The 72089-nt window shown below is 46.4% G+C and overlaps 1 protein-coding gene across 3 annotated transcripts; it reads right to left on the reverse strand.

The window, feature by feature from the left end:
- Positions 1 to 24902: 24902 nt before the first annotated feature.
- PLEKHF2 (pleckstrin homology and FYVE domain containing 2) lies at positions 24903 to 57845 on the reverse strand. 3 transcript variants are annotated; one of them, XM_074986910.1, is made up of 3 exons: positions 57598 to 57845; positions 36018 to 36135; positions 24903 to 30409 (listed from the first exon to the last, which is right to left on the reverse strand). In XM_074986910.1, the coding sequence occupies exon 3, from the start codon at positions 30393 to 30395 to the stop codon at positions 29646 to 29648; it is 750 nt and encodes a 249-aa protein (XP_074843011.1). In that variant the 5' UTR covers positions 30396 to 30409; positions 36018 to 36135; positions 57598 to 57845; the 3' UTR covers positions 24903 to 29645. The 3 variants fall into 3 exon arrangements, with proteins under 3 accessions (XP_074843011.1, XP_074843010.1, XP_074843012.1); XM_074986909.1 differs by lacking the exon at positions 36018 to 36135; XM_074986911.1 differs by lacking the exons at positions 36018 to 36135; positions 57598 to 57845 and adding an exon at positions 30742 to 30859.
- Positions 57846 to 72089: the final 14244 nt, after the last annotated feature.

Below are 72089 nucleotides of genomic sequence, written 5' to 3' on the forward strand. Positions count from 1 at the left end.
ATAAGAGAATTCACTGTTTTGTGGTTTCAAAAACAACAGGTCTATTTTTATTTGCAAGAAAAGTGGGGGGGGGTGCTCTTGGGTGCTCTGTGGTGTGGGCGTGGGGGCAGGGAGTGTTGTGGAGGATGGGGGGGTGCAGTGGGGGGCCTGCCAGTGTTCACCCCGCGGCCTGGTCGAAATGGGCCCACAGGGCCTCCCGGACCCGGATCCCCTCGGGGTCCACCTGGCGACTGGGGGCAGCGGGTGGCTGCACGTCAGCCCTGCCAGCCTCCACAGCCCAGCCCTGAAAGAATGCCTCCCCCTTGTTCTCGACCAGGTTTTGGAGGGCGCTGCACGTGCCCACAATCTGGGGGATGTTGGTGGGGCCTGCATCCAGGCGGGTGAGGAGACACCTCCAGCGCCCTTTGAGGCAGCCAAAAGTGCGCTCAACCACCTGGTGCGCATGGTTCAGGCATGTGTTGAAGCACTCCTGGCTGGCTGAGAGATGGCCCGTGTAAGGGTGCATGAGCCAGGGCCGAAGGGGGTACGCCGCGTCTGCGACGACGCAGAGGGGCATGGTGGTGTCCCCCACAGGGATCTCCCGCTGGGGGATGTAGGTCCCCGCCTCCAGCCGGTGGCACAGGCCCAAATTCCTGAACACCTGGGCGTCATGGGTGCTGCCAGGCCAGCCAACATAAATGTCCAGGAAATGGCCCCAGCTGTCCACCAAGGCCTGGAGGACCACCGAATGGTAGCCCCTCCTGTTCAGGAAGCGTCCTCTGCTGTGCTCTGGAGCTCGGATGGGGATATGGGTCCCATCCAGAGCCCCAAAGCAATTTGGGAACCCCAGGGTGGCAAACCCCGCGATGGCGGCATCCGGGTCCCCAAGCCACACGAGCCTGTGGAGGAGCAGGGCGTTGATGGCGCAGACAACCTGCAGGGGAAGGACATGGGAGAGCACCAATGAGGGGTGTGCAGGTTGTGTCTGGCCCTCCCCCCGCCCCAGGGCTGCCTCCCCCTCCCCGTGGGTCCTCTTACCTCCATGAGGACAGCCCGACAGTGGCCTTGCCCATGCCAAACTGCTGCCCCACGGATCGGTAGCTGTCTGGAGTGGCCAGCTTCCAGACAGCGATGCCGACCCGTTTCTCGACGCTGAGGGCATGCCGCATGGCGGTGTCCTGGTGCCTCAGTGCGGGGGTGAGCCACTGGCAGAGCTCCAGGAATGTCTGCTGGCTCATGCGAAAGTTCTGGAGCCAGTGGTCGTTGTCCCACTCACCGAGCACCAGCTGCTCCCACCAGTCGGTGCTCGTGGGGTAGCTCCACAGCTGGTGGTGTGTGCGGCGGGGGCGGGGGGCGGGGGCTGCAGGGTCTGGGGCTGCTTCCTCCTCCCCTGGGGGCAGCTCCTCTTCTGTGACTAGAAGGTGGTCAGCTGCCTCCTGCATGGCATTGAGCAGGGCGAGCACTGCCCCTGCAGGGGCGGCTGGGTGGACCTCTGGCTGCTGCTGCTGCTGGGGGTCCATACTGCTTCGCCGAGGTGTGTGTGCCTGTGGCTTTGCAGACCGCATGCTGTGCAGGCTGCGTGTGTCTGGGAGGGGCCCTTTAAGGGAGCGGCTAGCTGTTGCCCCGGAAGTGCTAGTCCGCCCTGGGACCCTGTCTGCAGCTGTTCCTGGCACCCTTATTTCGATGTGGGCCACTTTGGTGTGTAGACGTTCCCCTGCAGTGCCTACTTTGATGTGGTGCTGCCCAACGTCGACGTTGAACGTCGACGGCACCAGCCCTGGAGGACGTGTAGACGCTATTCATTGAAATAGCTTATTTCAATGTCGCTACGTCGAAATAAGCTATTTTGATGTAGCATTCACGTGTAAACGTAGCTTTAATGAACTGAACAGTCTTGGGAGAGTGTTCCTACCCATATTCCACCGTTTTCTCCATCTCCCCTTGTCGCCTATAAAATGGTGCCAATTGGTTTCAAAGCTTCATTTTTTCTCGTAACAGCTTTAAAATACAGCTCACAAGTCAGGCTGGGCTCAGAGACATTCAGTTCTCCAATCATCTATAGCGCTAAAACAGGCTTCAGCAGAAGCTGAGAGTTTTCAGAGTGCTTGTGGGGAGTTCAGGAATCTGAGTGTGGCATGCATTCAAATATGCTTCACTACCATCAACAACCAAAACCAACTCTGTCAAGGCCTCCAAACAGGCCGCAAAGGAGGTGCTCATGTAACCAACCCTCTGCCCAGGCTGCCTTCAGGAGGTTTGCCTTCCTACCCAACAGTACTTACTGAGGTCTTTAACTGCTTGTCTCTGTCCTCATCCCTGCCTTTTCCCTGGGGGTGGGGTGGAACCTTCTCTTTCTTCTCCCCTCCCACACGCCTTTAACCCAGTGGTTCCCAACCTTTTCAATAACACAGCACACCAATGAGAAACAGTTCCCTGGCACACCCATGGTTGTCCTCTGAATCCATTGCTCAGAAACATCACATTTACTTACATTTACTATGGTTACAGTCTTACTAGAGAGGTTTGCAGTACAGCAGCACATACAACAAGCTAAACAAGGATAAATGCGTTCATGTTTCAAATCCCCCACAGAATGCGCCACCTTAGGTTTTGTCTACACTATGAGATAAATTCAAATGTAAGGCAGGTAGACCGATATTACCATGTGATTGTCTTCAATATAAATACCGGTAGCTTGATATTTCTATGTGATTGTCTTCAATATAAATACCAGTAGCTCGATTTTGGGGGCACTAATATCGGTGTCACAATATTGGCAGAACAGGCTGGGTATAGTGTCAAGTTTGAATTTAAAAGTTTGAGTAAAGGCCAGTGTGGAAACGCCATGTCTTAAAATTGATTTTATGAACCTCCAGCTGGGTCCTGGATGTAACCCACAATCCCCCACAGAGCCCCACTCTGGCCTCTGCTCTGCAGGTGCACAGGAATTGCATGTGGGACCAGGGAGCCTGTGGCTGCGGGGTCATGCTTGCATGAGAGGCTGATGAGAAATGTCTTTCTTTGCTCTTAGCGCTGTGAGCGCATCTGCTCCTTACGAATAGCCCCAGCACACAGTTTGTGGTTCTGTCTTGGTATTTTTTTTCCTGCATTGCCTGGTGCCAGCCACTGCCCCGCCACATCACTTGTCAGCAAGTCTGTTATGGGGGTCATGCTTGTATGAGAGGCCAAGAAACTTCTCAGCAGTTTACATTTGTGCAGACCCCTCCCCATTCTCCCACAGGCGCCACGCAGTCAGGGTCTTTCCCATGCCCAACCACATCAGGTGGCTAGCCCCCCACCCCATAAAAGGACATGCCTGGAGTTCAGTGCTGACCATGCTGCCAGGCAGCACCATGTCCTGGCTTGCGCGTGGTGAAGTTTCCAAGGGCAGGAAAGATTTTCCGGGACTTGCTGCCACCGGGGGTGGGAAAGAGAAGTCTCTCCCTGGTGGCTATGAATTGCAGGGGCTTTCAGCTGCCCAGGGGAACTACCTCTACTAGCCCCCCACCACCACAAGAATCTATGAGGCTAGCTGGCAGGGGGTGGGGGAGTCTCACCCAGCGGCTACAAATTGCGGGGCCGGGCTTCCACCCGAGAGGAACAGTTCCAATGGCCCTCGAGCCATGGGCCCTGCACCCCGCAACCAAAAAAGATTTTCAGGGACCATGTAACTGGCCCTTCAGCCTCCCAAATACCAAACTGTCCCACAATGGCAATGAGATTTGGCAAGCCCTGTCCCTCATCGCCCCTGTTGGCAACGTCCATGTAGCGAAGCGGGAAGCCAAAAATTTTCTTTCTCTTAAGCCTTTTCTATGCTCTAACTTTGGACCCCTTCACACAGGGAAGAGGGGGTGGAGGGCCAGTTGAGAATACAGACTGCGCACAGAAGCTGTATAGGGGACTGGGAACCCCAAAACCCTCCAATTTTAAAAAGCAATTTGTTCGTAGAAGAAAGATTTCTGTGAATTTGTCTATCTTTGTTGATGCACTAATCTTCCTTCCTTCCACCTGGAAAAATCAATGTTTGCTTAACACAGGAGGGGAACGAGGGCAATGAAATGGGGGAAGATGATGTCAAACACCAACAAGCACTTGCGGGGCATTTTTTTTCCAATGCTGCACCAGCAAAAATACCCAGAATGCTACAGGGCTGAGGGAACTGTAGGACGGGATCCCACAATGCACTGCTGCAACAGTTGATGTTTGCCGATTGTGTGGGGCACCAAAAAGTCGACTTTGTGAGGCGCACGTGGGGAGGTGAGGAGAGTCAAACTCGAATGTATAAATTCCAGCGTTACAAAATCAACATTAATAAATGCAAATTCATCTTGCAGCGTAGACATAGCCTTAGACACTGAGCTCAGATACGTTTTCAAAATCTGCTCCGTGCCGTGCTAGGGATGTTGAGTAAATGAGGAACCACTGAAAATTCCAGGGGCTTGAGGGTGGGTGAAGCAACTGCAGAAATTGGCTCCCCACAACCAGCCCATTGGAACCAGGATGAGACATTTAAACTGCATCCCAGCTGCAACAAGCTTCTACCCTCCCTCCCCCATTGCCACAGCAGGGAAGGGGGACAGGCTCCCAATCAGTTCGTTCAGGCTAGGAAGCTGCATTCAGCTGCCTCCCAGAGCGAACGGGGTCCTGCGGGGTCAGCATTTCCCTCACAGTGGCTCTGCAAAGAGCCCCCATGGGGTGGGGGAGTGGGGAACTGATGAACCGCTCACCAGCTGGGACTCAGGCAGCTGTGCTGCTTGAGCCCCAGCTGGTGTGGGGTCATCCATTCCACACATGCACCCCGCACCCGCCTGCAATGGCTCTGCAAAGAGCCACAGTGAGGGGAAATTGATGCAATTTTACGGCACACCTGGACAGCTCCCACAGCACAGCGTGCCACGGCCCACTGGCTGAAAACTACTGCTCTAAATCAGCAGGTCTCAACCCACAGCCTGGGGAACAATCCGCACACAGATGCAACCCAGGTGATGTCCTTAGGGCCACATTGGCAATGTATATTGCACAGGCACCACCTTCATCTCTATCTGGGGAGGTACCGGCCCTGCCCCACCACTTTCTCACTACATCCCCACCCTGCCTCTTCTCCACTTCCTCCCCCAGCAGACTGGATCCCTGCCCCCCCCAAACACTGCAAAACAGCCAATTGTGGCGGGCAAGAGGTTTATTGAGCAGTAGGGCCCCAGGCAGGCAAGAGGCACTGGGAAGAGTGGGGAATCTGGCTGTGTGTGGGGGCTGAGCACTAGCAAAATTTCCCCCATGGGTTCGCCAGCTCCCCTCCCTAATTCTTGGGTCAGCCCAGGGGTGCTGGAAATAGAAGGGGCCAAGGACAATTACCCCTTCTCCCCTCCACACACACAGACTTTTGAGAACCTGAAGCCAGCAGGACAAAACAAGGGGGCCCCTTTCGGCCCCTGACTGGAACAAGTTGGAGCTCTTTCTCTCTGGCGTTAGAGAGGTGGCCAGGCCAAAGCTGAGGGAATGACACTGTGACGTGGCACACGGATTTGCACCAAACACAGAAACCTGAGAGATGCTGAACTGAACCAGCTGTATTTGAATCAGAGGAAAGAATATGTACCCAGGCTGTTCTACAGCACCATCATATCTGCCCAAACTAGCCTGGCAGGAAGGGCTCTTCTAGGGGCCATGACACTGTTCTCCTCTCAGTCTTATAGGTGCCTTTGCTTTTCTTGCAGCCCTGGGACGCTGTAAGGAGCAGCTGTGGGCAGGCTGAAGCTGCCTCAGGACTGAACTGATGGACCCCCCGGAAGTAAGGATAAGATGGTGGCTGGTATGGCAGCCATAGCACCCTTCAGTATCCTGCTATTCTCTGTGCACCGCAAGCTCCAGTTGCTTGAGAGACAAGGAAGACAAAAGTCGTCTCTTCTGTAATGCTGCCCTGCTCTGGAAGTTGAAGCTGGAGCACGCCCAGGGTGGGTGCTGTTTGTGGGGCTATCTAGGGAGGAGTCTACATTCCCATTAGAAAAGGGGCTGAGGGGAAACCTGAGACTAAACCCTCCAGGGGAAACAACCCTGCACCATGCTGATTTTTGACACCTGGGCTCATGTTGGCTCCCCACCCCCCACATACTTTTGAAGTATTTCTGGTGCCCCGGGTCTCACCGCTACATACTCCTTGAGCTCTGCCACACACGTCGCACATCACTTAAAACTGCATTCTGCAAAAGCCATTGTGAAGACAAGGTGCCAAACGTTCCAGGCAGTCATTCTTCCTGAAGCACTAGCTCCAGGCCATCGATTGGCTACAAACCAGCATTTCCACCTTGTCTGCATTCTCCACGATTAAGACGAGACTTTTAACAGAACCTTACTGGCTCACATCTTTCGCGCTGGTGCTCTCCTGCTCCAGATGACTACTGATGAAATGCCGCCTCTGTTACAGCAGCTTAACAGAATTAAAACATCGTAATCGCTCATGCGCATTGTACGCTAGACATGCCTGGAGGCTAGCGCAAACTGGCTTTAGCAAAGGCAACACAGCAGGAAGGAGGAAGCTCGGAGACCAACATCATTTTGCCTTTATGAAATAATGGGCTTGCACAGGCGTCGCTGAAGGCAGAATTCCATGCCACTCCACCACCACCCGCCTCCCTCCTCCCTGCTGCACAGTCTCGCCAGAACCACTCATCTACAGTCCAACAGGAAAGGAGAAGGGACAAAAGAGGCTGCGTAGTCACTCTCCCAAATAAGAGGAAGGATGCTGGCCTTGTGGTTCAGGCAGTGAACTGGACCAGGAACTCAGCAACTCCCGGCACGCGTTCCAAGAGTGGCACATGAGCCAATTTTCATCAGGACATGAGGTGGGAGTTCAACCCCGCCCCTTCTCCCCCATGAGGCCAGGATCTCGCTCAAGGCCACGCCACCTGTGGATTAACAAAAGACCAGCTAATGCTACCAACCACCACCAAATTGGTAAAGCTCTGCATCTTTACTTACGTATTAATGAAGCTGCTGTAAGTAGGACTATTAGTGACTTTAAAAAGTATCACCAGCACTCAGATGGTACATTGAGGTCAAAGGTCAAGTTTCAGCACTCCACCTCAGAAAGATCACCAACCCCTGGACTAGACTAAGGGGACAAACTATCATTTCCACTTTGGTGACAAACTCCTCTCTCCCTACCATTCCCATAGTCCTGCTCTAAGTCTCCTTCCTCACACTTGGCTTCCTGGGTGACCTGGAACAAGTTACTTTCTTGCTCCATACCTCAGCTCCCCATCTATAAAACGGGAGCGAGCGTGCTCCTCCCTTTCGCCCACATATTGTAAGTTCTTCAGGGACTAGCACTGTCTCTTGCTGTGTGTTCGTACAGTGCTTAAAATAATGGGGCCCTGCTCTCAGACTGGGCCTATGTGCTCTCCTGTAATGTAAATCTATTGCTATTTCTACCTCACCAGGTGATTAGCAACCTACAGGAGAATTCATCTTTGGTTCTGGCAGGGCACAAGGCAGTATTTCCCCAGAGGGCAGGAAAATTCAGCTGACTGCACCTACATGGCTTAGACAAATTCCTAGATTATCAACTCTGTGACAACCCAGCAAATCACCCTGAGGAGGTTACTAAGCGTGTTAGGCACAGGATCCTTGTGCAGGGATTAAACACTTTTGACGTAAAGGACAAGCATTTAAGCTTGTATAGAAAAGTCCTCTTCAAATTAAATTGAGCAGAGTTCACTGCTTGGAGCAGCTGTAGTATTTTGGTCAGGGACAAAGTAACAATGGTAAATGTGCTGGATTATGTAACAGTAAGACACAAACGGGCATTAGACAACCTTTGAGCATTTCACCCATGGAGGCTACGGTGAGTCATAGGTTATTGCATCAATTTGGCAGTGACACACTGAAGGAGGGGTCAGCATTGTTGTTGGAAAGTTCTAGATCCAAGATGTATATGAAACTCCATGAAAAAACACCTTTCTGCTGAGAGCATGGACACGAGCTTTCGCCCAGGAAGGAACTGGGGCTTTGGTTATTGTTGGGAGGCAGAGTCTTTATAACTGAGGACATTCTTGATACAAATGAGGCAGTGTGGTCATTAACTATTATTTATCTTTTTTTCCTTAGTTCTGGACAGAGGAGGGTGAATTTAAATATTTACTACTTAGAAAAAAAAATTTGATTATATAATTGCAAGTAATGTTACTTTTCCAAACAGTATCAGAGAGGTAGCCGTGTTAGTCTGTAGCTTCGAGAACAAGAAGTCCTGTGGCACCTTATAGACTAACATATTTTGGAGCATAAGCTTTCGTGGGCAAAGACCTGCTTCATCAGATGCATGAGTGTGGTGGGGGTGATTCAGAGGGGTATTTAAAGAGTGGGGTCCCAGTAAGAGGGAGGGCCAGAGCTGACAAGGTCTATTCGGCAAGATGGAAATGGCCCAGTATCAACAGTACTTATCAAAAGAAGAAAAAACAAGTCAGATAAGACAGGGATGCAATTCCATTTCTAAAGCTCTTCTCAATCTAATTTTTACAAACCACCCCCGTGAAGTAGACAGGGATTACTCTTCACCCGTCACCCCAAAAATCTGTATTTGGCACAGCTGAGATAGAAAGGCAGAGCAGTGGATGGCATGCGTGCTGTGCAGCTCCCAGCAGGAGCTGCATTTGATGGCTCAAAGAGCTGAACATAGCTTGAGAGCCTCAGGTTGGCCACTCCTGTCCTAGCCCCTCAAACTGTCAGCAAGGAGGCTTCTGCCAGTTCTCCTTGGCTCTGAGCCTTACAACCCAGAAAGGTACTAACTCGTACTGGTCAGCAACCTGATCATTGCATCCTCAATAGTTAACTCACCACTTCTCCATAACAAAGTGGACATATACTAGTGTGGAAACCATCTTGTATAAGAAGCCATTTTACATCCCTTACTTCTGCACGCACACAAGAGCCTGGACTTTCCTTGACCTGTTTGGGAACGGCAGGGAGGGTGAGCTCTATGGGATGCATTATTGGACTGTTTGGAGTTAAGGCTCCAGCTCCCTGGTACCTGTTTCTCTTTGCTGATAACGGTTTCTCCTTGAGAAGTGATTTACAATTCTCTAACAAATTGCCTCTGACACTGGGCTTTGTTTGCGTAAGGGTATAAAACACTAGTGTTAGCTGCATCAAGCAGCCTTGCTGGACCTGGTTTTACTAGTGTCCAGTTTGGCTCATCTGTTGCCTTATTGAATTCAATAAAGCTGAATACTAGCCACCTAAACACAGAGAAGTCTTGAGCTTCAACACTAGCCTCTGTAATCTGAGCTGAGCTTCCCCAAGCATTTCAACCAACGACACAGTTTTAGGTACAACAGAAAATAGATTACATCTGTCTGTGGTTAATACATTTCAAATCTAAGTAGCAGACACATTGTTATTTAAATAAAAATAGAAATGCAATCTCAATCCTAACATTAACAACCTAAGAAAGATTTGAACCAAGCACTGATGGTACAAGCAGGTTACAGTTCCTCAATCAATACCCAGGCTAGGGTGACCTTCCAGCCTTGGACCAAACTACCCCATTTCAGAAGTCTGTCTTCCATGCGTCCTTCCAGGTGTTCAGATGGAAGCTGGGGGAAAGAGAAGCCACAGGGGTATGTGGGGGAGGACGGTTGATGCCACTGCCTCCCTTTTTACACCTTTTTCTGGCTGCTAGAGAGATCCTTGCTGTGATGTGGGAGTCAGACCATCCCCATTGACAGTCTCCATTACCTACATGACCTCTCCATGGAGCCTCTGGGATGGATTCTTTTTCATGCACCATCAGTGTCTGTCTGGTCCTTCTTTGCAGCAATGAAAAAGCCAGCTGTGGGGCATCTCCCAACCTCACAACATATGTCAGCAGCACATAACACACTTCATAATTTTGTCTGCAATGAGAGTTCATACAATCCAGCAGGGTATTAATGTTCAGCAGATTCAGACTCTTAAAGAGATACCTCACAAGCCCTGCATTGTACAAAACATATCATTCAGTGACAGTGGTGAACAGGGGGGTCCACTTGGCAGTACAGAGTGTCACACTGCCCTTCTTGGGAGTCCACTCTTTTAGCTCCGCTCTCAAACAGCGTCCAAAAGCAGAAAAGAGTCTTTGGCCGTGTCTACGCGTAGCAAAAACTTCAAAATGGCCATGCTAATGGCCAAATCGAATACTAATGAGGCATGAAATGAATATTCAGCACCTCATTAGCATGCCGGCAGCCACAGCACTTCAAAAGTGCCGTGGTTCGCTCCTGCACAGCTCCTCTACACGGGCGTCCTTTTCAAAAGGACCCCACCAACATCGAAAGCCCCTGAGGATTCCCCTTAGGAATAACGGGGTTGCAATATTGGTGGGGTCCTTTCGAAAAGGACTCCCCTGTCGATAAACTGCGTGGGAGCAAACCACAGCACTTTTGAAGTGCCTTGGCTGTCGGCATGCTAATGAGGTGCTGAATATTCATTTTGGCACCTCTTTAGTACTGTTCAATTTGGCCATCAGCATGGCCATTTCGAAGTTTTTACTAAGTGTAGACATAGCCTTTAATTCTTATGTGAACTAATAAATCAAAGTACTCCCTGGCAATGAATTGAGTTGATAGAATCGAAGCCAATCATTTCCTGTCATTGGGGGTGGAGGGGAGAGAAGAGCAAAGGGTACAGTTAACCCTGGGCCCAGCCTTTCAAAGGGGTCTGTAGATCCAGCTGCCACCACTGCCACTTTCACAACAGCAGCTGGGCACCCTTTGAACTGCTGCGGCAGCGCAGCTCCAGCAGCACATGGCTTGGGGTTAGGGGAGAGAATGTGGTACCAGTGGTGCCGAAGGCACAGTGCCATACGCCCTTCCTCTTCTGCTGTTGGCCCCACCCCGCCAGGTGCACAGCCAGGCCCCTGCCTCCCACCTTGTTCTGGGGCCTGCAGTGGTTCTCGGCGGCGCTGCCTGTTACAATATCACACCACACAACCTTGCAACAGTACTTTAGAGCCTCAACCTGCCCAAATGATAGATTATTTCAGGTTTGTTAGATAAAGGGTCAAGACTTGACCAATAGATCATCCAGCACAATAGTGGCCAGTCCATAAGTAGGGTTCCTAGGTGCTACAGTAATACAAAGGAGGAGGAGGGCTTTAAACTAGGTTCGACGGGGGCAGGGGAGCAAAGGCTGCAGGCAAGTGGAGAGCATGGACACCTGGGAGATGAACTTGAAATGGGAGGGAGTATGGTCTACACTGGGAGAGTGAAAAAAAGGGCCACGGCAAAACTGGGAGGCAAGACCAAATCAATGTCTGAGATGCCTATATACAAATGCAAGAAGTATGGGAAATAAGCAAGAAGAATTGGAAGTACTAATAAACGAATACAACTATGATATCGTTGGCATCACAGAAACTTGGTGGGATAATACGCATGATTGGAATGTTGGTATTGAAGGGTACAGCCTGCTTAGGAAGGACAGACAGGGAAAGAAGGGAGGAGGTGTTGCCTTGTATATTAAAAATGTACACACTTGGACAGAGGTGGAGATGGACATAGGAGATGGACAGGTTGAAAGTCTCTGGGTTAGACTCAGAGGAGTAAAAAACAAGGATGAGGTCCTACTAGGAGTCTACTACAGGCCCCCTAGCCAGGTGGAAGAGGTGGAAGAGGCCTTCTTTAAACAGCTAACAAAATCATCCGGGGCCCAGAATTTGGTGGTGATGGGGACTTCAACTATCCAGGTATATGCTGGGAAACTAATACAGCAGGCGACAGACTGTCCAATAAATTCTTGGATTGCATTGCAGACAACTTTTTATTCCAAAAGGTTGAAAAAGCTACCGGGGGGAAGCTGTTCTAGATTTAATTTTAACAAATAGGGAGGAAATTATTGAGAATTTGAAAGTGGAAGGATGCTTGGGTGAAAGTGATCATGAAATCATAGAGTTCACAATTCTAAGGAAGGGTAGAAGGGAAAACAGTACAATAGAGATAATGGAGTTCAGGAAGGCAGATTTTGGTAAACTCAGACAGCTGGTAGGTAAGGTCCCATGGGAAGCTAAATTGAGGGGAAAAATGGCTGAGGAGAGTTGGCAGTTTTTCAAAGGGACATTATTAAGGGCCCAAAAGCAAGCTATCCCGCTGTGTAGGAAAGACAGAAAACATGGCAAAAGACTGCCTTGGCTTAACCAGATCTTGCATGATCTCAAAATAAAAAAAGGAATCATGTAAGAAATGGAAACCGGGACAAATTACAAAGGACGAATATAGGCAAACAACACGAGCATGCAGGAGCAAGATAAGAAAGGCTAAGGCACAAAATGAGCTCAAACTAGCTACAAGCATAAAGGGAAACAAGAAGGCTTTTTACAAATACATTGGTAACAAGAGGAAGACCAAGGAGATGGTAGGGCCATTGGTCAGTGAGGAGGGAGAAACAGTAACAGGGAATTTGGAAATGGCAGAGATGTTTAATGATTTCTTTGTTTCGGTCTTCACTAAGAAATCTGAAGGAATGCCGGACATAGACAATGCTAGTGAAAAAGGGGTAGGTTTAGAAGTTGAAATAAGAAAAGAACAAATTAAAATTTACTTAGAAAAATTAGATGTCTGCAAATCACCAGGGCCCGATGAAATGCATCCTAGAATCCTCAAGGAGCTGATAGAAGAGGTATCTGAGCCTTTAGCAATCAATTTTGGAAAATCGTGGGAGATGGGAGAGATTCCAGAAGACTGGAAAAGGGCAAATATAGTACCCATTTATAAAAAGGGGAAGAACAACAACCTGGGAAACTACAGGCCAGTCAGCTTCACTTCTGTGCCAGGAAAGATAATGGAGCAGGTCATTAAAGAAATAACCTGCAAGCATTTGGAAGGTGGTAAGGTGATAGGGAACAGCCAGCATGGTTTTATTAAAAACAGATCATGTCAAACCAATCTAATAGCTTTCTTTGATAGAATAACGAGCCTTGTGGATAAGGGAGAAGCGGTGGATGTGGTATACCTAGACTTCAGTAAAGCATTTGACACGGTCTCACATAATATACTTATCAATATACTACACAAATACAACTTAGATGGGGCTACTATAAGGTGGGTGAACAAAGAGAAGTTACTCACCGTAGTAACGGTGGTTCTTCGAGATGTGTCCCCGTGGATGCTCCACAATAGGTGACGGCTTGGCCGGCGCCGCAGATCGGATCTTCCAAGCAGTTTCTGCCGGACCGCGCATGCGCCGGCGCGCGCCGCTCCCTGGCGCGCTCCTGGCCATGTGCGCGATCTGGTCCCCGCCAGTTCCTCGACCAACTGCCTCGGGTGCCCCTGCAAAACACTAACAGAGATCCGAAGCGGGGAGGATGGGCGGGAAGTGGAGCACCCACGGGGACACATCTCGAAGAACCACCGTTACTACGGTGAGTAACTTCTCTTTCTTCTTCGAGTGTCCCCGTGGGTGCTCCACAATAGGTGACTACCCAGCAGTAACCCAAGATAGGTGGTGGGTAATCGGATTAAGTGCAGCTGGTCCCCGAGAGGACCGCTGCGGAGAGACGGGTATCCTCTTGGAATACCCTGTGAAGGGCGTAATGTTTGGCGAAGGTGTCGTAGGATGACCAGGTCGCCGCTCTGCAAATGTCTTTCAATGCAACGCCCTTGAAAAAGGCTGTTGATGCTGCCACCGCCCTGGTGGAATGAGCCCTGGGAGTGGCCGACAAAGGAGTCTTTTTGAGCTCGTAGCACATTTTTATGCAGGATACAATGTGCTTTGAAATTCTCTGCGATGAGAGACCTTCTCCTTTTGATTTGGGAGTGAGGGAGACTAGGAGTCTATCCGTTTTCCGGAAGGACTTGGTCCTGTCTACGTAGAAGGCTAGCGCCCTCCTCACGTCCAGGAGGTGTAGGCGCGCCTCTTCGCTGGAGGTATGAGGCTTTGGATAAAACGAGGGTAGAACAATAGGTTCATTGATGTGAAACTCGGAAGAAACTTTGGGAACAAAGGCTGGATGCAGCCGTATGGTTACCGCCTCCTTAGAAAAGACAGTGCAGGGTGGCGTTGCCATGACTGCCGCAAGCTCGCTCACCCGACGAGCCGACGTAATTGCAAGAAGAAAGGTCGTCTTTATTGTAAGGAGGCGAAGGGGAACCGTGGCCAAGGGCTCGAACGGTGGTCCCATGAGTGTGGTAAGCACCAGGTCCAAGCTCCACGAGGGTGGAATCGGTTTCCGAGGGGGGTAGAGGTTTACCAACCCTTTGAGGAACCTGGTAACCATAGGGTGGGCGAACACCGTGTGCCCCCCATCCTCATGTCTGAACGCCGAGATGGCGGCAAGGTGGACCTTTAACGAGGATAGCGAGAGTCCTGCTCTCTTGAGGTCCAGTAAATACTCTAGAATTGTAGGTATAGGCACCGAAAGGGGGGCCAGCTGCTTGGTAGAACACCAAGCCATGAAGCGAGTCCATTTTTGTTTGTAGGTTTTCCTAGTGGAAGTCCTCCTGCTACTTTCTAGGACTTGCTGTACTTCCACTGTGCATGTGCTCTCTAGGGAGCTGAGCCATGGATTAGCCACGCTTGCAGTCGCAGGCTTTGGGGGTGCGGATGCACTATGGACCCCTGGGCTTGCGTGAGCAGATCCGGCGCCACTGGAAGAGGCATCGGTGGGCGGACCGACATGCGCAGGAGTAGGGGGAACCATTGTTGGCGATCCCACGTTGGGACTATCAGGATCATCCGAGCCTTTTCTCTCCTGGCTTTTTGCAGAACCTTGTGGATCAGCACTGCGGGGGGAAACGCGTAAAGCAGGGGGCCCCCCCACGGGATCGCGAACGCGTCCCCCAGGGACCCCCGGCCCAGCCGTGCTCTGGAGGAGAATCGTGGGCACTGTTTGTTGTGCTGAGTGGCAAACAGATCTATTTGGGGAAACCCCCATGCGTGGAAAATCGGCCGTAGTAGATCGGGACGGATCTGCCACTCGTGGGTGAGCGCAAAACGCCTGCTCAACTGGTCTGCCTTCACGTTGTGCGCACCCGGCAAGTATGAGGCTCTCAGGATTATATCGTGGGTGATGCACCAGTTCCATAGGCGGATTGCTTCCGCGCATAAGGTACGGGATCGAGCTCCTCCTTGCCTGTTTATGTAAAACATGGTGGAGGTATTGTCCGTACTGATCCCGACGACTTTGCCTCGTATACGGTCTCGAAAGTGTTTGCAGGCGTTGAACACTGCTCTGAGCTCTAGAACATTGATATGTAGAGACTGTTCCGTGGGTGACCACAGTCCTTGAGCCACCTCTTCGCCCATGTGCGCTCCCCACCCTATGAGGGAGGCATCCGTAGTGAGGAAAACCGATATTTGCGGCTGATGGAAGGGTACCCCTGTTAGCAAGTTCCCGGGGTTTACCCACCATTGCAGGGATTCGCGCACCCCAGGTGAGGGCGACACCACCCTGTGAACGGTGTGTACTGCCGGCTTGTATACACTTGCCAGCCAGTGTTGCATGCTGCGCATGTGCAACCTGGCGTTCTGTACCACAAACGTCGCCGCTGCCATGTGGCCCAGCAGCTGCAAGCACGTCAAGACCGGCACTGTAGGGCTGAAGGTGATGACCTGCACGAGGGAACCGATGGCTCGAAAGCGAGCCTCTGGTAGGTATACTCTCGCCGAGACCGAGTTTATGCGAGCCCCTATGAACTCTATGTCCTGTGAGGGGTCTATCTTTGATTTTGCCAGATTGATAACCAGGCCAAGTGAGGAGAACGTGTTTGCTGTGACGCGTATCATACGGAGGACCTCCCTTTTCGAGGTCCCTTTGAGCAGGCAGTCGTCCAGATACGGGAAGATAAACACCCCCTGTCTGTGCAGGTAGGCTGACACCACTGCCAAGGTCTTGGTGAAGACTCTGGGGGCCGAGGAAAGGCCAAACGGTAGGACCTTGTATTGGAAGTGTTCGTTGCCCACCATGAACCGGAGAAAACGCCGGTGAGCCGGATGGATGGTTATGTGGAAGTACGCGTCTTGTAGATCGAGGGCTGCAAACCAGTCTCCATCGTCCAGTGCTGTAAGGATGGAGGCAATCGTGATCATCCGAAAACGTTGCTTGCGTAGATACCTGTTGAGGCCACGAAGGTCTAAGATGGGCCTCCAGCCTCCTGTCTTTTTCTCCGTCAGGAAATACCGAGAGTAGAACCCTTTCCCTTGCAGTTGCTCCGGCACCTTCTCCACCGCCCCTAAGAACTCGAGGTGGGCCACCTCCTGCCTGAGCCTGGCTACATGGGAGGCCTCCTGAGGGTGGGGCTTGGGCGGGGGTCGCGGCGGCGGGAGCGACTGGAAGGGGATGGCGTACCCCGTGGCTATGATCTCCAGCACCCATTTGTCTGTGGTGATCCTTTGCCACTGGTCGTAGAATGGTCGGAGGCGATGGTGAAAAAGCCGTTTTGGATGATCTTGTGCAATGGTGGTGATGGCGCAGCCCTGGATCTGTATGTCAAACTTGTGGCCTTTGGCCCCGCCCCGAGGACGGACGGCCCTGTTGTGAGCGTCGCCTGGGGGTTCTGTACTGCTGGTGCTGCTGATGCCGCCCTTGCTCGTAACCCCTGTGATACTGGGGGCGCTGTTGCTGGTACTGGTACCGCCTTTGCTGTGGGTAGTACCTTTTCTTTGAGTATGGAGGGGTGTAAATCCCCAGGGTCCTGAGTGTGGCTCTTGAATCTTTACTGGAATGAAGGACCGAGTCAGTTGATTCAGCAAACAGCTTCTGCAAGTCGAAGGGAAGGTCGACTATCTTCGCTTGCAGATCTCTCGGTATACCCGAGGTCTGGAGCCAGGACTCCCGTCGCATCACCACTGCAGTTGCTGTGGAACGTGCTGCCGTGTCCGCAACGTCCAAAGCAATCTGAACTTCCATCCTCGCAGCCGCGTAGCCCTCTTGCACTATGGCCTTGAGGACCGGCTTTTTGTCCTCTGGAAGCGAGTCCATGAGGGAAGTTAATCTGGCATAGTTGTCGAAATTATGGTTCGCCAAGTGCGCTACGTAATTTGCCATGCGCAACGTTAAGGTGGAGGAGGAGTAGACCTTTCTGCCGAACAGCTCTAGCTTCTTGGCATCTCTGTCCGTTCCCCCTGTTTTAAATTGAGATGTTTTTAGTCTTTGTTGCGAGGACTCCACCACCAAGGAGTTTGGCTGGGGGTGGCTAAACAAGAACTCCATGCCCTTCGCTGGCACGAAGTATTTCTTATCCGCTCTCTTTTGAACAGGCGGAATAGTTGCAGGGGTCTGCCATATGGTAGTGGCGGACTCCAAGATCGCTTCATCAAGCGGTATTGCTACTCTGGAGGAGGCCGGGGAGCTCAAATTTTTAAGGAGCTTATGATGTTTCTCTTGCACTTGTGCTGTCTGGATGCCTTGCGTGAAAGCTACCCTCTTAAACAGCTCCTGAAACTGTTTGAGATCGTCCTTAGGATGGACGTCCCCTAAGGCCGTGGCCTCATCCGGGGAGGAAAACGAGGAACCGCTGGGGTACATTTCTTTGGACCCTTCCGGTTCTTGATGGTGATGGTGCGCCCTCTCGCTGGAGGTATGCGAGGGAAAATCTCGTGGGTCTACGGCCAGTCCCCCCTGGGACGTTTGAGTCTCTGTCCCCGATCGCGATTGCCTTTGGGGGTACGAGGTAGTATGTGGGGATCTTTCCCTGGTAGATTGCCGATGGTGTCCATGCCCCGCGTGGTAGGGACGACCATGGCAGTATAGGCACTGTTCCTGGGAAGGTGACCTTGACCATTCCCTTTGCACGTACCCTCTGTGTCTGGGAGAGGGGGATCGTTGAGACACTGGAGAGAGCGATTTTGCATAATAGTCCAGCGTTTCAAATCCCAGGAAGGGTGAGGGTGGTGCCAGCCATGGGGAGGCTGATTTCAGGAAAGGAGAAGGGGGCTCCGGGTAGGCTAGGGGGGACCCCTGCCTTCTGGTTGGAGTCTGCAACATGAGCGGAGGGCTGTGAGAAAAGAGCTCCACAGCCCTGTCTGGAGAGGGGCTGCAGTGCCTCCTCTTGTGTGCAGCCTTTCCCCTCCCTAAGGGAGGTAACTCCGCCCCCTGATAGGCGGGGGATCCCGGCCCCGTCGGCACCGTGCTAGGCACGCTCGAAGGCGGTGCCGCACGTGTGGAGTGCTTCTGTGCCTGCAGGCTACGTGCCTGCGCGCTCTGCACCGCCGGTTCCCCGGGGGTCGGTGCCGCTGCCTGCGGTGCCGCCGGTACCGGCGCTTGCTTAGCCGCCACCCTGCCTGCGGTGCGGGGCGGCTGGCTGATCATCGGAGGCTGAGCCGCTTCCACGTGGCTCTCCGTGCCGCCGCCGATCAGCTGTTGCTGTGGCTGGGGGCTGCTTGCTCCTCCCGTCCCGCTCACCGTTGCTGCCGGCAGGGATCGGGTTGGAGAAACTCTCCTCCGTTTTTGCGCTGATGGAGTGAGGGAGGCAGCTTTTCTTCTAAGGGCCCCGGAGGGTCCCTCCTGCTGCGGCCACTCCGGCACGTCTGGCTGGAGGGCCTTGTCAAGAAGCAGCAGTTTAATCCTCATCTCCCTGTCTCTCCGTGCTCTTGTTGTTAATTTTGCACAGAAGGCGCATTTTTGTGCCACATGGGACTCCCCCAGGCACCTTATGCAGAGACTGTGCCCATCGGACACTGGCATCGCCTCTCGGCAGGACTCACATTTTTTAAAGCCTGAGGAGGACATTGTTGGTGAGTCTTTGAGTTTGTTTATGGGTACTTAGCACCCTCTTTGTGCTGTTTCCCCGTCCGATGGCCTGCCTCAGCAGGAGGGCTGATGGCCCTAGCTCCCGGCCTCCGGCGCTTGTTACTGGGACTGGCTTGAGCTGTCCCTCCGTAGCTTGTTTGTTGTTTTTGTTTGTTTGTTTTTTTTCCCACAAAATAACAACCGGCTACTTATGGTAGCCTAAATAACTGAAAACTTTAAAGAGAAAACAATTAAAGTCGTTGAATACGCTATGTGGCTTTAGCCTAGTCGGATTCCGTCTGCAGCCGACGGCGGTTGAGAGGAACTGGCGGGGACCGGATCGCGCACATGGCCAGGAGCGCGCCAGGGAGCGGCGCACGCCGGCGCATGCGCAGTCCGGCAGAAACTGCTTGGAAGATCCGATCTGCGGCGCCGGCCAAGCCGTCACCTATTGTGGAGCACCCACGGGGACACTCGAAGAAGAACTGGCTGGATAACCGTACCCAGAGAGTAGTTATTAATGGTTTTCAATCCTGCTGGAAAAGTATAACTAGTGGGGTTCCGCAGGGGTCTGTTTTAGGACCGGTTCTGTTCAATATCTTCATTAACGATTTAGATATTGACATAGAAAGTACATTTATTAAGTTTGCAGATGATACCAAGCTGGAAGGGGTTGCAACTTCTTTGGAGGACAGGGTCATTAATTCAAAAGGATCTGGATAAATTGGAGAAATGGGCTGAGGTAAACAGGATGAAGTTTAATAAGGACAAATGCAAAGTGCTCCACTCAGGAAGGAACAATCAGTGTCACACATACAGAATGGGGAAGGACTGCCTAGGAATGAGTACAGCAGAAAGGGATCTAGGGGTTATAGTGGACCACGAGCTAAATATGAGTCAACAGTGTGATGCTGTTGCAAAAAAAGGAAACATGATTCTAGGATGCATTAACAGGTGTGTTGTGAACAAGACCCGAGAACTCATTCTCCCGCTCTACTCTGCGCTGGTTAGGCCTCAGCTGGAGTATTGTGTCCAGTTCTGGGCACCGCAGTTCAGGAAGGATGTGGAGAAATTGGAGAGGGTCCAGAGGAGAGCAACGAGAATGATCAAAGATCTCGAGAACATGACCTATGAAGAAAGGCTGAAAGAATTGGTCTTGTTTAGTTTGGAAAAGAGAAGATTGAGGGGGGACATGATGGCAGTTTTCAGGTATCTAAAAGGGTGTCATAAGGCAGAGGGAGGGAACTTGTTCTTCCTTGCCTCTGAGGATAGAACAAGAGGCAATGGACTTAAATTGCAGCAGGGCAGGTTCAGGTTGGACATTAGGAAAAAGTTCCTAACTGTCAGGGTGATCAAACACTGGAACGAATTGCCAAGGGAGGTGGTAGAATCTCCATCACTGGAGATATTTAAGAAGAGGTTAGATAGATGGCTGTCAGGGATGGTCTAGCAAGTGGTTGGTCCTGCCATGAGGGCAGGGGGCTGGACTCGATGGCCTCTCGAGGTCCCTTCCAGTCCTACTCTTCTATGATTCTATTAAGAATACTCTGCAAGGCCTTCAACCAAGAATACAGCAGGTTCCACAGAAAGTAATACTTGTTTTTCAGAAGGTGCCATTGTTCCTTCTTACTGAACCCATTGCCGAACACAGTATTAGGCCAGTGGCTCTGTTTTGGCTGGAGGCTAATGAGTCATTCCAACGTGCTCCTGAATATTTATGATCAAAGGGCCACTAAGCAGGTTTTGCACAATTGGGAGTGTTAACTCTGATGTTTTGACCAAATCCAACTCAGGACACAATGCTGTCCCTCCTAGTATTCTCTGTCTTTTCAAACGGGGTATGTCTATACTTACCTCATGTTCAGCATGCCGATTAATCCTCTGAGTTCGATTTTGAAGATGCAGCAAAATCACTCTCTCTCGACCCTGGTACTCCATGCTATTGCATGTAGTAAGAGATGTCAGTGCAAGCCCAAAAAGCCCCGATCTACACCAGGGAACAAAGTCAATCCTGATATGTCAATTCTAGACATGTTAATGGCATAGCTAGAATTGCATATCTGGGATGGACTTTGTTCCCTGGCATAGAGCAGGCCTTATATGCAATGCTCCTCACTGCTTGTTCTGCCACAGGCTCCGCTATTAAAAGCCCTTTGACTTTACCTCAAGCCCCACACTCACCAGGTCCCCCCATTCCAATGCAGCTGAATTTTAAGAGCGAGACAATTTTTATGTACATTAGGATCATACAGGATGCTACAAAGAGAACATTAATATTTTGACTTCAAAATATATTTTTAGAATCAGTCTGCCCGCTGAATTTAATTTTGAATTGACTAGATATTAGAAGCTCCCTTCATAGCTTTCTACATTTTGCTCATCGTGAATTAAAGGTGCAAGCTGGAAACTGCAATGGTTATTCTTAGAGATGACTGTATAGTTGCCATTTTAATCCATTGAAAGAAAAATGTTCACTTAACAGTGGGTGTCTTTCCATTGTCAGTCAGATTTGATATTAACAGTGGCAAATTACAGACATGCACAGAATTTAGTGACAGGCAACAATTTTTATTAATCTTTTAATGCAAAGGAGAGGAGCTTCCCACCCATCACCTATGCTCTCCTACACCAAGTATTTAATTGGTTCCCACCTGGGGCTTGCAGGGCTCCTTACTTTATCACCTGTAACTGGCACCAGGGTTACAGGGCTTCTTACCATATAACCCATAATGCAGGCCGAGCTTTCCTCAGCTTACCTCCCATAACTCAGCTCTGACTCCATAGTGTGGAGGACTGATGGTAGACCAGGCCGTGGGTCTTCCCCATCACATGAGGTCAAGGCCCATCATCAGAACCCCAGGTATTTTACCATTGCAACCTATTAATTTCATTCTTAAATGCCCTAGAAACCAGCTGCAGTTTGTGAAAAGTACGTACCACCTCAGTAGCTTCTTTAGATACCATGCACATTCCTACATAACCCACTGTCACTCGTAAATGCTGCAAGGAAGGCAAAACTCATTAGTCGTGCATCACTTAGCCCAGGAGAGAAAAAATTCCTTCCTGGCTCTGTACACAGGTGATGAACTAGAGACTCCCATGGGAAAAGCTGCTTATTGTCCCTTGGCAAGTCCCTCCCCTTGCTATTGAAACTGTAGTCCTTTCCCACCACCATTAAAAATGGCACCCACCAACATGAGTTATGGAAATGAGTTGTTTTCTTCCTGCCCATTAAGATCCTTGGACTCAAAAGTACCAAGCTACAAATAACCTTAAAGTCAGAATAGGTGTGAGCTCAATGATAATACTACTGTAGAATCAGCCTCACTGTACAGCCTGTTTTAATTTTGTTTTAAATAGCAGCATTAGCTTCAGTAGAGAATCCCTAGAATAGCTTACAGTCCTCAACATCCATTTCTACTGGAGTTCTCTCCTATTCATGCTATTTTAACAGAAAACTGCAGAGCCCGTGATTTGTGTGTTGATTTTTTTCAGATTACTCTAAATATATTGGTCCTTTCAGATTAAAAGTTGTTATCCCCAAACATTCATTTGTCAAATGCAAGGAGTTTGCCACGGTGTGAAACTCCTTGCAGTTGACCTCCCCTCTTCCTCCCATCACTGATTTAATCTGTTCTATGCCAGATGGCTTCACCTCCCAGTACAACTGGGGTATCTGCAGCCAACATGTCAGATATGAGGGAGACAGGATCTTGCTTTATTTATGCAACTTGAATTCCAGAATACGATGGTCTAGGAAAGTACTGAAGGAAACTCACAGGCAGATCAACCTTGGATATGGAAGGGGTCAATTACCACAGCTCATCTCAAAGCCATAGCTCTGAAAATCTTCAAGAACCGCAAAAGAGTGGCAAAGAAAAACCCCACATGAAGCAGAGCTGTTATGTATATTACAAGCAGTGGAACATGTGGGTTCTCCTTCCCCAGAGCTGACCACCTCTATTAAAAGAAGTTCCAAGAACACACAGAGTGAGGCAGAGGCCCAAAGGGTAGAGCTGCATAATGAGAACATCACAAAGTAACTAGAAAACAAAAAAGCCACAACTTTTTCAATCCCACTCAGGACATATCTAAGATGAAACATAAATGTAGGTGGCAATGGAGAGTTTCAAAATGAATGGTAAAATCTAAAGGGTAGTTAATTTTATCAGATCTTTACTGCTCCAATGTGTATTAATTTGAACATGCTACTGGGTTGCCCACAGGCCTCTCCTCTTCCCAGAGAGCCTAATCAAGTTAACAGCCACCCTTCAGTATCTTGCGGTCCACAAAGCACTTGCACCTCTAGTCTTGTGTTTCAAGGTAATTGAGATCAACTGAATTATCTTGATGTCTAGCCTAAAATTCAGTTTGGTTCAGGCTCTGAACAGAGCCTCACATGAACGACTCTCTTGGGTGACATCCATCAGAAGCCTTTTCCAGGAATTTTTCATACCAAGAGCCTTCTCATTTGGCTTAGTTTGTCCAGTGTCACCTACCTGCCTTATCCTTTTCACAAACGGAAAGGGGGTGAGGCAAGCAAGTCACAGCCAAGCCAAGTGGTCAATTTTTGGTTACTTGGTACTTTGTCTTTTTCCATAGCTGAAAAATGGAGTCTATTAAAATCAATAAAAACCTATACCTATCTCATAGAGCTGGAAGGGACCTTCCGAGGTCATTGTGTTCAGTCCCCTGCACCCACAGCAGGACCTATTACCATCCCTGGCAGTTTTTTTTTTCCAAATATATAAAAACATTTCCCCAAGATCCCTAAATGGGCCCCTCAAGGATTGAGCTCACAACCCTGGGTTTAGCAGGCCACTGCACTAACCACGGAGCTATCCCTTCAAGCAAATCATGTTACTACTTGTATATATTTATACATATATATACACACACAGCTCACAATATTATATATAAATCATGATCCTTTATGGTTTTATAGCATTGAAGATATTTAAAAAATAGCTGTCCAATCAAACCTCAGAATATTGTCTCAATTGTGACCTGGAGGGGCCCTTTTAGGACTGAGAATTCACCCAGAAATATACTCTTTACAGTACCTTTCTCAAGAGTTTCAAGGTGTAAAATTTGAGATCTTAAATTAAAAAAAATAAATTTTCTTCCATTTTGCTTTTTTTTTTTTTTTTTTGTCAGTGATGATTCTGCTCTTCATTTTTAAACCAACTAGAGCCAGGTGCAGCTGAGCCTATTAACTTTTGTTCTGTGCACAGGTATTAGTTGTTAAACAATTAGAAGTCTGTGGCTGTGTACATACAGCAGCAGGTGGAAGGGATGATGCATCTTGCACAGACAGATGGACGCACAGAGTCTGCTTGAGTTAGTGCTGAAAAATAGCAGTGTGGGTGCAGCTGCCTGCCCACAGATCATGCTAGCTACCTACACCAGTACCAGCAGGTTGGGTGGGAAGGTACTCAGACAGCTAGCCCAACCTGCTGTCTGCGAAGCCATGACAACATTGCTAGGTTTTGGCACACTAGCACAAGCAGAGCCTAGCTCACGTACATTTAGCTGAGCTGGGATTTATACCTCCCAGCTGCTGTGCAGCTGTATCCCCTGCATGTGTCTCAATGTACTCTAGAGTCAGGAGGCCCATATTTTCCTCGACTTGTTATTGTTTCCTTTCATATCAATCCATGTGTCAAACTGAGATGTTTGTTAAAAAACAAAACATAGTACACTGGATCCTAAATGCAAAGTTAGCTCAACATACAAGATTTGCTTTGAGCAAAGGATAGGAACACAGATTCAATTGATTATAAACACCAGAGCCTTTGCAAAAAGTCTCATTCATTGTATATTTACATACTCAGTCCTTCATGATCAGCAATATTTGTCCTTATTACACTACATTTTATGGGAATTAGCCCTTTTTTTTCAATTGGTATACACTATGTTGATCCTGTGACCCAAAATAATCTGTCACTGCTCAGAACTTTGCTGCTGAGGTGCTTCAGGGGCCCAATCCTTCCACAAAGTGTGTGCCCTTAACATTTCTATTGAAAAATCACTGAGGCTTTTCATAACAGCCCCTTGATTAAACAGTTCCCATTACATTTTTCAGTTTGGTAATGAACTAGGGCTGTTGATTAACATCAGTTAACTAACACCTCAAAAATTAAATCAATTTTAAAAATCTGCCATTTAAGATTGTGATTAACTGCTGTTTTAATCACTGTTAATAGTGTACCAAGAGATGTGTAATAAATATTTTGGAATTTTTTTTTTTTACAATTTTCAAATGTATTGATTTCAACTACACACAGAATACAAACGTGTACAGTGATTACTTTATATTTTTATTACAAATATTTGCACTGTAAAAAATGATATAGTATTTTTCAAGTCCCCTCGTACAGCTACTGTAGTGCAATCTATCACAAAAGTGAAATTTACAAATGCATTAAAAAAACCCACCATAAAACTTTATAGGCTCTAAAGTCTGCTCAGTCCTACTTCTTGTTTGACCTGTTGCTAAAAGAACCAAGTTTGCTTAAATATATGGGAGATAATACTGCCCGCTTCTTATATACAATGTTACCTGAAAATGAGAACAGGCATTCACATGACACTTTTGTCATTGGCATTGCAATGTATTTACATGTCAGATACCCTAAACATTCATATGCCCCTTGACGTTTTGATCGGCATGCTAGGGGAAATACTTTCATGCTGGTGACACATTAAAAATAATCTCTTAATTTGATTTGTGGCTGAGCTCATTGAGTGGACACCAACTGAAAGCTGAAAAGCAGCAAAGCTGGTTTTCTTCTTCCAATCTATGAATACAAACAAGATGTGAGAGGATGAGATCTTCTAGTTCAAGTTATAACCAGGATCAGTTCAATTCATTAACTACACATACCATACTTCCATAATACAATAAATCAGTTTTAAATATAAGATGTTATTGACAAGTTCTCTTATGTATCCAGGACTTGAGGGGTTTTTTTTTTTTTGTTTTAAGTAAGGATGTTTTTAATTTAACTTACATTGACAGTTTGACACACATGATAAAAGAGTAATCGAATTCTGATAAATGACAGTTTACCATTTTCAAACAGGAAAATATAAAAATTGAGAATCTGGATAAAATGTGAGTTAAACTATGCAAGTCTTTGCCTAAACATGGATAGATTGTGCATCCTCCTGGTTTGCAGAAAAGCATCAAGTTCACTGTAAGTTTAGCTATCTTTAGTTACAAATCAGCATATTTTAATTAATAAACAAACAAGAATCAAGGTCTCTTTAGGAAAATACCTGAAGCGTACAAATGCAAAACATTACAATCTTTTAAATCAAGGCTACTTGATTTAAATTATTAAAATAGGTGTTTCAAACCACTGATTTAAATAAATGCACCTTGCTGGCATTCATTTCTTGTTTAGTCATTTTTAAATGTGACTCCAGTTAATTTCAGTCTTCTATGAATCCACACTCTCTCTATTCTGAATTTTCTCAATTATAATCCCATGTATTACTTGTTGCCCACCAGTTTCTTAGATTTAGCCACTTCTGAACTTCAACCTACTTGCAGTTAATCTTCATAAGGCACTAAAATAAAGTATGCTTTTACTGTGGCTTGCTCTGCACTACAAACTTAGGCAAACAGTAGCCACATTACGTTGCTCAAATCACGTAGGTGTCTCCACTGTTGAGTCCTTTTCACCAATTTAAATTACCCGGATAGTCAACTTCTGTGCTCCAACTCTGCAAGAGGCATAGCACTTGATTCCACATGCATGGGATCAATATGAGAATAATGTAGACACCGTAATGAGTAATTGGCTTCCAGGTGTTATCACATAGTGCTCTACTGTGACCACTCTAAAGAGCTGACTTTGTCAACTCTGGCTCTTCTCTTGACTGGGATTCCCTGCTTTTCATGAGCCTATAAATTTAGACCTGCCTCTGGAACCCTCATTCATGCATCTGATGAAGCAGGTTTTTGTCCATGAAAGCTTATGGTCCCAAAATATTGTTAGTCTACTAGGTGCCACAGGGCTGCTTACTGTTTCTGAAGATACAGACTAACTCAGCTATCCTTCTGATACTTATCACTCTAGAGAGCACTTTCAACTCCACAGCACTACAGTCAGGTACACAGGAAACAGCCCCTCGCCTGCTAATGTCCCAGGAACTTTTGACTTTTCATCTTCTGTTTGATCAGCGAAGGAGGACTTGCCAGCAGAGCTGATCATGGACACTCAATGACCCGAAGTCGCTCACTACTCATACCTTTACTGTGCTGTCTGTACTCTATCACTCTTGAAGACCTGTATTTAAAAGAATTAACACATATATGTTTGAAGCTCCACCATATATTTGCAAGTAAAATAGAGTAGTTTTGACAGAAAACAAGGTTACAAAACATGTACTGAGCCCTTTAAAGAATCTGAAAGTACACAAAGGTCAATTTACTTTACACTCATTTTTTTAAAAAATATTTGAACCACCACAACAGAATATGCATATTACCAAACCATTTTTATGGTCACTAAAAGCTTTCACTGCATACATTAGTTTCAGAAGAAACCATGATTTTTTCCCCAATAAATGTCAGTTTGGTTACAGCTTCAGGAATCAGTGCAGCATGGTACAAATTTTGTTAACAGGTAATGATCGATTTGGGTGGGTGCAAGAACATTCTGCAGAAGTAACTTAGGAAGAAATTTGAATATTTTCTCCCACAAAAATAAAAGTGCTGAAAATTTATGTGAAACATACTAGAAAGATATACAAAGCATAGCATTCTGAAACAAGACAACTGTATATTAATCGTGTATCACATCTTAAGAAAAGGAAACTGAAGTATATAGTTCAGTTACATTGTTAACCATTAACAAAGGTATTTAGAGTCTCTGAATTATGTTTCTGTATAAAAATTAAGCTAATGAAATTTAGTCTCCTTTTCTGAAATAGAAATATTATATTGTATAAGTACAAAGGTAAGATTTGTGGCCTGAAAATAATTTACTCAGAACAGTTCATTTTTCCTTAGTTCTACAAATCATTTTTCCTATTAATCAAGGTATGAGTACACTGATTTATTTCAGCTATCCTTTTGAACATACTCCCCCATTTATTGCCTATCATGTAATATTAGAGAGTGTCCATGTTCCATAATCCCTAATTACAGAAAGCATTTTCCCTCTTAATATTTATTTGAAAGCAGACCAAACTTTATACTTCAGCGCTTAAAAAAAAACAAAAACAAAACCTCTTTGTTCAATTTACAATTACAGTAATTCTTATGTTAATTGCACTCTTTAGCTAGTTGGATACTGAATTGACGATTATTGCTTTATATTGTAATTTTGCTGAAAACACAGTTACAATGTAAGATTGGGAGACTAGTGCAATATGCAGCTTTGACTGTTTATTCAATAAATACCTTTAACCCAATTATTGCCAGCCAAGGCAAACAGTGCAGAAATTGTCACTTAATAAACAAAGATCTATATATAAATTTAACAATCATGGAGGTTTCTTAATAAAATAAGTTGCTACAATATTCCCATGCAATTATTTTAGAGTTTTTTCACATAAAAATGGGCACTTACAAAAATACAGAAATATCAACATTTTTAGGATTTTACAAATCTTCACAAATCTAAGTTTTACATTTATATAGGAATATCATAGTTCTGTGGAAAACTGTAAAGTGAACTCTCTGTTAGAGACATTTTCTGCACTGACCATTTTGTAACTTAGTTACAGCTTTCTTGGTCATGAATACCTATACATTTAAAAGGAAATAATCCAAATTCCACTTTTAACTTGAGGTCAGCTGTGTAGAAAAAGAGTCATTTTTACAAAGGTGTTCACAGATTGTTGGTCAGAAATTTTTCACACTAGCTTATTTAAAATAAATTCCAATCTTGGCCTAAAAATACCTTCTACTAATGTGACATACAAATTAGTGTTGTGCTGGAAAGCAAATCGGAACTTAATAAATTTCCGAAACAAAATGTTACTTAAATCACCAGTCAAAATTTTACAATGCAATTGCCAATTATTATTTCTGATACCTATTAAATAGAAAAATGTAAAATTTTAAAACTATTTGGAAAATAAATATTTTATAACCACATGAGGATCACATTAAGTTTATCTACCAGAGACAACGATCCTACAATTTTAATAAATGCAAGTGAGCCTCCACAACCTTTGTGAAATCCTACTCTAATCTGGGAATTTGCATGAGTGCTGGGCCTGCCCTTGCAGACTGGGTTGCATAATTGGGGCCATAGTCACTCACTGCACAGGTGTGTATAAATTAATGCTTTCCAAAAATCTTATTTTACCTCAGCAATTATTTTCAATAGCACCATCAATTTCTCAGGTATGTGCGCCATGCAAATGCAGACAGTATGCAACAGGTTTGTGTCTCCCTGAAACAGCACAGTCATTACAAGGCACTGCATTTCATAAATAAATGCAAAATATTTTTCCCAAATTAGTGATCTTTAAGTATGCATATAGGTTAAAAATGTCAATTCAATGTATCGCTATATAACATAGTTAGAAAAAGCTAATATATTGATGAAATTAACCAAAATATATGTATCCTAGTTTCATGCATGTTTATTATGTTCCCACATAAAAACCCATAAATGATAAAGCATCCCAATCAAACAATGCGGCAAAGTTGTTAAATAACAAAGAAAGCTATGCTGAAATTTCCCAAGCTTCAACAAAAAGTTTACTCTAGACATAACTCAAGTATAGGAAGTTGAAAAACTATGTGAATTTTTGCAACAGTAGATCCCTGCAGACAAGTGAAAAACCTATTGTCTAGAGCATTCAAATTGAGGCACATTGTAGTTGAAGATAGGCAAATTTTATGGCTAGAATAGAATTTCAGAGAAGTCTGGCTACACGTTTCCCCAAAAGCAGCTCTTTATGGTTCAACACACCAATTGCAACACCTGGAAACAGTATTTGGTACTTAGTCGCTGCTATCGTCATCATCGTCATCATCAGATACATCATTTAAAGGGGATTTAGGTGACCGGCTGTAAGAGTCTGATCTAGTGGGAAGACAAGTAGTCATCTCCCCAGTAGAAAGAACATCAAAACAGAAGTCACAAATCCGCACAGGCTTGGAGGACTGGCTGGGAAGAAGAAACCTCTTTTCAGAACAGGGTCCGCATACAACAAAACCACACTTGCGACAGTGATGACGACGGTTGACAGGTGTAAATTTTGCTTTCTGGCAACGCATACAAACAGTAGCCTCTGAATCAGGTACCCAGACAGCTGCATGTTCATTAACGGGAGTTTTCCCACTTTTAGAAAGCAAATCTGAAACACATTTATTTATGTGGCTCATCCATTCAGACTTCTCAGTGGCAGTGGCAGCATAAACTGCAAAAGATTTTGTTGGCGTCTTGATAAGCCATCCATTCCGTAAGTCCCCTTCATCTTGGATAGAATCAATAGTGACATTTTCCAGTGGAATTATGTGCTGTTTGTTGTATTTTTTTTTCTGGATAACAATGTTGCCATAGACAAGAATATCATTGAATAAGAAAAACTGTCTTGCTTTAGGTTTCTTCCGACAGAGCTTTGTTAACACTCCTTCTCCAATCAGAACACGACCAGGAATAGTCAAAGGTTGACCAGCTGCCCCAAAACAATTTTCCACTATATTTATTCGTCTAGTATTTGCTTCACTGTTTGCCAAGCGATCCACCATCTTTTACAGGTATTCTAAAATACAAACAAAAATGTTTTTGATTAGAATAAGATTGATTCACAGAAGAATTCTATAGCCAAATAATTTAGTAAAATTATTTGAAACAGCTAACACGATAGATGGCTCCAGGTACTGCTAAATTCTAGTTTTTGATTCAAATCCTGCTCAGGTCAGTAATATTTAAAAGGATTCTATCAACAGAGGACTTTTTAGTTGCCTGTTGAAAGAAAGATGATCTGTCTAGTTCCCAAGGGACAGGTATGACATCACAGAAATTACCACCATAAATGATACTACTAGAAACCTTATTGACAATATTAGGAGATACAGTAGAACAATGAGTTACCTTCTTATCCCTAGAGGTTGTCCTTCGCCAGGTAAGGATTAGTGCCCATTGGCAGATCAACAGTGAAAGATTTGCACAGTTCTCTACACAAGGGTCAGCAACCTTTCTGAGGTGGAGCGCTGAAATTTGACCTTTTGACTTCTACACAGGGTCTGAGTGCTGGTCATACTTTTTAAAGTCACTAATAGCCCTGCTGTAGCCAGACAGAATGCCCCCTTTTTTCTACTCCATCTTGTCTCTCCTGGGTGCTTCAGAGCACCAAAGGGTTAAAAGAAACAGCTCAGCCCTGGAATGCCTGAGAGTGCAGATGTGCTTATCTCAGGCACAGTCTTTTTGATGCTCCGGAGCAAAGCTGCAACAGGAGACAATGGGTTAACAGACAGCCGGCCTCGTCCTGCCCTTGGCTTAGTACCATCAGTTGATTTGCCTACACAAACGTCCGAGACGGAGGAAAAATCTCTGGCCCATAAAGAAAGAATGCCCTAAAATTATCTCCACCCCACAGGTGCGAACCAGCCATGTGCGAACAAGTGTCTCAAGACAAGTTAATTCAGTTGGCATCTTTTGAGATAAGGAAGAGCGTACATGACCCAATGGGTATAAAGTAAGGGTCCGGCAGTCCCTCTAACTGAGCTCCAATTACCTCTACCTGCCGGTCAGGAGGGTCTTTGCCTCCCTAGGTCCTAGGGGGACACCCATTCCTCATTATTATTGCTTCTTCCCAAGGGATTGAGTGAAAACACTGGCCACGCCACATTGGTAATGCAGGGGTGAGAATAAGACCTGTTAAGTGTATTGCTTTCCTTTTGTTTTCCTTGTGCACATTCAATAATAGATCTATGAACTGTTATATGCTAGCTATTGGCAACTAAAGAACAAAGTGTAAACCTTGTAATCTTTGTAACAAAATAGAAATCCTGTAAGCTTGCAACAAAGTATATATCTTGTAACCGTAAGAGTTAAGTCTCCTTTGTCAATAAATAAGTAACTGGTTAAGTTGTAACCTGACTCTCCCTGTTTCTGCGCAAGCCAAACACAAAACAAAGAACCCAGCTGCTTTTGAGCAGCATTAGCCTGGTCATTGGTGAGAGCGTGCTGAGAGCTGAGCGCTGAGTCGTGCTGTGGAGCAGACTCTCTGGGGCACCTGTCAGCCACCCTGGCTGTCCGCTGCGAAGGGACTCTCTCATCCTAGCAGCTAAAGACTCGGGTGTGAGAAGCTCTCAGTGCAACCGCTGGAGCACCTGTCAGCCTGTCCTGGCTGTCTGCTGTGAAGGGACTTTTCCTGTCCTAGCAGTTAAAGACTTGGGTGTTAGGACCTTGGGGCATCCATCAGCCTGCCCAGGCTGCCCGCTGTGAAGGGACTGTCTGTCCTAGCAGTTGAAGACTTGGATGAAAATAAGGGCATAGGTGGTATCTCACCCGACCATCGGCTAACACCTACTTACAGCAGCTTCATTAATAAATTAAGATGCAGAGCTTTACCATTTAGGTGGTGGTTGGTAGCATTAGCTGGTCTTTTGTTAATCCACAGGCAGGATAGCTTTGAGCAAGCTCACGGCTGCATGGGGGAGGCGGGGTGGGGCTGAGCTCCCACCTTGTGCACCGATGAAAATTAGCTCAAGTGCCACTCCTGGTACTTGTGCCTGCAGTTGCTGACCCCTGCTCTAGACTGTGTTTCTGAATGGCTGATGCTTTTCACAAGTCACACATTGTCACACAATGACAAGTGTGAAGTCATGACCATACAAAAGTGTGACAGAACTGATTGATTTGTTTAAAAACTAAGTTAATACCAACAGGAAAAGCTCAGGGACACACTAGCAAAAATATCGTTAACACAGCTAGCCATTATCTAAATTTTAAAGTGTATTTAATACTGTTACATGAATGTGTGTGTATAAATGTATACAGTATCTTACACAACTATATAATATGGCTAAGTTCATGCTACAGAGATTTCAGTCATAGGCTGAAAACTTTACACCTACCTATACCTTGGTCTGAAGGTTTCCTTGTTGAGGATAGCTTTCTAAGCCATTACCAATTTCCACAGAACTGAAGTGCTCAAAAAAAGTTTAGTCTTTATGGCTGCACAGATATAATAGTCACTATGGACTAAAACTGTTGCAGCAGTGTTTGCATTCATCTGCAGATGGATTTTCACTGAATCTTCTATCATTCAGAACTTTAACAGGCAGAAAAAAGGAAGCAAAGACTGATCAGCAACTGTGAAACTGTTCAATCCCTTAAGATCAGAAATAAAATTTCAAGAAATCGTCCTTTTTCTGATGCTTGGGAAAGGTCTGAATAGATCAAGTATTAGAGTTCAATACAGACAAGAAAGACCTTTTGAAAACAGGTATAAAATGGAGAGCTGTTTTCCTCACAACAAAGAGACACTGGAGGGAGAGGGAAAAAAAAGCCCTTCTTTTTCAGCTACTAAAAAGAGTGGCTAGGGAGACATTTATGGACACCTACTAGCCAGAAATTAATATAAAAAGCCTTCCCTAAACTGGGATCAAAGACAGAATACTAGCACATATATCTTCTGTGGGCTGGACTTTTCATCAGAGTACAGCCCCTGGTTCTTAGTGAATGGAGAAGGCGGGAGGGGACACCTCAAACGACAGGAACAAGCTCCAGAAAAGTCAATAAATAAATGTTACATCAAAAAAGAAGTTTTGCAGATTGTTTCAATTTATCCCACACTTTTATAATGCTTCATTGAGCCATTTATGAGGTTTAAATACTACAATAACTGTTATGGCATCTCTGCACTAGTCTATACTAGAAGTGCTACAGCTTCTGGTGAGGAGGCTCTCTGCTCTTCTGTCACAATAATAAAACCATCTGCCCCGGAGGAGGCAGCTATGTCAGCGGGAGAACCCTCATTGACACAGTGCTGCCCATACCACCACTTACATTGGTATAACTTGTATTGTTCAGGGGGTGGCTTATTCACACCCCAGCATGACATAATTGTATTAACTAACCAGTAGTGTAAACAGCTCCTTAGACTGTGGACAGTGGAACTACACTAGAACCTCTGTAATGTGGGTGTTGCCTATTCAGGAACACCCCTGGCACAGTTCCTCTCGGGGAGGAGGAGGAAGCGGCTTTGGGCACTGCCCTGGAGGCTTTCCCCCCACTACTGTCATATTGGCAGGAAGTGGAGCCTGGGAGCAATGAGGGCATGGAGCCACATGTGCGCCTGGAAGAGGGGCACCACGTAAGTGCTCTACCCCTCCTCCTGATGCCCAGACCCTGCAGCACTCTCCATAGCCCAGAAAATGCTATAATCCAGCATGCCCTATTGCCCAGGATTGCCAGAGTAAAGAGGTTCAAGTGTAGTACAATTCCACAGTATGTCACGTTATTTTGAGCCAATAAAATATTGAGACATTAAAACAAAATATATTAGTCCTTGTTTTAATTCTTCACATTCTTGTTTATTCAAGTTTACCCACATAGCACAATTTGGGTTTTAATCCTATTCAAGAAATCCAAACAAACTGCTTGAATTATTATTGTGTAGCATGCACCTATATGCCACAAAGAAAATTCTGGTTCAGCCCTGAATGGCATAAATTATACCTACACTACCGGTTAGTCAGTATAAGTTCCACCTACAATTACTGATTTTAGCCACACTTCCCAGATGTATATGCCACTGAGGTGTCCTAAGCCCAAGCAGTAACTACACCTATAATCGTCATGAGAACAAGGTGGATAAAAACTGACTTTAAAAAAGCAGTTAATTGAAATCTGATTTTGTGATGTTTTTAAAAATCAGTACTAACATTTCTAATTTCAAAATGGTTACAATTAAATCTCAAACATGCTACACATATACTTACAGACACAAAAAAAGAATAACCTTAGTCTGTCCAGCCTAATTACTAGCTCTTGCTTCTTGGCTTTAGACTGCTGAGGAACTGAAACTGAAAAAGTAACAGGCAAGACAGACACCAACTGGATAGGATTGGTTTTGTTCTGGGCTTAGTTGGTAGTGAACTTTGGCTAAGCACAACAGAGAGTTAATTAAGGCATGATCTTAAGACAGAGAGACAATACGTACGAAAGAACAAAAGGCAGGATAAAAAGGAACAGTGGAGTGGACCGAAAAGAAAAATGGGAGATATTATTTAGAGCATCAACAGCTTCCTATAGTCCCCCCGACTTTTGCCTCAGAAAAACTGTCATGGCTTCTGGGCATAAGAGAGACCCCACCTGGGAATATTTTGAAGATATTCGTTCCCTGTGTGAAAAAGGAAAACAACATGTCAAGTGTAAGCAGTTCAAGAAGATGATGCAGGGCCGAGTTGCAAGAATGAAAACAAAGGAAATTGCTTATTGGGAGAAAATATAGATAAAGATGCGAGTGGATCAACTGGTTAATAACTTAAATAATTCATTTTGCAATGCACCATTCTTCAAGACTCTGTGTCTTAGTATAATTGTGATATGACAAGTAAATTAAATTTTTTCCAGTGTGGGATGTTGCTAGAAAAATAAAGTTGAATTTAGGTAATCCTTATGGCTTGTTTAATTATTTAACTACATATAGAATCTATCACTCAAGTATACAATACAGAAAGCTACAATAAGAGAAATCTGGAGTTGCCAGTTGCCACTGAATGTCATTTTCTTTTATATTATTACACAATAAAAGCCCCTTATTTTGGAACATCATATTCACAGACTTAATGATGATGCTATAATTCTACTTCCTATTTTACTTCAGCAAAACTCAGCTTTTCCAAGGGAACCCCCATCCTGTATTTGCTAACAACAAGAAGTCCTGTGGCACCTTATAGACTAACAGATATTTTGGAGCATAAGCTTTCGTGGGCAAAGACCCCCTTCATCAAATGCAGCAGGTCTTTGCCCACGAAAGCTTATGCTCCAAAATATCTGTTAGTGTAAAAGATGTCACAGGACTTCTTGTTGTTCTCGAAGATACAGACTAACATGGCTACCTCTCTGATACTTGTCATCTTATATTTGTTTTCTCAAAAAAACCAGAAGTGTCAGTGAATTCAATGGGGCTTACTCCAAAACTACATGCACTTTAAGCAGCCTTAGCTTTTTTGGTAACTTGATTTAAATACATGATTTTGCGGGGCTGTTTTAAATCACAACTCCCTTGATTTAAGTCACTCCACCCTGCATGAGTAGAATTAAAAATGTAATTAGTGTTTCAAACTAAGTGATCAGCTTCACAACTGCCACAATAAAGATCATTTACTTTCTGGAGAAGTATTAGCAACACCCACCTTTGGACGATAGCTAGCACCGGGGAGGTGATGTAAATGAGGTTTGGCACCAATAAGTCTACTGCAATTGCTAGCTGCTGTTTGAGGCTGAAAAATCACCAGTCCAGATTGTTGACTGCTGGAGAACAGGATAAATATCTTGTTTGTGCAAGAGAGTTAGTTGTGTAACCATTCTTGCTTAATGGTACACTTGTAATAAGCAACCTTTTGTGAATGATTAGATGCCAGAGTTGAGGCATGTTTATTCCAAGAGCCATTTATAAAAAGCAACAGAAGTTAGTCAAACATCTGGTCCAAAAAGACATCTACAGAGTTCACAGTCTAACATTACTAAAGCATACAGCCAACTGGCACAAAATAAGCTTTTGAAAAGTACAGAACAAAACTTGATTCTTCCATACATTTCACAGTTTGCACTCAGATGATTGCATGCTTTAACCAACCCCCTAAAGAGCACAACATAGCTTCACTCGATCCAGTTCAGAGAGTATTAAGCAAACCTGTAAAAATACTTTTGTTCAGCAAATTTTCTTTTGGTAAAAGTTTAACAGGATAGCTTTCAAAGGTGAATTGGAGAGAAATTCCAACCACAGTCATTAAAGATAAATGAAAGTAAAATGTATGGGTTCCAGAGCATGGACTCTAAAGATTTCATTTATATCTTGTTATTAACCTAAGTTATTGGGCTCAGTACAGGAAGTTCTGTGACTTGCAGTAGGCAGGGTAGCAGACTAGATCTGGTGCTGCTTTGAGTTGGTAAATCCTGGTCTGTGGAGAGCTTGCTTCTGATGTGCTGGCCCAAACAACCTTCACTTCTCAGAGATGTTGAAGAAGGTTCAAGAAAGCTTTCTTCCAAAATGAGGTAATATTTCCAACTCAAAGTGGCCAGACCCTTCCAAAACCTGCAGATGTATCTTCACTGCCACAATGATCAATCCCACCAAGACATCTTTCAAGATCCATGTCATACCTTTGCCTGGGTACATAGGGTGTACCTCATCCAGTGTACTAAGGACCCCAGCAACAACTAGGGGCATGTCTTTGCTTAACGCATTTGATGCACTGCAATTGATCCTCCAGAGTTGGATTTACTGGATCTGTGAAGTATCACGTGCAGGAAGGGACATCAGCATGAGCCTGAAGAACCCCGAGGTACACAAGGGCAGAAAGCCGATTCCAATACATCGATTCTAGCTATGATAATGGCGTAGCCAGAACTGCATATCTGGGATCAACTTTCTGCCTTTGTGTAGATCAGGCCAAAGTACATTAGGGTGAAACCAAACAATTGCTACGTTCCCAATTGTCTTATTTCCTTATATAAATTCAAAACACACCACATCACCAGCGAGTGAACACTACACAAAACCACCACTCTCTGTCAAGCCTATCAGTCCTCATCCTCAAAGAAAATCTGCACAGCACTTTCAAAAAGACAACCCTCGGAGCTTAAATTTATAATCTGATAATCACTAAAAATGACAGACTGAACAGACATGCTGCATTTATGGTTTATTACAATAATCTCTAACCCAATAACACCATCTCTCTGTCCTATGATGCAACAGTGGTGACAAACTACTCTTCTTTACATTGTTTCTTACAATGTGTGCTAACGACTTACACTAACCAGCTTTTTCTACCTTCCATTTTTCTGGGACACGCAGCCAACTTCTTCACATTTTAAACAACTCATTCAATACATTTCTAACCTTTGTGGTCAAGAATTTTCCAAACGTGAAGTGATATGGGGGGGTTTCTTCTCAACTCTATAGAACAGACATCTTCAGTATCTCTGAGACTGTTAAGAGATTTCACTGACTCAAGCACACTGAAAACAAGACACTGGTTTCTTGAAAGTTTTCTGAAGCACCCCATACAGTCTCATGGACTTGTCTCTACAGTAGGGTCTCAACATTTGCAAACCTAAGGTTCGCAAATTCAAGTATTTGTGAGCAGCCGCAAGCAGCCACTTCCCACGGGGCACCAGGCAGGGAGTGATGGCAGCCACCGCTTCCCCCGGGACCCCGAGCCCCCCATTTGGGAAATTTAACATTCATGAAGATTCTCAACATGGAACCCTCGCCAATGTTGAGACCCTACTGTAGTTAAGAATTACACTATATTAAACCATGACCTTAAACAGTCTTGAGAAGTAAAAACATTAAACACAATTTAACACTCAGTAATGTTAAATATGACAACCCCCATCGACACCAAATGCTAAGTTGTTTTTACATGTCATATCAGTTTCCTAAATGCTGTCCAGTTGTTGCTTTATTCTCATGCAATTTTTTGGTAAATTTATAGGTACAAACCAACTTAACATAAGTTGTGTATAATAGACAAAGTGTCCATAAAGAAGAGTCATTGTTTTAAACATTAATGACTTAAGTTAAACCAGCATTAACTTCCAGCTTTAGACAATACCAGACAGATACAGAAGCCCCAGAGCTAAACACCCCACAAGTGACACAATGAAAAACACAAACACTTATGAGTCTCCTCCAGGGAGAGCAGAGCCTCCATATTCAGTTGCTATGCTTCTTTCCATACAGTTTATGGGCTGGTGAAGATTGTGGTGGAGATCCAGAGGTTATGGTGGGAATGATGTCAAGGGCGGCCAGGGCAGGGTGGGTAAAAGGAATGGGTGGCACATGTTGCGTTCTAGCTATTCAACACTACAGCTAGTTTCTAATTCTAAACTTCTCTTTAGCTCCCTCCTGGATTGTCAATATGGGTCTTTGGAGAAGAGGACCATCAATCCCATGCTCCTATCTTACCCTCCACGGGGCTCTCACAGCCCAGCAAGGAAGCAGGTGCTCAAATAGACAGCATCGTTCTCTCCTGTGTAGTTATAGGTCAACAGGAAGCTGCTCAGAACACTCCCAGCTCACACCCAGTAACACCCCAAATTAAATACATTGCAAATAAATGCAAAGTAAGGCATATTGGAAAGGACAATTTATCTTATAGTGTTATAAATTAACTATGAACTCAGGAAAGATACAGAAGCCCCACAGTGCCAAGCTCAATTAAAACCTCTGTTCAGTGTGTGCCTGTGGTTAAAAAGATAAAGTTCCAAAAACAATGGGATTGTGAATAATACGGAGAAGGCTTTTATATATAAAGTAGTCAATGGGGTGGTGTCATGTGGAATCCAATGTGTGATCTTTCAAAAGAAGATACCATCACATACGGCCAGTGGGTGCAAAGAAGGATGACAAAAGTGATGGAAGATCAAAGAGATCAATGTTATTTTGGAAGAAAGACAGAAAAGTTTCTCCCCATTTCAACATAAAAATAGGGCTATAGTCAACTAAATTAAAAGGCAGGATATTAAAAACCAGTCCTTCCCCCGCCCCACACACTTTTCATACAAGGTGTAATAAAACTATGGAACTCATTGTTACAAGAATCTGAGAACTTTAAAAGGGAATTGGACAATTTTATGTATATCAAGAATATCAATAAAGGAATAAGAAGGATTTTGTGAAAGAGAGATTAAACTTTATGCACCAGGAGTTAAACCAATCTCCAATGATGAAAGAACAAGATCAGACCAAATGCAGAATACCAATTATCCCACATTCACCTTTTCTGGGGTTCTTATACCTTCCTCTTAAGCAATTAGATCTGGCCACTGTAGGAGACAGAAGACAGGACTACATGGACCAGGGCTCTGCTCAAGACTGGAAACGCCTATGTTCTCGGGGATGCAGAGGAAGTAGCGGGAGACACTTGGACTTGCTTCTCCCCAAAGCAACAGTGTTGATTAAAATAAGTCAGTTTAAAATGCGCATGACATAGTCTTTCATAATCAAAAACCATTTTAACAGAGTCCCTGTAACAGACCAAAACGTTGATCCTCCAGGGCCACTGGTGGCTCTTGCAGTGTGCCAGGCTCAGCTGCCAGTTCTGGTTGGGCTGGGAAGGATGGAACCTGCTTTTCCTCTGCATGGCATCCAAGGCCGTGTCAGATCCACCCCGATTTATCCCTGGGCTACAGGAAGCTCTGCAATCTCCCCTCTCTGCTGTACTTGCAGCACCTACTGCTCCTCAGCTGCAGGTTGAGAGATGACTTAACAGGGAGCTGCTCCCCCAACCACCATGCATCCAGAACCCTCATACCCAGACTCCACTGCTGACCCTCACCTCCCCACACACACAAACAACCCTCCATGATGAGCCCCATTTCCCCCTGTCCCTGGACCACTTTACAACCAGATCTCCACAACCTATTGAGCCCCAGCCAACTACACCTGGATCCCTACCCACTGAGCCCCACTACTCCAGCATCTGGACCCTCCCTGCTGTGCTCCACACCCAGACTCACCTCCCTACTGAGCCTCAAGCACGTTGCCCTGGGTCCCCCTGTTGAGTCCCATCACCAATACAATGCACTCAACCTTTCATCAAGCTCCCATGCATCCAAATCTCCCCCCACCTGCCTGCATCTGGATACCCCCACTAAGCCACCCATTCCCAGAATCCTCTCAACCTGTACCTGGAGAGATCCATACATTTCCATACTTGCATCCTACCTTGCTAATCCTAACTGCCCACAACTAGCACAGGCCCACAGGTATTTCTGAACCAGAACTCATTCTAGGATGGGTGAGCCCTCACTGTTGAGTTTGTGTCCTAGGGAGAGCTGCAGAGTGATCTATCTCTATGTAGCCAGTGGCCTGTGGTCCCCAATACCATGCTGGAGCACCCCCATTTATTTTACAAATAAAATTTACAGAAATTTAAGTACAATAATTCCTGGACCAACCCCCCCCCGCCCCCCCATGAACACAGTGCCAGCATCAGCTCACCCTACTGCAGGGTGAGGTGGGATGGTGCGGTGTGGGAGAGCCCCAAATTTCAGAGGCCAGATAAAGGCAAGGCATAATCAGCATCCATCCCACAGGTGGTAGGTTCCCCTCCCCTGCCCTACTGCCTCTTCATCTGGAGAGCACTTATAAGGCTATGTCTACACTTCAGCCTTTAAAACAGCAAAGCCATACTGCTTCAGCTATAAAGGTCTTCCATATATATTGCAGGTCTTTGTACCGATAATACAGAAGCATTCTATAGTGCCATGGGTGTCCAACCAGTTCTGAACTAGCCACAATATTCTGAAAATAGATTTATTGTTTAAGCCAAGCTCTCACTTGCAAATCATTCAATTTCAGCCAGCATCATTCAACTTCAACTTTTAAAGTAAAAACGTGCATCTCCCAAGTACTCTATACAATATTTTAGAGGACTGATACCATGATTTTATTTGAGTGTAAACTGTAACTGACACACTATACCTCAAAATAGCACACTGGATCCAATGTTCCTGCTAATCTTTTACATCCATTTTACACGTGGAATTAATTTGATGTACCCCAATATGGAGATGTGTGGCAGGGGGTAGAGCTGAGGGGGTTGGGGAATGAGAGGGGGCTCAGTGCCAGGGCAGATGGTTGGGATGTGGGGACTCAGCGGTGGGGCTGCAGATGAGAAGTCTGAGGGCTCCACTGGGGTTGTTGGCTCTGGGGTGACTCCAAGAATGAGGGTTTCAGGGTGTGGTAGAAGGCTTAAGACAAGGGTAGAAGATTGGTGTGCGGGGTGTTAAGGCTCTGGCTGGGGAGTGTGGGCTTTGAGATGGGACTGGGGATGAAGGGTTTGGGGTGGACTCAACCCGCAGCCATCTCTCATTGTGGCAGCTTCTGGACGGATGTCAAGGGAGAGACCCTGCCTCAGCAGCCCTGGTATCATAATCACATGACAGTGATGACAGGCTACATTTCATACAAAAGTATGCCTTGTTAAGAAATCATTTAAAAAGTCTTGTTTTACTGAACCGTAGTATCCTGTTGGATTATATGTATTATAACCGTATATGAAATATTGCTGGACATTACTGAAATATATTGTGAGGTTCAGAGACACCTAGAGCTAGCCTTTCAGTAGGGACAAAGCAGCAACAATTGCTGAGCAAACAGGCTGGATCCTCCAACAAGAAGAATCCTGCAGGACTTCTCAGAGAGGGTATGTATGCATTGAGAACTGCCTGACCCCATGCACAGCAAGGAACGTTTTAGCATCTCAAAAATGGTATGAAAGAGGGACAGCGACATTATAACTTTGTTTCTCTCCATCTTCACCTCAACACCTGCAAAGTAGTCTGAGAGATAAAGACTTTGAACTGGAGAGAGAGACTGATCCCTGACTGGGGAGCAAAACCAGCCTGTGTACTGAGAACTGTGAGCTGCCTGTAGTAGCTGTTAGGGGGAGAGACTGGTTGATTCTAATATTGCTTAGTCTGTAGCGTTTTTATTGAACTCCTTATTTCTAGGTAACCAACTCCGATCTCTCTTCCTGCTACTTGTTATCACTTAAAAAATCTCTCTGTGGTTAATAAGTGTTTTATATTTTACCTAAACCGGGGTAGTTTTGATTGAAGTACTTGGAGAACCTCAACTCCAAGTTAAAGTGCGTTGCTGCAAATCCACTGCTCTTTCGTCAGAGTGGTGAACTAACAAACAAGCACTGTTCAGTGGTATCCTAAGTAATGTAGGACAGTATCTTTCTGGGGTGCAAGGCTGTAGTGAATGATGCCTCCCTCTGTATGACTGAAAGTGGGTCAGGGAACTTTTATGCAGTTTAGCTGCAGTGGGGGCTCCACATTGCGATGGCTGAAATATCATAGCATCTGGAGGGGGTTTGCTGCGGGTCTCTAGCAGAGCATTGCACGAAACAGCACAGGCTAGAGAGTTAAGGAAGCACACCAGTTCCAGGCTGCACTCCAGGGATGCTGTTACACTGATATTCCGAGAAGAAAAGAGGGAGTTTTAGTGTTGTCAGGAAAGAGTTTACATACCACATCAGCCATCGAAATCCAGTATAGATTACTTTCTTTGAAATCTGTATTAGGGGAAAAGCAATGAAATCAAAGAATGTGAAACTAGACACAAACATAAGACTCACCATACCAGAAAAAGCATCACAAAGTCAAGAAAAAGAATAGCTTCATCATTTAAAAAGTCTTGTTTTATTGATTAAAACTAAGGATTGCAGAGCATGCCACAAAACCAGCAATATTCCAGATGGAATGAATACTTAAGTTTTTGAGAATCCTAGACAACTGGAGATAGATATTACAAGATGAGAAGAAAAAGCACCCCACACTACAATATGGAAGCTAGAAAGAGGGCTGCAAATTATACAGTGAGGGAAAGCAGCTTAAGGGGATGGGATTCTATTTAAGATGTTATAATCCCTGAACAAAGAATCAAAGAGTAACTTAAAACTTGTCAGATATACTTACAAGGAGAACTTGCAGTGTTCTTCAGTCTTAACTTCTCTAGCAAAAAGTTAATAATTCTAGAGACTCTAATCTTATTGACCTATAAGCCTGACAAGCCAAGCACTTCACGTTTTGTTTAAAGTTGTCAGCACATGGATACATCAACACCTCCAGACAAGATGTAGCAGATTTCAACTTGGTTTCTACCCTGTAGGAGGTATAAGGGAAGTCATCTTGGCCCTGAAGATCTTATGTAAATCACAATAGTGATGCAAAGGGAAATTTACGTGTGCATTTTGGATTTTGAGAAGGCATTTGATAAAAACATAAGGGACATTCATGAGGACTGTAATACTGACTTCTGAGCTCTACAATTAATAAAAGGCTGTATGGGAACAGAAAGCAGCAAGAAAAACAACCTACGAATTTGAGGATTGCAACATCAAGAAAAGTGCATTTTATCTCTGCAACTACTTAACATAGTTGGAAGGTATAACGAGGGAAAGTTTATAAGACACCATATAGCAAATGCATGTTAATGGCATATACAGGAACACAAAATATGCCAGTGGCACATTTTCTCATAGCTCTGACTAGGGGTGAACTCCAGAACATATTAGTATTGTTCACAGTAATAACAAAGAACGACAATCAACATTTGGATGAAAAAACATAAGCAAGCATTTATGCATCAGGTAGGCAACACCTTTATCTCAACAATCAAGTGGTAGAACAAGCAAATAGTTCCCTCTGCCTAAGAAGAGTAACAACATCAGACAGAAAATGTGATATTATGAGAAAGCTACAGCTTAGCCCCATATTATAGCATTTACGCTCTCTCTCTCTCTCTCTCCCCACTGCCTGATTGTGTACGTTCGGTTCCAAATGAGGTGTGTGGTTGACTGGTCACTTTGTAACTCTGTGGTTTTCTGTACGTCAGATGCATTAACACTATAATTAGTCACATCATAAACTGGTACATATATCAGATCTGTTTAATGATTACAGAATGGATATGGGAACATTTGTAAAGATATTGCACATTTCAACTGAGTTTTTATTCTACAGTTTAGAATGTTATGGCCACTAGTGCTTCCAGGATTCTGCAAAATGCTGCAAAAACTAAACTTATTTTAGAGGTTAAGGAAATGCCATATCCACGTGAGAAGTAAAACAAAAATACCCAACACACCTCACTGACCTGGCCCCCCAAGTGAGGAGAAGAAAAAAAAAAAAATAACCCTTACACGCATGACTCCCCAAATGAAAAGCAGGGGAAAAAAAAAATAGACACTCACTTAACTCGGGGATGAGGGTTCCCCTGATGAGTGAGGCTCAGGGCTTCCCCCAGGACCAGATTAGTGTTTTTGAGGGCCTGGGGCTAGAGGATTTTGTGAGGCGCCCCCAGGTTCTGGTGTGGTGCCAAAAACAAGGGGCTCAATGTGCAGGGGAGGCTGCTGGGGAGCAGTGTCTGGGCAGGAGGTAGGGTGCAGAAGCAGGGTGCGGGGGAGAGGTCTGGATTGAAGGTTGGGTAGAGGAGACTGGGGGCACTTACTTGGCACAGCTACTATTTGGCAAGGGGCACAGGTAGTTCTGTACCACCCCGTGCTTGCAAGGACCATGCCTTGCTGATCCAGCTGGCTGGGAATTGTGGCCTATGTGAGCAACACAGGTGGAGCCTATAGGCAAGTGTGGGGACAGAGCTTCCCTGCTCTGTCACTCCCGCAGCTGGGACTGAGGGTAACAGCAGCGCACAGAGCCACTTCCTTCCTCCCCACACCCTAGGCAAAGCTGGCCATTCAGGGGCTATAGGACCATCTCCACCAGTGGGCATCCAGCGCTTGTGCTCCAGCCACATGGTAGGACCCCAAGTTTTGGAGACTTACTGTAGGGCTGGAATGCCAACACCAGCTCAACCCACTGCATGGGTGGGGAAAGGGGCAGGGAGAGCCCAGGGCCTCACCGCAGGCCTGATCAAGACGACCTGGGGCCAGACTTGGCCAATGGGCCATAAGCTTTCATCCCTGGCCTAAATTTTTAGACTTAAGCGTCAGATTCCCTCACTGGGCTTGCATTCTTTTGTACCCTACTGCAGGAAACATGCGATTGCTAGGGAAGAAACTCAATTCTATGGCAAAAGAAGGTTGCTTATCAGTAAGGGTTCTGCCATGCTACAAGTTCAAGTATTTTTGTAATCATAATCATATCCCCTGATTCATTATATCAAGCTGCTGTGTAGTCAAAATTCAACTATGTCTGTTTTAACCTGTTCAGATAAGAGCGATCAGTTGAGGACAACAAGAAAGTTGCACCCCAGCAGGGCCCACAGGTAATCCATCATACTTCGACAAAGAACTGACTTACCCTTTCTGGAAGTTCCATGGTTCACAGAACACTAAAAAGAGTACAAGTGGAGAGAACATGTGTAAAACAATGACTACACTATTATTTGGGCATATTTCAGTGCACATGATTTTTTTTTTTTTTTAACTGCACAAAAGCGTCTGGCCATTCACATACCCACTCAAGCCTCAAAACTATAATATTCAGAGGATACCACCAACATACAGGTCCCCATGATTTTACACATTCCCACAGATCAAAGCTGGTTCTAAATGCAGTAACAAAAACAACAGACAACTTTAACTTCCATTTCTGACCTGGTAGGATCAGTTGCTTTAAACCTGCCAAAAGTTACAGAAAGCTGGAACAGTAGAAAAAATATTTCTGTTTTCAAAAACAATCACAGTACAATAGTTCTACAACATTGTTAGATGGCCAACATGGCTAATCTAATCACCTGCTTAACAAAGTTGGAATACGGGTAAAGCATTCTCGTATAACACTTTCAAAGTGGTGGTATATTCTGTTTGCAATTGCATTTCATTTGTCTGTATACAGTAACCTTAAATTCCTGTCCACATTACAAGTCTGTGTCTAACTCCATGGATGGTTAAAAAAAAATCCTACCAGAGCTAACACTAATTCACCAGTAAGAGACACAGCATAAACAGGTTCCTATGGCAAAACTCATTTACCACTCTTTTAGTTAAGCCTATTGAAAGCAGGGTAAAAACACAAGTCTAGGTACAAAAGCCATGTCTATATCAGTTCTCCCAGCAGTTCAACTGCACAAGATGGACAACTCCTCCAGGGAAAGCAGGGGTCAATAGATAGTGAAGTCGTGACTTCACAACATAGTCTTCTAGTGGTACACATATTATGATTCTGCACTCTTTGGACCTCTAAAGAGAGACTACAAAATATCTCATCTTTAGTAAGCTGACCTGAGTCTCAGTGTGGGTTCAGAGCTGAACGGTCCACCATAGACATGGTTTTCTCTGTTAGACAACTACAAGAAAAGTGCAGGGAGCAGAACAAACCTCTGTATATTGCCTTCATCGACCTGACCAAGGAATTTGACCTCATCAGCAGAAAAGGTCTGTTCGTGATTCTGGCTAAGATCAGCTGTCCCTCAACTCTGCTCAGCATTATTAGGGCCTTCCATGAAGGGGACCGTCGTATACGCCGGATCCACATCCGAACCCTTTGAGATTCTCAGTGGAGTGAAGCAGGGGCGTGTGCTGGCTCCAACACTGTTCGGCATCTTCTTTGCAGTTTTGCTCAAATATGCCTTCAGAACTGCTACAGAGGGCCTCTCTCTCTGCACAAGAATGGACGGCAACCTCCTCAAACTGTCGAGCCTTAGAGCGAAGACCAGGGTGCTTACGAAGCGTCTAAGGGAGTTCCTTTTTGCTGACAATGCAGCTATTGCTGCTCACATTCAGCAGGAACTGCAGTCACTCATAACTCGCTTTGTGGATGCATGCATGGAATTTGGCCTCACAATCAGCTTAAAGAAGATTCAGGTGAGGGGCCAAAACGTGGGTAACGAGCCATCTATCAGTGTGCTAGACTACGAACTGGAAGTCGTCCATGAGTTCGTGTACCTAGGCTCGACGATCTCGGACAACTCGTCACTTGATAGCGAGATCAACAAGTGCATTGGAAAAGCCGCCACAATGTTCTCCAGGCTGACGAAGAGAGTATGGGCTAACAATAAGCTCTCTGTACACACCAAGGTGCAGGTCTACACAGCCTGTGTTTTGAGCATGCTGCTGTACGCCAGTGAAACATGGACTTTGCGCTCAAAACAAGAGCAGTGACTCAACACATTCCACATGCGCTGCCTTAGGCGCATACTCGGTATCTCATGGCAGGACAAGGTCCCCAATAGTGCAGTGCTTGAGAGGGCAGGCAGCGCCTCCATGTTCACCCTTCTCAAACAGAGGCGTACGTGCTGGCTGGGCCATGTCTCACACGACAGCTGGCCGAATACCAAAGGACCTCCTCTTCGGCAAACTGGCGTCTGGAAAGAGGCCGAAAGGGCGACCTAAATTGCGCTACAAGGACACGTGCAAGTGTGACCTCAGCGCTCTCTCTATCAGTGTGAACACCTGGCATTCGCTTGCCTCAGACACGCATGCCCGGAAACAGGGAGTGAAGGAAGCTCTTGTTGTGTATGAAACTACCTTGGTGAAGGAAGCGGAAGACAGGAGAGCCCTCAGGAAGATCCGTGCCCGTGATACCAGAGCAACATCTGCCTACTGCTGCTCACAGTGCGGAAAGGACTGCCGCTCCCGGATTGGATTGCACAGCCACAAAAGACGCTGCTTGAATCAGTCCAACTGGGGTGCAAATCCATGATCCTTCGGGATCGAAGGATGCCTACTACTACCAGTAAGCTGACCAAGAATCACGTGCTGCAACCACAAAACCCCAGAATCCCCAGCCATGACAACATTCGGCAACATTCTGAAGACTTAATCGAACTGATACATGGCGCTCAAAAATCTTCAATATAGAGCAAACAGTCAATCCAATTACAGAGGAGACTTCCAGTCCTTCACACCAACCAACATACGCTACAATTATACATAACAATTGAAAAGGAGGTCTAACAACAATATTGTCAATGCCTCTTGACTGGGCCTCCAACATACGGGGCTTACACAATAGTAATTATTACTTATCTCATTAAAACAGCAACCACCACCACCCCCCAACTCCATCGTCACAGTGCTTCTGCTCAAAGAGCAGTAGTCAAAATCACTTCCCCCTATGGATTTCCAGCACAGGTGTATGATGGAAGTCAGTATGACAGTTTAACGTTGATAGCTAAATGATAACTATGACAGGGATTAAAAAACGAAACACTTCAGTGATTTTGAACCTTCGGGACATGCACACAACTAACACATTAATGTCTTACTATCATCATCATAATCTTCCAGCCTACACTTAGCATTCACTTGATATGACTTATTTCAAATTATTCTGAAAGTCTTAAAAGCAGAATTATCCAGGCTGGACTCACTTAAAAATCAAGGAAAAAAATAATTGATTTTAAACAGGTTCCCACAGATAATGCTTCATATATTACTTAAACAATGTTGCAAATCTCATCACAAAAAATTGTTAATTTACAACTCAGGGCATTTTGCAACATCGAAGAGGGTGTACTTTGTGTCTTTTTTTTTTTAAAGATAAAATTGAAATCAAGTTAGGAAATAGTACATGATACTAATTTCCTGTGGGTAGCTACAGATGCAGCCACAGTACATCAGGAATAGAAAGAACTAAATCATGTAAACACCATAGCACTTATATTTTATTAAACTAAGTCTTAAATGTTACATAAATATTTCACAGTTAACAGAGACAGACGTGCTAATCTATATACTGTCAAAACAAAAAAGCAGTCCAGCAGCACTTTAAAGACTAACAAAATAATTTATTAGGTGATGAGCTTTTGTGGGACAGACCCACTTCTTCAGATCGTAGCCATACCAGAACAGACTCAATACTTAAGGCACAGAGAACCAAAAATAGCAATCAAGGTTGACAAATCAAAAAAATATTATCAAGGTGAGCAAACTAGAGAGCAGAAGGGGGTGTGTGTGTCAAGAATTAGATAAAGCAAAGTATGCAAAAGAGCCCCTATAACGAGCTAGAAAATTCCCATCCCGGTTCAAACCACGTGTTAATGTGTCGAATTTGAATATAAGAGTTCAGCGGCCTCTCTCTTTTCAACCTGCTGTGAAAATTCCTCTTCAGTAAAACGCACTCCATTAAAGTACTGGCTGATAGGTTTGTGAATCAGGAGCGTTTTTTATGTCTGTTTTATGCTCATTAATTCTTTGTCTAAGAGAATTTGAAGTCTGTCCAATACACAAAGCATAATTAAAGACCTACAACCGATCCTTAATCAGGATGCTACACTCCAGAAGGTACGAGGTAACAGGCCTGTTCTCTCCTACAGATGACCTCCCAACCTTACAAGGATCCTCACCAAAACAACCACAGTCTATGCTGCAGTAACACCAGTCCTGGAGCCTTTCCTTGCAACGAGGCCCGTTGCCAACTTTGTCCACACATCTATTCTGGAAATAGCATCACTGGACACAACCAGGTTATTCACAGAATCACGGGCACATTCTCACGTTCCTCAACTAACATCACAGATGCCATGATGTGCCAACAATGTCCAGATGTTTTGTATATTGGACAGACTTCAAACTCTCTTAGACAAAGAATTAATGGGCATATAACACACAAAAATGCTCCTGATTCACAAACCTGTCAGCCAGCACTTTAATGGAGTGGGCCATTCTGTTAATGACCTGAAAGTCTGCATTTTACTGAAGAGGAATTTTCACAGTGGATTGGAAAGAGAGGCTGCTAAACTCTCTTCTATATTCTTGTCCTATCACCAGAGGTTGGGAACAATTTTTCTCCCCCCTTCTTGTAACAACCTTTTGCATACCCAAAAACTATTATGTCCACTCTGTTTTCTTTTCTCCAGATTAAGCCAGCCCAATTCTTTCAAACTTCCCTGTTAAGTCACATTTTCCAGACATTTAATCATTTTTGTTGTTCTCCTCTGAACTTTCTAAAATATGTCCACATTTCCTGGCACCCCAGAATACTCCAATTGAGGACTAATCAGCATGCAGTAGAACAGAAGAATTACTTCTTGTCTTTTGCTCACAACAGTCCTCCTAAGACGTATGCTTTTTTTGCAATAGTGGTACACTGTTGAATCATTTAGCTTATGAACCACCACGAGCCCCAAATCCCTTTGCACAGTACTTCACCCTAGGCAAGTGGAAGGCAAAATACAGCCCACAGGCCAGATGAGGCCTACAAGACCTTTGGATCCAGCTCACAGCTTGCAGAAAGCAGCCAGCTGCTGGGGTCACAAGTGAAGCTACACTGAGTGCACCCCCTTAGGGAAGGGAGTCTCCGCACACTGCCCCTACCCCCAGGACAATCTTGCAGCTCCCACTAGCCAATGGGAAGCCAGCCAATGGGAGCTGCCTGGGTCATGCTTGTGGTGCAGGCAGCATGCAGAGACACCCTCCCCACTTCCCTGCAGAGGGTGCAAAGGCACACATGGCACCAACACCTGGCTGCTTCGTGTGGTGTTGAGGAGCTCCCAGCAAACAGAAAGCCTGCCCGAGGGTCCTGTTGGTCCACCAGCTGGAACTGCCTAGGCTATGTACTCCTCAGCCAGAGGCTGCACTTGGCACCTCATCCCCTCCCTGCCCCACAACTCCATGCCCAAGGTTACAACCCAAGGACTCTGTATCCCCACCCCAAATCACAACCTTCTTCCAGACCCTACATTTCCTCCTACATCAGGTCACAACCCAAACCCTCTGCACTCTCAACCCTGCACCTCCTCATGGATCCCAATCCCCTGCCTCAAATCACAAGCCTCTCCCTCATCCAAACTCCCTCCCAGACTCTACACACCCTCCTGCAGCCCAAACTCCTAACATGAGCTCACCTTTGCACTCAACCTACACACCAGATCCTGCCACACCTCCATTAATATCACAGAAGAGTTACTGCTCACCCCTATCCTAGGCAGTCATTTCCTACTCTGTGTGTGTGTGTATAACTGATTATTCCTTCCTCAGTTTAGTATTTTACATTTGTCCTTACTGAATTTCATCCTATTTCCTTCAGGCCATTTGTCTAGATTATTTTGAATTTAATCCCAGGTCCCAAACCATTTGCAAATCCTCTCAGCTTGGAATCATCCATAAACTTTGATGACTATATTGAACAGAAACAAACCCACAACTGATCCCTGCAGCACCCCACTCAACATTCCCTTCCAGCTTGACTGTAAACCAAGGATAACTACCCTCTAGAAGCTGTTTTCCAAACAAACAATTGTGCACTCAATTTACAGTAGCTTCATCTAGTAGTTTGCATTTCCCCAGCTTATTCATTAAAGAAATCATGGAAAACACTATTGAAAACTTTATTCCAAATATACCACATCTGCTACTACCCCCCACATTGAAGTGCCATGTTAATTATGTCAAAGAAGCTATTATGTTGATTTGACATGGTTTGTTCTTAAGAAATCCATGTTATTTATCTTCTAGGTGGTTGCAAATTGATCATTTTTGCTCCATTATTCTGGATACTGACCCAGATTGTCCTTATTTCTCTTTTTATAGATGGGCACTATATTTGCACTTTTCTAGTCTTCTGGATCAGTCCTGTCTTCCATGACTTTGCAAAGATAATCATGAATGGCTAAGATATCTACTCGGGCAGCTCCTTTGGCATTCTAGGATCAGAGGGGGAAGTAACAAAAAATCTGTTAATACAAGGGCCTTGAGCAGAGGGGGCAGGGCTGGGGGGGGGGGGCAGCCTCCACCAGTCAGCCTGGGGCTCTGGTGACAATGGGCCCCAGCCATAGGAGCCAACTTCTCATTTTGCTGGGGGGTGCCCAACCCCCACCCTCACTCTACCATTTCCTCCAAACTCCTGCCCCACCTCTTCCCACTCCTGCTCTACCTCACCCTGCTTCTTTCGTGCCTCAGCACGCCCTGGTCCCCGCTCCTCTCCCTCCCTCTCAGAACTGGAATGCTGCAAATCTGCTGTTCACAGTTCACCAGAAGCACTGGGAGGTAAGGGAGGAGTTGGTAAGCACAGGGATTCCAGTGCAGGGGAGTAAGGGGGAAGATTGGGTATAGTGGGTGCTCTGAACCCACTGATTTTTCTCCATGGGTGTTCCAGCCCTAGAGCAACCACAGAGTCAGCACCTCTGCCTCGGACTCTGGCTACTGCCATTGTAGTGGTGGTGGCAGGCCAGGAGCCCCGGGTCCTTTTAGATCACTGGACCTCAGGCCAGTTGTCCCTTTTGTCTGACCTCCTTGGCAGCTCTAATGGTGCAGTCCTTAAAGTGCTGCTGTACAGCACTTTATGTTAGCTGCATACCAGCCCATACCAGCATCTACTTTCCTACCGGTACACCATACTGCACCCCCTTCACCTCTGTCTAGGATGCATTTCCTCTAGTCACCAGGGCCTGAAGACATCTAACTTGTCCAGGTTATGTCTACACTAGCACTTTAATCAATAAAGCTTTTCTCATACCTGAGTGGCATAAGTTACACCAACAGACATGCTGGTGTAGGCAGCACAGGGTCAGTGGAAGATGCTTTTTACGTCTTGCCAAGGTTGGTTAACTTATGCTGGTACAAGAGCCACATACAGTAAACTCTTTGATATCCAGCATCCATGGGACTGGGAGGTTGCTGGATAATCAAATATTCTGAAACACAGAGTAGCTCAAGCTGGGTTGGAGAGCAGAGGAGCCTGCTGGCTGCATGCACATGCAGCACCGAGAGACACAGGGCAGCGCTGAGCAGGCCAGCCTCCCTAAGGGGCAGAGCATTGCTTTCACTCTTTACACAAACCCAGCCCCGACACCATTTCTCCGTGCTCCCACCCACAGTCTGCTGGCCAGAGCTACTTAGCTGTGAGTTATACCGGTTATTTGAGCGTGCACCAGTTACTCAAATACCAATTAAATAAGAGTTTACTGTACCTTACCTTGCATCAGCTGTGCCACGACCAAGTCTCAGGTATAGAAACAGCCTACCTAATTTTAAAACTTTTTCCTTCCCTATTATACTTTTGATCTTACCACACTGTCACTGGCATTCTCTGCGTTAGATGTCCAATCACTACTCAGATTTTTGGTGTAAACTGAAACAAAGGAATTTAGCACCTCTGCCATTTCCACATCTTTCAGAAGCTGAAGATGGATGGCAGGAGAGAGATGGCTTGATCATTACGTGTTTGGTCCACTCTGTCGGGGCACCTGGTATTAGCCACTGTCAGCAGACACGATCCTGGGCTGGATGGACCTTTGGTCCGAACCAGCATGACCATTCTTACCATTTTCCCCCTTTGCTCACAGAAGTCTGTCAGTAACAATAAGCAATTAAATTGCCTGAATCCTAAAAGGGGACTTGATTTGAGTCTCTTATTTCAGAAGCAGAAGTAGTCAAAAATCTGTTTGTCGGTTTCATTTCAGTCTTCCCTAGTTGTGCCAATACATCTTATTTTAATTTATTATTTTAAATGTAATATGAACTCAATTTATTTGGCAGTATTAGACATCAATCCCTTGAGTAACCTAATTTAATGAATATGAAGTCTTATGTTGTTTCTGGGCCACTACGGTCAATTCATTCAATGTATTAAAGGAATCCATAATCCAAAATTCCAGGTATGTGCAGTAAGTTTGCTTACAAAAATGTCTAGGAAACCAAGGATTAAAATCAACAGCTGGGCAGCCATCATATTTCTACATAAAGTGGGACAGTTTAAAGTACAGGTTGAACCTCTCTAGTCCGGAACCTTCTGGACTTGACTGGTGCCAAATGAAAGAATTTGCGGGACCACTGGAGGTCAGTATTGTTGGTAATGCTCCTAGACACTTCCACGGCTTACAGGGCTCTTAGAAGACATTTAGGGGTAAAATAGAGCTAAATAAACAGCACAGAGCACTGAGAGCCAGGACTGGTGGCTGTAAACAAACTTTATGGGACTAAGTGAAATATGGCCATGATAAGTGGTCATTTAGTTAACTAAAATCACACCGGATTTTTGATGATGGGAGATGAGAGTGCCAGACTAGGGAGGTTCAACCTGTAATACCCAAGTAGTACTTTCCAGGAATGTAATTCATTGTTCCTTAACACAGAAAACTATCACCGATTGGTCATGAAACTAAAAGAGAAAAAAAGCAACTGAAAGTAATATTCTACTTTTCTTTTGCTTTGCTTTAAATGTGTAATAGTTAAGTCTTTTTCTTGAATTGTTTTCAGATTAACTCATTTAAAATGAGACTCAACAGATCAAACATGCACTTCAATATATAAATTACAGAAATGCTAACAGTCATGTTGATAGATGGAAAATTCAGGTTTTATAAAAAAAATTTTAGTGATTGTGTCGTGCTGTTCAAACCTCTTTGGTTCATCCAAGACATCTACTTACTTCCAATCAAATCTATGAATAAATTATTATCTTTAAACAGACAAGGTGTGTGAAAATGTCATTTATTGAACCAACTTCTGTTGATGAAAGGGTCAAGCTCGCAAGCAACACAGAGTTCTTCTTTGGGTATGGGAAAGGTACTCAAAGCATCCTAAATAAAAGGTGGAACAAGTAGCTCAGCATAAGTAGTCCATACATACTCTAAAGCCAAGATTACACAACTGGCCTATATCCACACCACTAAGCAATGTAGTTATAATGACCTACTCTCCTGGGTAGACATAGCTATATCAATGGGAGAGTTTCTCCTATTAATACAGCTACTGCCTCTTGGGAGAATGTCTACCATTTGTGCAGTTTGCACTGATGGGGAAGTGGATTAAACGCATCTTCATACACTTTATCACTGTAAAGACAAGTCCTAAGACATTTACCAGTCCTGAAGAAGAGCTGGATAACTTGACTCCTTCATCAACAGAAGATGGTCCGATAAGACCACAAGAAGTCCCGTGGTATCTCACAGACGAAGAGATATTTTGGAGCATAAGCTTTTGTGGGCCAAGACCCACTTCATCAGATGCAGGAGTCATGACTCATGCATCTGACAAAGAGGGCCTTGGCCCACGAAAGCTTAAGCTCCAAACTCTCTCTTAGTCTATGGGATTCTCTATACCACCTCCCTACTTCAAAAGGAGAATGGTAGAGCAGGGTGGTGGGAGTTTATTAATGAAGTGCTGCGGTGCATATGCAGCACTTTATTAAGCAAATTCCCCCCTGCGCCAACTCTGAAGGCTTTAACTTCTAAGTGCCAGCTTGTGTGTAGCCACAACTCACCCACCAGTACTTCGAAGTCCCTCTACTCCTCAAAATTTTGAGGAGTAAAGGGACTTTGAAGTTGCCCAGGCACTCAGAAGTACTGGCGGGTCAGCTGCAGCTATATGCAAGCTGGCACTTTGCAGTTCAACACTATGGAGTTGGTGCTGGGGGAAGGGGGAATTTGCATTAATAAACTCCCGAAAACCTACTTATCGTCCTTTTGAAGTAGAGAGTTAAGTAATTGAAGTAATAATTGGAGGCACACATCTCCTAGAACTGGAAAGAACCTCGGGAGGTCACCTAGTCCAGTCCCCTGCCCTCTTGGCAGGACCAAGCACCATCCCTGACATCTATTTGCCCCAATCCCTAAATAGCCTCCTCAAGGACTGAGCTCACAACCCTAGGTTTAGCAGGCCAATGCTCAAACCACTGAGTTATCCCCTCCCCTCTGCCCCCCAAGGTAGTGTAGGCACAGCCTATAAGGTGCCACAGGACTTCTTGTTGTTTTTGAAGACACAGACTAACATAGCTACTTCTCTGGTCCAATATGAGATTACTTCACCCATCCTCTCTCTAAAATCCTAGGACCAAACTTGGCTACAACACTGAAGACTTTAAACAAGTCACATTTATGCAATTTCCTCAAATTAAATATTAAAAATATTTGAACACTTATCTTCCACTTGCTATGTTTATTCAAATGTCTTCATAAAAGCCCACAGGAGATGAGAGTAACAACGAACAGATCATATTTAAGAGAAACTTTAACTGATTTTAGGAGCTAACATCTGTCTGTTCTTATAAAAAGTTTTCACATATTAACAGTAAAGCCATTCTTGAAAAACCATGGACAGGAACTAAATGCCCGTGTAAATCCTATATACTGTTGCATTTGTCTAGAAGTCCTTGCTGTTATACAGTGCTCAGGCCCAGATGTTGCAACATGACACAGATTCCCATACTCACATGGACACCCACTGAATTCAGGGTACCCCATATTTACACAAGGGTCTGTCCACACACATAATGCTGCAGCATGGAAGCCTTGTATCCTCCCCCTCCCCACACACACCCCACACCCCTAAGAAGTCTCTCTTCTGACACTGACTGAGCATGGAAAATACATTTGCTTCTAGGGATAAATTGCAACATGAATTGTGAACTTTACATAAGACACTTAAGCAATTTCTTTTTAAAGAGCTTCAGAGAGCTTCAATCCTTCCACTACTGTCACAACCCTGAAAAACCCCAATTATACAAACGTAATAATTTCTTACAAGAAAAAAAAAAAAAAGAACCAGCCTACAAAACATAGTGCCCAATCTTCAAACCAGTCCCTACCCTCCGCTGCAATATTTATCCTCATACAAGTGTCCGGGATACTGGGGCTGTAGTTGGAACTGAGTGTGATTTATTGTGACATGAGAAAAACTCAGGATCCGAAGACCGCGGCCAGCCCTGATTCCCTTTCGGCGACGTTTACCCGCGGCTGTCACAACCCCCGGGTCATTTCGGGTGACGATACAGGCAGAGGCGCTCGCTGCCCCGCTCCCGGAGCGATGCTGCCAAGTGGCAGGGAGGGGGTTCCTTCTTGCAGGCCGGCACTCAGCCCCCGCGGCGCCGAACCGAACTGGCCCGGCCCGGGCAGCGGGCGGCTCCCGGAGGGGCGTTCAGCAGCTCTACGCCCCCTGAGGGAAGGCAGGGCTGGAGCCTGCCCGCTGGCACTGCCCGCGGCGGGGCTGGGTGAATAACCCGCCGCCTCGGGGTGGGCTCCGGGCACCCGCCAACTCCCAGCGCGGTCGCGCCCGAGGCCCCCCGTTGCCACCCCGCCCCGGGACGGGGCCGACTCCGCACCCAGCCCTGGAGCGACGCGGGGGAGGAGCCCCGCGGGCGCAGCCTGTCGCCACAGATCCCGCACCCGAGGTCGGGCTGGCGCCCGCAGGGGTCTCTCCCGCGCCCGCCCCCGCTAGTCGGGAGCCCAACATGGCCGCGGAGCGGCAGCCGGAGCCCCAGCAGGGAAGGAGGGCCCACAGGGATCTGCCCGCCGCCGGTCGGGCCACGCGAGACGAGACCCGACCCGACCCGCCGCCCCGCGCCGCTTACCCGGGGAGCGCGCAGCCCGGCGCGCGCAGCTCTCTCCGCTCGAGCCCCCTCCAACAGCCAGCCCCGTCCCCGCGGCCCGACCGCGCTCACACATAACCGTCCCCGCAGCTGCTGGAGGACGGGCTCCAGGGGCCCCGCCCCAGCCCTCGGGATCGGGGGGAGGGGCCGCTGCAGCCATCTTGGGAGTGGAGGGGAGAGGCGCGGTGGGGAGGGGCTGCGTTGCGCTCGGCTGGTGGGGACGTGGGGGCTCCGGCGCTTCCCACCATGCTCTGCGCTGCGGGCAACGCGGGAGAGTCCCCTCTCCCCCGCCCTGCCCCTCAAGGAGCGTCCCCCTCCCCCAGCTACCTGCCCCTGCCCCTTTCACTTACTGAAGAGGTGGTGCCCCGTTCCCACCGAGCTACCAACCCTTAGCCCCGCACCCATGGGAGAAGCCGCGCACAGATCTGCCCTTCCCTAGCCCCCCTCGCTGGTAACGTCTCCCCCCGTGCAGCTCCGGGCTTGCCCCAAGCCTGCTCCCCGCCTGAGGCAAGCACTTCCGCTCCCTGGGTGGTTCCGTTAAGGAGTTGTGTCGAGGTCTTCCCTAGGGAGGCGCCTCCTGACGCGGGTGAGTCAATGGACGAGTTACTGGGCCTCAGTTTTGGGCCACAACTGCTGTCGGAGCTGTGTGCGACGGGGAAGATGGCACGTTTGAGCTGGATCCCAAGCCGACGTTCGCGTGGAGCACATCAAAGCTGTGTGAACAACAGTTTTAACCGTCAGTTCTAAACTTTCAAAAGAAACGGGTTATTTTGATAAACAAGACCCAAACGTCCTCTGCCCCAGTCTTTCCCTCAACTTCATTTCCACGCAGGCTTCTTCCTCATTAATTCTGAGTCTCTTAGCCCTGTCTTCGTCTCTCGCTGTTTTTTAATATCTCCATGCCGTGTCTGCACTTGCATTCCTCATTTGAAAGCATGCAAATCAGGGAAATCGAAAATGCAAATGAGGTGCAGATTGACATATTTGGTGGCTCATTTGCATATTCTTTCAAAAGAAGCAAAGTATATGCAGCTGTTTCAAAAGTAAACCAATCTTAGAAAGAACACTTCTTCCTAAAAAAAAAAAAAAAGGAAGAAGGGGTGTTTCATAGAGGCGGATTACTTTTGAAAGAGCTGCTTCTACACTGCTTTTCTTCTTTCCACAAAACATGCAAATAAGGCATCCTATATGTAAATCTGTGCCTCATTTGCATTTTGTTTTCTTCATTTGCATGCCTCTTTCAGAAGGGGAATACTAGTGTAGACATAGCCCATGTGATTTTCTCTTTTGGCTTCTCCCTCTCTCTTGTTTACTTTTGCCCACTCTCAAGCTTGTCTTTTGGCATTTCATTACAAACGTTTGCACCAACTTAATACTAAATTATGCCAGTCTCTCTCCCCTCTTCAGTAAAACTCCTGAAGATCCAGCCATCTCCCATGACATAATTGTTTCCTGAAGCACTTGCAATTCTCTGTGTTGAACTAGTGGAGTCCTTAGGTTGTAAGACTCTTGAAGCCAGTATTTATTCAGCTCAGCACAATTCCTCTAATGGAGTGTTTTTCAGTTTTTCCCATGCTGGTATCCTGCTCTCATCTAACCAGTTTACTTGGCACCCTCCTGCCATTTTGCAATATGGGAAAGGTAGAAAGTAGTTGTATCATCCTTATAGTTAGTCACAATCCTCATGCATATACTGCTGTGTTTCTCATCTGAGACTGGGGAGTAGCCCTTAGCAGGCTCATGAAAGGCAATTGGGGGTGAATGGGACATGAACCATTGCAAATTTTACACAAAGAATATCTTCCCCCACTTCTTGAACTCCTATGTCCTTCCATGTCAAGCAGTCTATGTCAGCGTCCTCAAACACACAGGAGTGGCTGTGTGTGGATAGGGGGACCATTGTTATCAATTATAAATTTACTATCAGAGCAAAAAGTGGAAGAAGATCCTGAAAAATTTTGACTTTGGGCTCATCAACCAGATTTATTGTACCATACTCTGCTACAAAAAGTGACAAGGATCCCTCCCATTTCCCCAATACCACACTTTATTCCTGTTTTAAATGACTGCTTCTGTTATCTAAAGTTTTTCAGTACATTTTCAATCTTTTTTGGTCAACCCAATTGTGGTAATCCCTTGGGTGTAGTGTTACTGCCTATTCTAAGATTTCTAGAATCTTGCCATTTTTATAGAATAACAAGTAGATGTACCCAGCTTTGCTCAGTCTTTAACTGAAGTAATTTTTTAAATTAAAAGGAAAATATACCTGCTTTAATTACAGAATCACAGAATCATAGGGCTGGAAGGGACCTCAGGAAGTCATCTAGTCCAGGCCCCTGCTTCAAGCAGGATCGACCCCCACTAAGTCATCCCAGCCAAGACCTTGTCAAGCCGGGACTTAAAAACCTTGAGGGATGGAGAATCCACCACCTCTCTAGGCAACGCATTCCAATGCTTCACCACCCACCTGGTGTAGTAGTTTTTCCTAATATCTAACCTACACCTCTCCTTCTGTAACTTTAGACCATTACTCGTTCTGATGTCTGACACCCCTGAGGACAGTATCTTGTCCTCCTCTTTAGAGTTCCCCTTCAGGAAGCTGAAGGCTGCTATTAAATCACCCCTCAGTCTTCTATTCTGTAAACTAAACAAGCCCAAATCCCTCAGCCTATCCTCATAGGTCTTGGGCTCCAGCCCCTTACTCATTTTTGTTGCCTTCCGCTGAATCTGCTCCAGCAAATCCACATCCTTTTTATACTGGGGCCCCCAAAACTGGACACAATTTTCCAGATGTGGCCTCACCAGTGCTGAATAGAGGCGAACAACTACTTCTCTAGATTTGCTCGAAATGCCCCTCCTAAGGCACCCTAGTATGCCGTTAACCTTCTTGGATACAAGGGCACACTGTTGACTCATATCCAGCCTTTCATCCACCATAACACCTAGGTCCCTTTCCATTGTACTGCTGCTGAGTCAGTCAGTCCCCAGCCTATAACAAGTGATGAGGCTCAGGGAAGGAGGTTGAGAGTGCAGGAGGCAGGGCAATGGGTGGGGGTTCAAGTCAGGGATGGGGGGTGCAGGAGGCAGGGCAAGAGGTTGGTTATGGGGGGCCTCAGGGAATGGGGTTAGGTGGGTGAGGGGCTGTGGCCAGGGAGTGCGGGTACAGGAGTGAGGGCAGAGGCTTTGTGAGTTGGGGGGCTGAGGACAGGGGGCAGAGGGTACAAACTGACGGCAAGAGGTAGGAGCAGACAGTAGGGAGTTGATGGTGCTGGGTTGGATATGTGATGGGGATTAGGGCAGGGGTGAGGAAGCTGGGCATGGGGCTCCGGGAAAAAGGCTCATGCCTTTTCCCTGGTCCCAGGCTATGTCTACACTAGCCAAAAACTGCAAAATGGCCATGCAAATGGCCATTTCGAAGTTTACCAATGAAGCGCTGAAATACATATTGAGCACCTCATTAGCATGCGGGTGGCCACGGCACTTCGAAATTGACGCGGCTCGTCCAGACAGGGCTCCTTTTTGAAAGCACCCCGCCTACTTCGAAGTCCCCTTATTCCTATGAGCAGATGGGAATAAGGGGACTTCGAAATAGGCGGGGTCCTTTCGAAAAGGAGCCCTGTCTGGACAAGCCGCGCGGCAGCGAGCTGCGTCAATTTCGAAGTGCCGCGGCCGCCCGCATGCTAATGAGGCGCTCAATATGTATTTCAGCGCTTCATTAGCAAACTTCGAAATGGCAATTTGCATGCCCATTTCGAAGTTTTTGACTAGTGTAGACACAGCCCCAGTGGGGGGTTGTTTCCACACCTTTGCCCAGGCCCTTTCAATAACTGGAGGGACAGAACGGGGGTTGGCGGGGGGAGCTGAGCAGTGAGTCACTTACCTGTCCAGAGGCTGGAAGGATGGAGAGCCCTGTCTCCACATGGCCAGTTTTCCTGCTGAGGCTGTCCCCTGTGGTCACTCTGCATTAGCACTCTTCCTTGCACTCACTGCCCCAGTGATGACTCTGAGGGTGCATCTACACTTACATTCCCCTTTCAAAAGAGCCATGCAAATGAGGGAAATTGAAAATGCAAATGAGGTGCATATTTGCATGTTTGGCGTCTCATTTGCATATTATTATTTAAAAAGAGCTTCTTCTGAAAGAAGAACACCAGTGTAGACGCTCCTCTTTCAAAAGTAAATCCCATCTTTGAAACAATCCTTCTTCCCTTTATTTAATAGGAAGGATTGTTTCGAAGATGGGATTTACTTTTGAAAGAACAGCATCTACACTGGTTTTCTTCTTTGGGAAGAAGCTCTTTTTAAATAATAATATGCAAATGAGATGTCAAACATGCAAATATGCACCTAATTTGCATTTTCAATTTCCCTCATTTGCATAGCTCTGAGGCCATTTCTACACATGGCACTTTTTCTGGAAGAAGATCTTCCGGAAGAGATCTTACGGAAGAGTGCATCTACACATGCAATGGCACTCTTTCAGAAGAACGGGGCAGGAAACAGTACAGACGGGGTCATGCAGCCAGGGAGCCCTTCTGCGGCTGCCAGCCATACAGCCTCTTAAAGGGGCCCACCCAAACAGCCCCCTCCCTGCAAACACTGCTGAGGCCAACCACATCTGTGCCCAGCAAGCCAGACCCAGGTCCCTGTCCAGTGCCCACAGAGCAGCGGGCATGGACCCCCAGCAGCCGCAGGACAGCAGGCTTGCCCTCACCCACATGCTAGCCATCCTCTTGGCCACCCTCCTCAGCCTCCTGTGGAGGCAGAGGCCCAGGCCCGTGGGTCCTGCACCCCCACCACCCCCGCCGGGCCCCCTCCAACCAGTCCATCGCATTTGGACCCACGCCACCAGCATGGACTGGTGGGACAGGGTCGTCATGGGGGAGTGGGACAATGACCGCTGGCTGCAGAACCTTTGGATGAAGAAAGAGACTTTCCTCGAGATCTGCAGCTGGCTCACCCCCATGCTACGATGCCAGGATACCTGGATGAGGCTGGCCCCCTCCCCGGAGAAGCACATGGCCTTCACCATCTGGAAATTGGCCACCCCGGACAGCTACCGATCCAGCAGGCAGCAGATCAGGGTGGGCACATCCACCATCGGGGCCGTTGTCCTCCAAGTAAGCCCTGCCCCAGACCCTGCCCCACCGGCTGGAGGGAGTGGGCTGGTGGGTTCGGGGGACCCCAGGTGCCAATTGGGAGGGAGCAGTGCCAGGGGGGCGGGCACGCCTAGCCCAGAAGGGATGCCACATGGCCACTGCCAGAGGGGTCCCTCAGCGGGGGGCCCAGTAGGGAGGGAGGGGGTGGAAGGGGAAGGGGGCAGGGACCCCTCTGCGTATGCCCACGAGTGCGCCGATTCCCCTGCAGGTCATGAGGGCCATCAACCAAGTGCTGGTGCGGCAGCTGGTGAGCACTGGGGACCTGGACACAATCGTCAAGGGCTTCGCCATGATCGGGTTCCCCCAGTGCTTTGGGGCGATCAACGGGACGTATATCCTGATCAGAGCCCCGGACCACAGTGGCAGCCGATATGTCAACCGCAAGGGGTGCCACTCCATTGTGCTCCAGGCTGTGGTGGACACCTGTGGGAAGTTCACGGACATTTATGTCGGCTGGCCGGGCAGGGCACATGACGCACGGATCCTGTGGAATTCCTCCCTGTTCTGCAGGATGGAGGCCGGGACATTCGTGCCCCGGTGGGAGCGCGCCGTCGGGGACGTCATGATGCCTCTTTGCCTTGTGGGTGACTCAGCCTACCCACTCCAGCCCTGGTTGATGCGCACATACACAGGCCACTCCACGCCCTCCCAGGAGCTGTTTAACACCCGGCTCACACGGTCCTGGTATCCCGTTGAGTGCGCTTTCAGCTGTCTGAAGGCGCAGTTCAGATGTCTCCTCACACACCTCAAAATGGGGGAGGAGAACATCCTGCAGGTCATGACTGCCTGCTGCTCACTCCACAACCTCATCGAGGCACATGAGGGGACTCTGCCCCAGAGCTGGATGGCGGAGCTGGCCCCCTGCTACCAGCAGCCCACTGCGGTCCCCGACCGGCGGCTCGACCATGATGGGCTCCGGATCCAGGAGGCGCTTCAGGAGGCATTCAGCCGAGGGGACTACTAACCCCCACACCCCTCCCTACAGGCTCCCCCATATGCACACTCCACACCCCCCAACCCTCCCTCACAGTAATCAGGGACACAGGGGGTACTGAATGCTAACATATATTTAACCCTGAACCATTAACAACGTGAGAAATGTAAATAGTAAATGGTGAACAACAAAAGTAACAACCAAAACCTGACAGGGAGTGAACTATATACATGGGGGTAAGGGGGCAGGGACACCTAAACCTGGCCGGGGACTGGGGCAGGAATGTTGGGGGGCCCTAATCAAGGGACGGGGTGGAAGGCTGTGAGCCCTGGTGCCCAGGGGCGCCCCTCCCACCCCAGGTGTGCAGTCCCTTGCAGGGCGCTGATGGGGCTGGAAGCACTGGCAGGTAGGATCAGTCAGCATCTGGCTCAGCCTCAGCGGAGGGGCTGGAGGAAGGCAGGTTGTGGCTTGGTCGACCCTCCACAGGGCCCACCATGGCCACAAGCCATGCTGCAAGGTCCCTCAGCGCAGCATCAGGCAGGCCCGGGGGAAGTAGGGCGGCCAGGGCCTCAGGGTCATGGGCTGGGGGCACAGGAGCAGCTGAGAGGCCAGCAGGGGGACAGCTGGGGGGGCAGCAGGGAGGGGCTCGGAGGGGCAGTAGCAGGGGCCTCAGGGGAGGACTGTGGGGGGGACCTCTGGGGGGAGACCGTGGGAGGGCGCAGCTGGGAGGGGGCTAGGGGCTGGCCTGCTAGGGCCCCACACACAGCACAGAGCATCCTCACCACCTACCCCCATGTGTCCCATCTCCACTGCAGCTTGGCCTCGTCAAGGGCCAGCTGTATTTTGGCGAGGGTGTTCTGCTGGCGGAGGGCCACCGTGTAGGCCACAACTTCTTCCTCGTGGCGGCTGTGTTGGGGCCGGCGCACCCGTGGCCACCATGCAGTGGGGGCTGGTGTGGGCCCAGCTGCTGGGCTGCTGTGTCCTCCAGCCTGGATGGGGCTGGCGGGCCCCAGGTTCCTCGTCCGGCTGCCCCGGCCCTCAGATGGTACCACTGTTAAGAGAGAGGGGGTGGGGGTAGAGGGGGAAGTCAGTGCCACATCTGTGACCTGGGTGGCATGGCCCCAATCTCCCCAGCTGGTAACCCCCTCCACAGACCCATGGGACAGGCATGTGCCAGGGGAGGTCGCCGTGTGAGCTTGTGTGCACTCACCACGGTGGCCACTGGGGCATGATGCCAGAGCCGGGGCACTATCCACAATGGCCCACCCTAGCAACGGGCTTGTGGGCTGGGGGTTGGCTCGGCCGTGGGGGGTTCCGGATGCAGCTCTGCTGCCCGGAGGGGATTTCAGCACGCCATGCAGGCACTCCATGGGAGAGGGAGCTGGGTGCTGCTCACAGACATGGGTGTGCCCTTGGCCCTGACCGGGGACGGGATCTGGGGCTTTGGGGCCTGGGCCTGGGTGTCCCCCTCCCCACACTATGCTTTTCCACTGTGTGCACTTACCTGAGGTGGCCTCGTATATGTCGGGTGATGCCCGACTGGAGGGGGCCTGGCTGCTGGTGGTGGAGTGCACCGCAGTGATGAGGGACCCATCTGTGGACGCCCCATCAGATGAGACGTCCACAGTGGCGGGTCCCTCGTCCTCCTCCTCCAGTGCAGCAGGGGGCTCAGTTGCAGCTGTCTCCATGGTGACGCAGGGTGGGGGCATCATCTGCAGCTAGGAGGTCCCACAGCTCCTGGTAGAAGGGGCAGCTGACAGGGGCACGGCTGGATATGCAGGTGCTATTCCGGGCCCGCATGTACCCCTGCCACAGCTCCTTCACTTTGCACCTCACTTGTTCTGGTGTCCGGGAGGGGTGGTCATGGGCAGCCAGGCCCTGGGCAAGGTGAGCAAACGCTGGGGCATTCCTCCAGTGCCCGCTGGTGTCCCAGAGGACCTCCTCATTGCACCAGAGCCCCAGGAGGTCCTGGAGCTCTGGCTCAGTCCAGGAGAGCGCCCTTTGTTTTGGAGCCCGGTCGGGGTCCTGGCTGCCCTCGTCCAGGTTCCTGAGGCTCCCCTGGGCAATGCAGGGTGGTAGCCGGCCAGCCACCCCTGCAGGTTGAGACTCCCTGGGCACTGCCGGGCCTCGGAGGAGTGTTACCCACACAAATTTCTTATCCCTTCCACATTCAGGGGCACACACACCTTTACCCAATCTGTAGGGCTCAAGGCGTGACCCTGTTCATTTACACTCCAACCCTTACCCAAGTCGTATGGCTCAGGGCGTAATTCTCTGTGGGTACGCAGGATCCGTACCACTGAAAAAGCCTTACACAGTAATATTCTTATTCTCTATTTATTTACAATTACCAGGAAAGCAGAATACATGCTAAGCACCATATTGGTTATACGCTTACAGGAGTGTGGCAGGCAGCCCTGTATGTGCTGCCTGTCTCTCACACTCAGCTTCCTGCCACAGGGTCTCTGGATCCTTGCAGCCTTTAAAGGCTGCAAGGACCTGGGGATCATAAAGGCTCGCTGGGGGTGTAAAGAGTGGCCCCACTCTCCAGCAGGCTGCTGTCATGGAGGACTGATTCTTTCGGAAGAAGTAGTCCGGGAACATCTACACGTGTTCTTCTGGAAGAATTGTCTGGAAGAAGGTCCTTTTCCTGATTCTGAAATGGAATACAGAATCCAGAAGAGGGGGCACCTTCTTCCGGTTGAAATCCAAAAGAGCGTCTTGCATGCACAGATGCTCCTCAGATCTTCCAGAAAAAGGCATTGTTCTTCTGGAAGATCTTGCCTGTGTAGAAATGGCCTCAGTGTGTCGTTCCTCCTCTGTGCTTCTCCCTTTCCACGTTCTGGAAAACACACTCTAAAATATATATGAGAGCTATGACAAGTGCGTAGCAGGAGACGTTGTATCTAAAAATGATTTTTGCTGCTGTCCCCATGGCAGGAGGTTGACGGGAAAATCTCTCCCATCAACTTTCCTTATTCCTTGTGACTGCCAGGAGTAGGGAGTTGGCAGTCTGCCACGACAGTGGGTTAGAGAGGCCCCACTAGGTGCTCTAAATTGAACCCCAGAAGATTGACCACCAGCTTGTCAGTCTTCCCCTAAGTGTAGACATAACCTCAGGTGCTTCAGAAGGCACGAACAGAAGCAGCAAACATCAAACGATCCACTCCCTATTGGTCATTTCCAGCATCTGGCAAACAAATTAGGGACCCCATCCCTGCCCATCCTGGCTAGTAGCCATTGATACACCTATCTTCCTTGAATTTATTTTGCTCTTATTGGAACCTTTGTTTGGGCCTTTCCTCCCATCCCCTGGCAGAGTTCCACAGATTGACCATGAAGAAATAATTTATTTTGTTTCAAATTAGCTACCTATGAATTTCATTGGGTGAACTTTTTGTGTTATCTTACTGAAGGAGTAAATAACATTTCTTCATTCTATTTTTTCACACCATTCAATATTTTCTAGATCTTTAACATACCTCCTGCTCTTTCATCATGTGCCTTCCAAGCTGAAATGTCCCCTTCTTTTTAACCTCCTCCTAATGATTTCTGTTGCCCTCTGCCTTTTTTGAAATCCAACATATCAGCTGTGTCTACACTCGCCCAAAACTTCAAAATAGCCATGCAAATGGGCATTTTGAAGTTTACTAATCAAGTGCTGAAATACATATTCAGCACCTAATTAGAATGCCAGCAGCCACAGCACTTCAAAATTGATGTGGCTCGTCCAGCCGGGGCTCCTTTTCGAAAGGACCCTGGCAACTTCGAAATCCCCTTATTCCTAACAGCAGATAGACGTAAGGGGATTTTGAAGTTGCCGGGGTCCTTTCGAAAAGGAGCCCCGTCTGGATGAGCCGTGCGGCAGTGAGCCGCATCAATTTCGAAGTGCCGCAGCTGCTGGTATGGCACCTAGTGTAGACGTAGCTATCTTGTTTAGATGGGGCAACAAGAAATTTATGTCATATTCAAGATGTGGGCATGCCATGACTTTATATAGAGTTAATATATTTTCTCTCTTATTATCTTTTCCTTTCCTAATGATTCCCAATATTCTGTTAGCTTTGTAAATTGTTTCTGTCCCTTGAACAGATGTTTTCACGGAACTATCCACAAGATCTCTTTATTGAGTAGTAGCAGCTATTTTAGACCCCATATTTTTGCATGTATACTTGAGATATTTTTCTATGTGCATTATTTTGCATTTATTAGCATTGAATTGCACCTCCACGTGTTGCCCAGTCACACAGTTTTGTGAAATCCTTTTGTAAGGACTTGTCTACACTACCACCTTCCTTCAAAGGAGGGATGGTAATTAGGGTGTTGGGAGTTTATTAATGAAGTGCTGCCATGCATAGGAAGCAAAGTCCTGTAACATATTAGGTTGCACTGTGTGGGGGACTTTGAAGTTGCCCCAGCACTTTGAAGTACCAGCGGGTGCGCCGTGGCTAGATGCGTGCTGGTACTTCGAAGTTTTAAAACTTCAGAGTTGCCACAGGGGGGAATTTGCTTAATGAACTGCTGCCTATGCATGGCAGCACTTCATTAGTAAACTCCCAACACCCTAATTACCATCCTTCCTTCAAAGGAAGGTGGTAGTGTAGACATAGACTAACTCTTTCAAATTAGCTTTGGACTTAAGTATTTTGTGTAATTTTGTATCATCTGCAACTTTTGCCACCTCACTACTTTCCCTTTTTCAAAATCATTTATGAATAAGTTGAACAGCAGTGGTTTATGCAGATGCCTGGGGCACACTATTACTTATTCCTATTCTTTCCCCATTCTCTGTTTTCAGTGGAGTATCCAGCAATGTTTTCATGATTATTTGATCATTCAATTATTTGAAAGAGGAGCTTTTTGTTACCTTATCACCCTGCTTCCCTTGGTTCATAAACAAACTCCCTGCCCTGAAGCAAAGCTGGAAGGCACACAGATCTAGGGCGCGTACTTTAAGCACACGTCAAGTATGAAATCCAAGGGGGTTCAAACTTCAGGGGGAGCTACAGACCCTTCCAGTTCCCCTTAAATGGCACCCTTGAACCTTGGTTTTAAATATTCCTTCGTTTTTCAAAAAATAGAACATGAGGCCACAGTGAAACCTGATCTGTTATGCTACATGGGACTGGGGTGGAAAGGCAGAATGTGGGAGGCTGCAGGGGGAGTGTACACCTATTGCTAAGTATAACATTTTGTCACAGATCATAGAAGTTGCAGAATCTGGAACATGTATGCTTCAGTCCTGGGGCAGCAGGGCTAACCCTGTCAGCCAGTGGGGTCCCCTTGCAGCTCCCAGAACCTGGAAGTGGCAGGGACTTAAATACTAAATTATTCATATTGGGCTACCGGGGGCATATATAACCTATCAGAAAAGAAATATTCATCAAGCTAGTTAAACAGCTTTAGCACTTTATCATGTTAGTTTACCGAACTGTTTTAAGTAAAATATATATTCCCCCCCGCCAGACAGAGACAAGGTTTCAACTTTGTCTGCATTTACTGAAGGAGCAGGGAATTTTTTTTGGGTGGGAGCTACGGATCTACAGAAAAATCAGTCAGTGGCCAAACAAATGAAAGACAACCCATCCAAAAAAACAAAACGAAACAAACTCCACCCCTTACTGATGTGGCCCCCTACTGAGATACCTCACTCCCCTGGTGCTTCAGTTTTACGGCAGGTGTTGGAGAAGAGGGAGGGAGGACAAAGCTTCAGGGTTTCCCACACAGGCCAGATTAATTCTTTCGGAGTCCCTGTGTTAGCAGATTGTGAGCCACCCCAGACTCTGGCATGAGGCCAAAAATTAGAGGTTCAGTGTACCATGAGGGGGGTGTACTCACCTGGTTACCTGGTACTGCCTTCTGCAACTCCCATTGGCTTGTGGGAAACCAGCCCACCAGCAGTTTTCAGTGCTGTGTTCCCCCATTTCTCCTGACTGGGGGAATGGCATTGTGCAGAGCTGCACTTCTTACCCCATGTGCCGGACCTGGCTTGTGGGGGCTTCCCCCCTCTCTGCAGCAGGAAGCTAGTGGTGGGGAAGAACCTTGCAGGAGGTAGGGAGTACTACAGGGCTAGAGCACCAGTGCAGGCTTCAGGGGGAGGGGTGGGTAGGAAGCAAACTGCAAGCCTTGTGGCCTAACCTACAAAGTGGCCATAGACCACACTCTGAGAACCAGTGAATCAGACACAGCTGTTGAACCATGTTGTAGTGAGAACGAAGCTGTTTTGCAAATCTTTATTTTTAACTCCAGCTCTCATAAATTTATCTATAGTGCACAAATCTACATCTGCATTGTTGCACAAATTTGTTGGTTAAGCTCCTTATTAGGAATTAACATGAATGTTTATGGAGATAGGACCTCTTCAAGACCTGGAAGAAATGTAACTCTTAGGCCAGGTTAACACTAGGAGGTAAAAATAGATTTTAGATCTGCAAATCCAGCTACAAGAATTGCGTACCTGGAGTTATCTTATCTAAAATTAATTTTTGCTGCTGTCTACAAAGTGGGTGTTCAATAGGAGAAGTTCTCCTGTGGACTTCGCTTACTCCTTGAGACTGCCGGGAGTACCAGCAGCACCATGACAGTCTGATTTAGCATGTCCCCACAAAGCCAGTCTGTAAGCCCTTAGTATATTTGACATAACAAGAGATAATTTTGTTCAGAGTTACAGACTTGGCAGGATGAATTTTGCTCGGAAATGAAAAAGAATTCTAACTATAGTGTACATAACCTAACTAGATATAAGGATGTGTTGGCTACTATCTTTTGGGTGCATATTCTGCACATATTACTGGTTCTGTCAGAAGAGACAAAACAAAGCAGGTTCACTGTACATGTTTGTTCATCATTGGATGGCAAAGACTATGGTACATCTTCAGCTCAAGAAATGTCTACCCTGGACCTGAAAGATAAAAATTCCAACTCAAGGAAATGTACATTCTGAAGGGATTGCACTGGGAGTGGCTAGCCACTACTGCCACATATGCCACTGGGGCTACACTTCTATTTTCAGTGTTCTAGTTTGGGTATGTTTTTGTGGTGGAATTTACACTTCCAGGTCTAATGCAGACATACACTTACTGAAAGCACTTTTTTAACAGGACTAGGTGGTAGAGTAGACTTTTGGAAACTTTCATGGTTGCCAACACTGCCTGGATATGAAATGGATTTCTGATATAAAAGGGTACAAAAGTACATGTGAGATATTTCTATCTAATTGCTAAGTGCATATTTAAATTGAGGCAGGAGGGAAACTAATCTGTCTCAAATCCTACTCCCCTTCTCTTCATATTGTGTTTGTGAAGCATACTCTTTGGAAAGAAATTTAGACTTGGATAGCAGGTCTAATGAATTCTGATGCTAGGAACACTGTTTGCCGCAGAACTTAACCAATAAGCTGCAGCACAATATGAACTAGTCTGGCTGACCAGGGAAAAAATTGCTGAACAGACATGCACATGTACAGATATTAAATATTATTATGTGATGGTTAAAGATGCAGTCTAATGTCAAGGATTAAAGCCAGTTGCTGTGATTCTGGATCATCTTTAAAATGTTAGAAATTTACGTTAGACTTTTAAATTTGGTTTTATGTAAATAAAGGAATTTCACACTGGTTTCTGTTCAATGTCTGTTTGTAAAGCAAGTATAATAGTAGTACATCCATACAGCTATCTTCGCAACTCAAGGGATTCAGATATACTTTATCCTGTTGTTAAATGACTAGTGATTTTCTTAGACCTTTTTAAAAAATATATGCAAGTTAGAGACTAGTAACACCAATGCTGTGTCTACACTTGCATTCCTTTCGAAAGAGGCATGCAAATGACAGCAACTGAAAATGCAAATGGACAGATTTACATATTGACATCTCATTTGCATATTCTTTCAAAAGGCAGAAAGCACTGTAGATGCAGCTCTTTCGAAAGTAAGCCCCATCTTCAAAAGAACCCTTCTTCCCCCCCCTTTTTTTTTTTTTAAAGAAAGAAGGGCTCTTTCGAAGATGGGGTTTGCTTTTGAAAGAGCTGCGCCTAACACTGCTTTTTTTCTTTTGTAAGAATATGCAAATGAGATGCCAATATGTAAATCTGCACCTCATTTGCCTTTTTATTTCCCTGATTTGCATGCCTCTTTTGAAAGAGGTATGCAAGTGTGGACACAGCCATAGTTTTCTTAATGCAGCTCAATTCTGAACTCCAATAGCCTACTTATACTTACTATTACAAGCACCACCTGCTTCTGCCAGTCATGGTGCATTGGCTGGTAGATAAGTATGTCACAGAAACATAAGTTTTAAACCACCCAGTAGATATTTTTTTCCATAAAAACACAAGCTATAATCCACAGGCATCAGTTATGAAGCCTCCTGTTTATTTTTAAGT

Source organism: Carettochelys insculpta, chromosome 2 (assembly GCF_033958435.1).
Source record: "Carettochelys insculpta isolate YL-2023 chromosome 2, ASM3395843v1, whole genome shotgun sequence".
NCBI lineage: Eukaryota > Metazoa > Chordata > Testudines > Carettochelyidae > Carettochelys > Carettochelys insculpta.

Coding starts and splice junctions, on each gene's coding strand:
- PLEKHF2 (XM_074986909.1), bottom strand. CDS start 30,395: ATGGTGGATCGCTTGGCAAACAGTGAAGCAAATACTAGACGAATAAAT.